The 57,905-nt window shown below is 40.8% G+C and overlaps 4 protein-coding genes and 1 long non-coding RNA gene across 7 annotated transcripts in view; 1 reads left to right on the forward strand and 4 right to left on the reverse strand.

Annotated features, from left to right (window-relative positions):
- Positions 1 to 6,536, reverse strand: part of teni.1 (thiaminase I, tandem duplicate 1) — a 14,743-nt gene extending 8,207 nt beyond the window's left edge. Inside the window, 1 exon segment of the mRNA XM_085439025.1 lies at positions 6,459 to 6,536. Within this exon segment, the coding sequence (XP_085295151.1) occupies positions 6,459 to 6,536 (78 nt within the window).
- A 4,165-nt stretch (positions 6,537 to 10,701) lies between these two features.
- reeld1 (reeler domain containing 1) lies at positions 10,702 to 14,691 on the forward strand. The gene is made up of 4 exons (XM_085439036.1): positions 10,702 to 10,960; positions 11,130 to 11,445; positions 11,535 to 11,695; positions 11,816 to 14,691. The coding sequence occupies exons 1-4, from the start codon at positions 10,753 to 10,755 to the stop codon at positions 14,269 to 14,271; spliced, it is 3,141 nt and encodes a 1,046-aa protein (XP_085295162.1). The 5' UTR covers positions 10,702 to 10,752; the 3' UTR covers positions 14,272 to 14,691.
- A 1,338-nt stretch (positions 14,692 to 16,029) lies between these two features.
- Positions 16,030 to 28,876, reverse strand: slc10a7 (solute carrier family 10 member 7). 2 transcript variants are annotated; one of them, XM_085450222.1, is made up of 13 exons: positions 28,574 to 28,876; positions 26,709 to 26,791; positions 26,478 to 26,614; positions 25,797 to 25,872; positions 25,677 to 25,715; positions 25,514 to 25,549; positions 24,776 to 24,859; positions 24,532 to 24,697; positions 22,013 to 22,064; positions 21,458 to 21,531; positions 20,954 to 21,099; positions 20,784 to 20,835; positions 16,030 to 18,915 (listed from the first exon to the last, which is right to left on the reverse strand). In XM_085450222.1, exons 1-12 carry the CDS (start codon positions 28,671 to 28,673, stop codon positions 20,815 to 20,817), a joined length of 1,014 nt encoding a protein of 337 aa, XP_085306348.1. In that variant the 5' UTR covers positions 28,674 to 28,876; the 3' UTR covers positions 16,030 to 18,915; positions 20,784 to 20,814. The 2 variants fall into 2 exon arrangements, with proteins under 2 accessions (XP_085306348.1, XP_085306340.1); XM_085450214.1 differs by lacking the exon at positions 20,784 to 20,835.
- A 1,349-nt stretch (positions 28,877 to 30,225) lies between these two features.
- Positions 30,226 to 52,051, reverse strand: ttc29 (tetratricopeptide repeat domain 29). Of its 2 annotated transcripts, none has more exons than XM_085450237.1 (12): positions 51,971 to 52,051; positions 51,434 to 51,525; positions 50,344 to 50,427; positions 49,711 to 49,770; positions 48,553 to 48,716; positions 48,198 to 48,374; positions 47,260 to 47,472; positions 46,075 to 46,160; positions 31,429 to 31,520; positions 31,020 to 31,143; positions 30,797 to 30,886; positions 30,226 to 30,491 (listed from the first exon to the last, which is right to left on the reverse strand). In XM_085450237.1, the coding sequence occupies exons 2-12, from the start codon at positions 51,505 to 51,507 to the stop codon at positions 30,324 to 30,326; spliced, it is 1,332 nt and encodes a 443-aa protein (XP_085306363.1). In that variant the 5' UTR covers positions 51,508 to 51,525; positions 51,971 to 52,051; the 3' UTR covers positions 30,226 to 30,323. The 2 variants fall into 2 exon arrangements, with proteins under 2 accessions (XP_085306363.1, XP_085306358.1); XM_085450232.1 differs by having other exon boundaries at positions 50,344 to 50,430.
- LOC146713771 (uncharacterized) lies at positions 32,029 to 34,771 on the reverse strand. The gene is made up of 2 exons (XR_014918535.1): positions 34,664 to 34,771; positions 32,029 to 34,541 (listed from the first exon to the last, which is right to left on the reverse strand). It is a non-coding gene; the product is annotated as an uncharacterized LOC146713771 (long non-coding RNA).
- Positions 52,052 to 57,905: the final 5,854 nt, after the last annotated feature.

Below are 57,905 nucleotides of genomic sequence, written 5' to 3' on the forward strand. Positions count from 1 at the left end.
TGCTGGAATATGCGGAAAATAGGTTTAAATATTAAACAAATTTCTTCCAGTCAGAGAATGTTGCATATAATTAAATTTTTGCTTGATGCATAAAGTTAAAAGATTAAAACTAATAAAACAAGTTTTAAAGAGTCTTTTCCATTTGATTACATTTTGTGTGATGGATTATGTAGAAAAAGTAGAATTGGGCTGAAAGATCTATCGCTTTATCACCTATTCAGGTTGTAAATCGTGTTTTTAAAAAGTAACTAAGTAATTAATTACTTTTGAAAATAAGTAATCAGTAAAGTAATGGGATTACTTTTTTGGGGAAGTAATCAGTAATTAGTTACTGATTACTTTTTTCAAGTAACTTGACCAACACTGGGGAGGAGCTCTGAGATGTGTTAGAAAAAGACTTTTAGACACAAGTAGACTTCTTCCAAAGTGTGGCTGGCTTCTCTCGTAGAGATAAAGCGAGGAGTTTAGCTGTTCAGCCATCTGGAAGGGGGCTCAGAGAAGAGCTTCTACTCCTCCACATAGAAAGGACCCAGTAAAAGTGGTTCAGGCATCTGGCAGGAATGCGTCGCTGGCACCTCCCGGGTGGGGTGTGAGGCCCTGGGGCAGACCAGGACATGCTGGCCAGATTAAGGCTATGCCCACGCTAGATTTGAAAACAGCATTTTGTGTCCACACCAGCGCTTTCAGTCGTTTTCACATAGTTGTGCGTCCACATTGAAATGGCCGAAAACACTTACATTCCAGCAGTGTTGGGAAGGTTACTTTTAAAATGTATTCCATTACAGAATACAGAATACATGCCCCAAAATGTATTCTGTAACGTATTCCGTTACGTTACTCAATGACAGTAACGTATTCTGAATACTTTGGATTACTTAATATATTATCATGCTTTTTACTACTATTGCTGTGTGATTTATTACTATTACTGAAGGCGACTCCGAACTGTAGTAAAGGGACCTCTGACTAATACGGCGGGGTCCCTGTAGGCTCGTAGCCGAAAAATAGCTTTACTTTGTTGTGTGGGTCAACTTTTCTTGCGAGAGACAGAGAGAGGTGTTGAAAGGCTGCTCCAACGGAACTTATTGTTTTCGGAGGAAAACACGAACACGGTGTACAGTCGAGTCTTAATAGCTTACAACTGGGCTCGTCAGGCTCTCTTCTTGGCTGCAGTGGTTATTATTATATTTACATGCTTCCAGCTCCCGTTTTTCCTCGATGACAACTCGTACCTTTCCACTCCCCTTTTTCTCCCTCCTCGCACTCACAGACCCATAACGTGTATGGCAGTCCATTCTCCCTGCAACACGGACTATACTGCCCATGATGCTACATTCTTTAGAGCTATGATTGTAGCGTTCTGCCTGTTAGCTTAGCACAACAACAACAACAACAACAACAACAACAACGAAAAGGCGCTCTCTCACCCAGGAAGCACACAGTCGCAGAGAGAGAGAGCGTCGCCCTGTAACCATGGCAACCGTAACGCTGCCGCCTGGAACAACAGAACGTAGCTGTCAAACAAAACCCAAACAGTCCTGACCCGCGACAATATGAAACAGGAAAGTACCGCAGTGTAATCCATTTATTTCAACAAAGTAACTGTATTCTGAATACCACCTTTTTAAACGGTAACTGTAACGGAATACAGTTACTCATATTTTGTATTTTAAATACGTAACGGCGGTACATGTATTCCGTTACTCCCTAACACTGCATTCCAGTCCTGCGCATGCATGAAACGCAAGACGATTCGACCTGCCTCATTGCTGTCTGCTGTTTATTTACTTTCCGGCTCTTTGAAACGTCGCGGCAAAATGTCGAGGAAAAGCACCGAGTTTTTTAAATGGACTAATAATGAGGTGGAGTTGTTGCTGCGAGTAACACGAAAGTAAAAAGTTGCAAAAGCGAGTGAGAGTGCTGTATAATGCCCTCTGCTATCTTAGTTTAATTGGTCACATGACTGCATCACATGACTAAAATGTGTCATAATTTTAGAAAGTCTCTGTTTCCGCTGTCCACACATCAAATGTATGCGTTTTCGAGAGTGTTTTGAAAATCCTGGGAAAACGCAGGATTTTCTGAAGGCTGATCTGAAGGCAGTTTGGACCACAGTCACTAACAACACCAGTGGTAACACACTACACTGTAATGTATTAAAACACTGCTGCTAAAGAAGGCACATGTTCAGGCCCGCCTCGAGTTTGTCAGCGAACGTCTAAATGATTCAGAGAAGGCGTGGGAGAAAGTGCCGAGGTCAGACCAAACTAAAATCAAGCTCTGTGGCTTCAACTCAACTCCCCATTTGTGATTATGATTCAAATAACAGCATCCTCACAGTAAAGCATGGAGGTGGAAACATGCTTGCATAAATCATCTAGTTGGCGTTTTTCAGTTTTTTATGCTTGAAAGATTCACAGAAAGTGTTGAGTGTCTTAACAAACAAATAAAACAAATGCTGTGAAAATGGTCCTTTAGATGGAAGGAAGCAGAGCTAAGCACAAAGCACACAATGGAGGGCAAGTGATAAGTGATAAACAGAGTGGAGGCAGACTTGACAGGATTGGGAACTAAATTGAGAAAGTAACTCAGACCTACAAACATAATGAGAAATAATAATAAACTGAACAATGTAGAACCAACCGAACCCACACTCCGTGACACATGATGAGTGTACCTAACCACACTTTTTAAGCAAGCCAGGAAAAATGGAACTCCCTGACAACATCTGTGCCGCCACCGAGAAGATGTAGATTCACAAAAGGGCTCTTGCCACATCTGAAGGGAATTACTAAACCACCATAAAGGTGAAAAAGAAAACAGTAAATTCTGAAGTACAATGTAATCACAAAAAGGTGTACAATTAAGTTTTAAATTCCAACACATGTTGTCCAATCAGTGTTGAGTTTCAGCTTCAGGTCACGGAAATAATGTTGTTTCAATTTTTAAAAAAAGACAACATTCATGTAATGAAATTAAAAACACGAGTTCAGCCACTACCATAGGTCACTTATCTAAAATAAGAAAGATTATATAAAGTATTTAAAACTATACATTTTCAGAAGTTCACTGAAGGAGTTCCAGCAGGAACGCATAAGATCAACTCGAGGTTCAGAATCTTCCCCAAGAATATTTTAGCATTCAGACTGGAGCAGCCAGGGATCGAGTGCTTGTCCTGCTACTGATTAACCACTGATTAAATGTAAAGTGATGTATAAACACATAGGCTATCTGACATGACCAGTTGGGGATGACTGGATTTTACATGAGGCATTCACTTATAAAATATATAAATGTGAAAGTGTGTAATTAACACACGTTAATAGAAGAGGTATTGCAGTTGTAGTCAGACATTTGCATACATTTGTCATGGAAATGAATGTCATGGTAATTTGGTGCTTTCTTTGAACTTTATTTTTCAGGGTCATATGCTTGTACAGCGTACATCTTTAATGACTTTTAAACCAAAAGAAATTCATTTTCAGAGTTCTCTTTCTGGTCCCTGATGAATGATAACCAACAATATCACCACATGTAAACATAGATGGGTTTTTGATGACCTGGACCAGTTTCTTTCTTTGTAACCTGAGAGCAAAACTCTTAAATCTCTCACCCACTCAGACTACATTGTCCCTCTGTTCAGCACTTTGGTTGACACTTGATATCTTTTAAACGTGCTGTACAAATAAAGCTGACTTGACTTGATTGTTGTGCCTTTGCTAATGTGGCCAGCATGTTTATCAGCAAATGACAAAAACCACAGACTCCAAACCTTTCTGTTCAGCAACTGTGAACAAGTTTAAACAAAGTATTTAAAACTATTTAAGCATTAAAAACTTAACCTTAAGAAGATCCAACAATAAAATACTTCAGTCTCAGAGGAGGACATATCTGAGCTGCATAACATAACTTTGCAGGGGTGTAAAGTGGGGTCCTGCTAACAGTGTGTTAAAATTTGACTTACATCCACCAAGGTCCTTAAGGCTAACTTAATACTTTATTGGCGAAAAGTTGACAAAAAGCCTTAGAATTTAGAAACTATGACTCTTCCAGGTGTGGTGTCTGAAGAGGTGCCAGACGTACAGACACTCTTCATTTAAGTATGAATGCAGATATTGTGTTTAAAAAAATAACCTAGTGAAGGCTGATGAATTGGAGCAACTTATTTACTTACAGACTGTGAAATCGAGTCAAAGTATGAAAGTGAAAAGTAGCTCAATGAAGGAAAATTCTACCATTGATTTTTATGTAAAGGTAACCAGGCCTTTTTATTAGGATTCATCTCTTTCACAAACAGGAAAATATTCTTCTTGGTTGATTTTAATAGGAGAAGTGCAATAGCTGCTGATGTATGGGTGAAATACATTTATATCTGTACATAAAGACCTCATTACTTACCTACCTTGGCTCAGATAGATTTTCCTATAGCAAACCTCACCCTCTCCTTTATGTACGACCTTACTGACAATGCCCTGAACCTTTTAAGCCCTGAAGCTTAAAAAATACAAAAAGCCAACATTTGAGTGACACTCAAGATACAGAATGTTGTAGCTGTTGAAATGTTCCTGTTGTTGGAATGTGGACCTGCTGCTGGAAGTTTTACCAGTGAGTAACTGGAGCTCTCTAAATGCATGGACTTTTCAGCGTCACTCTGAGACAGGATATTTCAAATTTTAGAGATTTTGCACAAATGGAAGAAAGCAGTCTTACACATTTGTTTAATATGTGCATTGAAGGACATGTCTTGGTCAAAAATGACTCCAAGGTTCCTCACAGTGTTACTGGAGGCCAAGGTAATGCCATCCAGGGTAAGAATCTGCTTAGATACCATATTTCTAAGCTTTTCAGGGCCGAGTACAATAACCTCAGTTTTATCTGAATTAAGAAGCTAAAGTTAGCGGCCATCCAGGTCTTTATGTCTTTAAGACATTCCTGCAGTTTAACTAATTGGTGTGTGTCATCTGTGACATGGGGTTAGATGAGTAATTTGTTTGATAATTTTATTAAATTCATGAAATTTTATTCAGTTAATTAATTTATAAAGCAGCAAACTATTTCTCCAGGCTAAATGATGACATACTAAATTTCTGATATGCCATGTCCTCTCCAGCTTATGAGTTATCTGCTGTAATGGAATTTTCTGTTCATAAAGTCTGCAGCACGGTGTGGTCAAGCTTTTTAATTACTGCAGGCAGAAATTGAAACAGACATCAAACGTCACAGTTATAAAGTGAGGAGAGCACTCCCCTTGGGATGTCTCAGCTCCTCTTTTATACCCTCAAGCACAACTCACTGTACCCTCTCAGTTACAATACGTGCTTTCCCAGCAACAGCCCGCGGCCTCCCTGGGAATTTTCATACAGTCAGCAGATAACATAGTTAAGCAGGCTACACCAGTTCATATTGACCCATACGTCCTTCACCTAAGAAATAAAAAGGCTATGTAAAATTCTAACCACCTAAATCTTATTGTGAAAAAAAACTAGAATTTTGCCATCACAATGCTTTAGGGTACGTGTTTGAAAATTATACCACGGAGTCAGGTACTTCTGATCTGAGACCTTAGTTTTCACAGGAGCTACAGTATCCAGAGTCGTACGTAGTGAGGAGGTGAAATTATTAACAAGATAATCGACCTCTGTTGGGGTAGCGTTCAGATAGCTGCTCTGCTCTGTGTTGGTACAGGGCATTGAAGATGATAACAGTGGGTGGATTATATTCTTAAACTTAGTTACAGCACTTTCAGAAAGACATCTACTTTGATAAAGTCTACTCTTCACCGCTGTGTAATCAATTATTGTAAATGTAAATGTTATCAGGAAATGATCAGACAGCAGAGGGTTTTCAGGAAACACTGTTAAATGTTCAGTTTCTATGCCATATGTTAAAACAAGATCTAGAGTGTGATTAAAGTGGTGATGTGGCTCGGCTGCAGGGGATGGGTAGAGCAGCGGGTTCAGGTTGTGGTGCCGGGGAAGGCTGGTTTTCATAGCATCATCTAATCATGCCTTCCCATTTCAGTATCAGCCAGGCTGGAGAGGAGAGAGAGAGCTGCTGGAGCAGAGAGCCATGTGCAGAGCGTGGACCATTGTGCTCTGCAAAGTGCTGAAGTGCAGAGTTAACCATGAAAAACAAAACAGAACACTGTGAATAAAACAAAAGGAAAACGCGAGAGTCGGAGATTCGTTGGGTCCTTTGGGTCTACAGGTGATTAGAAAGAAGAGGTAGAAAGTATGTTTTGTGACTATTTGACTGCAGGCCTCATTTGCAGACTCCACGAGACACGGAGGCGGGAAGAATCAGCCTCAGGTGAAACAAAACAAAATGTGCAATCACAATGTGAATCTTTGAAAAAGGCCCCCTTCAAAGTAAAATATGAAATTTTAAAAACCAAAATAACAGAGACCCAGTCAAGACAATGACACGTTTCAGAAGCATCCAGAAACTTTTCTCCTCACCATGGAGTTTTCAAAATAAAAGACTTCATGCAGGCTGAATGTGTCACGGCCCAGTGGATCAGCAGGGGCAGGACTCATTGCGGGTTCAAGCCCTCGGCCCACGCACCTGTGAAGAGTAAACACCTGAGCCTCATTTGCACTGTCAGCATTTAACCTGAGGGATGGCAGGTATTCATGCAGGATCATGGTGTGACTCGCGTCAGTGTAGCTTGGCTCTCAAAGTATATAGCACTTGTTCCTTCTGTGCCTTTGTTAGCGTGTACGTTCTGCATATAGATTCCCTGAACCCGTCCCTGTGTTCCCTGAGAGGATTCCTTGTTGTGAGTGATTGGAGAGTGGCTGGCAGCAAGCAGTGAGTGATTGAAGAAGAGCAAGTGTTTTCTCCTTGTCCTCCCCACCTTGGATCCACTGGAGCCCATATTCCTGTCACCATTGTATACAGCAGTGTTTCCTGCTATTAAATCCAGTTCTTTGTATTCTTCAGGGCAAAGAAAGACTCAAGGCTCAAAGTGGTCAAACTCAAAAAATGATCTTTAATTTTACATATTCCGGAATATGGAGGCTTAGCACACCCAGCAACGCCAGCTGAAGTCTGAAGCAAAAACAGCAAGCTTGGTCATTTATATTCCTCCTCTAGACGTCACACACACTTTAAGTTTTGATCAAACACTCTGCTTAGTCTCACTTTCTGGCTGCAGCTCCTATTTTCTCTGCAAAAGCATGCAGTTTCCTGTCAGTACTTTTTGGCACACACTGTGTTGGCCTCTCTTATACATAAAACAATATAATCAGCAAATAAGCACTAAGAATATATATTAAATACATGACAGTTCAGCCCCTTTTTGTCTTTTTTAAAAGACGACATAAACCCTGATTTATCCCATTAAGTTTTACTTTCATGTGGCAATAATAGCTAAAATATAACAAACATCAAGCTCTTAGACAGCACCTCACGTTTGCGCCGGGCTGTGAATTATTGCCCCCTTTTTAAGTAAAATCCCACTTCTAAACCCACTGTTATCATCACAAGCTCCAGAGTGCTGTGTGAGTCCTCAGCGAACCGTGACAGAATGCTTATGAAACACTCCCGGTGTGATCTGAAGCTGAAGAGATGGAAGGAAACAAATGTCAAAGACACACCTTTTTTTTTTTGCAAACTTACACTTAACTTAGAAGGCATTGGAATGAAAAATAAAACAACTAGAAAAAAGTAGAGACAATAATAGAGAAATATCAAGACAACATTTTACTCTGTCCGTGAAAATGAAAACTCAGTGAACTCCGGCATTGATGTCCAGTTTAGATATTTCTTCCCTTGCGCGTCCTGTTGAACCAACTTTACTTCTGTTTTAATGTTGACGTAAACGTTTTAACCTCTTTGTGAAGGTTTTTGGGTTGAATCGTCTTTTAGAAATAAATTTCTTCCTTCTTCTGATGTTAAATCTGACCTTAAAATTCTAATTTGAGTTTAATGACTCGTGAATTAATGCTGATGTTATTCTTATAATATATATGCTCTTGTGATAGTGGATAGTCACTACTGAATAATGTCTCAAAGTGAAGAGTAACATCACTGATGTTTAAGCAGAAGAAAGACAACAAAATAAGAACAATGAGAACAGAGGGACGAGGAGGAAGAGGTCAGTGGAGAAGTCTGCAAGATCCTGGAGGGAGGCGGCCACAGCTGGTGTACATCCTGGTAGTGTGTGGTTGGGGTGATGGGAGGTCTTAATCCCATAGAAAACCTGATACTAGAAGAGAAATCTTGAAACAGAGCAATAAGAGTAATAATGATCAAATTCTTTGACGTTAAAGTGCAGAGAGACTTTATTGTAAGTGTTCCCTTTTGATGTATCCATAAAAAGGGATCCACCATAAAGTTGTTGCCAAACATACGGCCCGGGGTCCAGAACTGTCTCATCAAAGGGTCCAATCCAGCCTGTGGGATGGCTGTGGAGTATTGCCGAGTGGGAGGGCTTAAATTCAGAATTTCTTTGGTTATATTTTGACCATAAGGATGGATCACATCAGGAGAGCCTGAACTGTTCATTTCTGTCTGAATTGCCGTCAGCCTTACAGCCTTCCTTCAACCAACAACATTCTCCCATGACCTTGAACTCTGCACCAAAGTAAGCACAACATAAATCATTAAGTCATTTTAAATTAGCTGATTATTCTTTTTTCAGAACGTGGAAAAACTGAGACATATTTTTCATAAAGTATTTCAGACTATTTGTTACTTTCATACATATCAACATTGTAATAATTGATGATACGGTGTAGTAGTAAAATAGTAGTAATAGTTGCGGTCTGGCATATGGGCTGAGTGGGAAATTATATATGCGGGCAGTTTGTATTCTTTCTGCACCATTTCATGGTGGATGGTGAAAATGAATTTAAATAAATGCTTTTTTAATGTTTTGAATAAATACAAATTAAAATGACGTGTTTTTGAGTATATAGTATATATATAGTGTTGTCATAAGTATTGTCACGTTAATACATTAATCCTTAAAACAGACGGTATTTGAACCTTTGCACATGGCACAGTGACATGAATCTGTTTAGATTTGTTGTTCACACAAAAGACAATCTTGTTTTCTTATTTATATCTAGAAGGTTTATACACAGCACGCTGTGCACCTGCAGGGTCCACCTAATGCAGATAAATCAGCTTTAAATCAACCACAGACCCCTCTGAGGTAATCATCTAAGATATATTTATTTTTGTGAGGAGTACTTTTGTGTTTAATATTTGTTTATTTTTGAAAGTTACTGTTGCTGTACACAGCGTCACATATGCACTGTTTTTCCATTTGAACGTCACAGATTGTTAATCCAGCAGCTCTACATGCTCTGGATCTACATCCCTCCCCCCTCTTACTCCACATCCTGGAGCCCCGGATCACTCTTTCATCCTCAGAGTTTCCAGGAGCACTTTATTCCCCCAGCTGTGGGCTGAAGTATTTTAAATGGTTTTCCCACAACAGCTGAACTGACAGGACAAGAAGATCTGTGCAAGCTGAAGAAGAAGCAGGAGCTCGCTGTTGTTTTAAAGGCATCCTGAAACTTAGTGCTCTGACAAGGTAAGGATAAAACTCACTACTGCTCCAGTCATCCATTCACATGTGAACTCCTTCCTAGGAGGATGTACAAACAGACAAGGCTGCTTAAAAATTGGAAAAAAATGTATCAAAGGAGAGAAAAAGAAAAAAAAGCAAGAAATAAACCTTATGTGCTTCTGTAAGGATTTATTGAGTTCTATTGGTTTAAATAAAAAGTATAACTGATGTAATTTTCTCATAGCCTGATATATTCAGACTCTACATTCATATTTTTCTTTGGGAATTTTGTCATCCATCCATCCATCCATCCTCTTCCACTTATCCTTTTCAGGATCGTGGGGCAGCTGCAGCCCAGCTGTTAGGGTGAGAGGCAGGGTGCACCCTGGACAGGTTGACAGTCTGTTGCAGGGCTACAGCTAAAATGATATATTAGCTATATTTATTCATATTCATTTTTTTTATGAATATTTTGATGAACAGCCTTTTAAGATTTTTGCGTCACTTGCTTTGGGACTTTTCCTCTCATGTTGGTGTGTTTCATGCTTTACATGTTTTTGCACATCATTATTGTTTTTTTTTTTTTTGCATTAATTTGAATAAGTTTGGGACTCTAAGTAGTCAGCACCTCTTTACAGTCACGTTTCGTTTCTTAACAGAGTGGTGTGTCTATTTTTGTTGACTTTGCATGTCTTTGTCCTCTTTTTTGCATCTTATTTGTGTCATTTCATGTTTACATTTGTGGTGGTTGGTTTGCTTCTGTTTGGCTGTTTTGTTTTTTAGGTTTTTGTTGTAGTTGTTTCGTGCCTCACCGTATTTTTTCTTCTGTGTTTTTCATGTGAAGTCATGTCATGTTGTGTGTTTCTGAAGTGTTTCAATACCTTTGATCTCTGCAGTTTTTTCTTTGTTTGCCTCTTTTGTGTCTAATTTGGTTTATATGCTTCTCTTTTGCCATGTTCAGTAATTTTATAGCTCATCATGCATGTTCATGTGTAATAATAGGTTGATTGGTTCATACGCATTATACTTGTCGTTTTACTTTATCTCTTTATTGTCTTTTGTGATATTTGCACTGCATTTGAGCTCTGCATGGTGGTTTTATGTTGCATTTTCCCAACTTTATTTTGCAGTATCCAGTCTCAGTTTCTGATAAGCAAAATCTTGTTTGCATCATCTCTCAGTCCATCAAGTGAATTGGTTGAGCTACATAAACTTTGTATTTACCTTTAGCGATGCTGTCCACCCTACACTGTTTGGGTGTGTGTGCGGTCTTATTCGTACTGGCCCCGCCCACCACATCGTTCTCCGGTGGTGCAAGCCACGCCTCTTGTCAGGAAATGATTCCCGGCCACATCCGTGCTCACTCTCAGGACTCGCAGCACAGACAGGTCACCATACGCACGTCTGCCTCTTCCTACCTCCCTGGACAGTTTATAACAGGTACTATCAGCGTAATGTGCGACGCTTAACAAACCAACTAAAAACCAACAAACCTGCTGTGATAGTTACTCAAATGTAGTTATTTTAATGTGGTATGTGAGCTGAATGACATTAAAACACCTTCATGATCTGTTTATGTTGGCTACCTTTTGTTTTTTTGACTGTTCAGTAATGGTGCGGAGCTCTCGGGACTTCATGGGTTTCCTGCTCCAGGCACGCCGTGCAGAGGGTACCTTCAGCAAATTTGGAGGAAGCTATGGGGTCACGCCATGGCCCAAAACCAGAGCTGGAAGTGGTGTCAGGAAGTCCAGGAGACAGGGCCCGTTGCTGGTGGGCGGCTCCTGGATCCTCACACCTCCTGGCACCCACACTCTGTGCTGCCTCTCGGAGGGTGACACTGTCACACACTCGGACAAACAGCTGAAGAGAAACCTCTCGTTTGTATGGAGGGCTCCTGATTCACCAGTGGGAGACATACGGTTCTAGTAAGCCTACAAATAATAACAGATTCGTTTTCACAGAATTTCAAGTTTTGTACAAGAAAACACAAACCTGAGTATCCTCTGTTTTCCAGCATCACGGTGGTACAGTCCTACTTTGTTTACTGGGCAGGTATTGAGTCTGGACTGGTGCGTGACGTGGGTCGTAGGCTTTGGAATGGGAGTAACACTACTGGAGTGAATGGAGTGAGTGCAATTTCCACACTACTGCAAGACAAAGTTACAGCCCTGCCAAGTAAGCTGATTTAGTTATTATGTGATGGTAAATTTGGGACAAAATGCAAGCTAGGTGCTTTGAAATAGAACAATTGTCGCCTCTCTATTCACTCTCTTCTCTCACCTTGTTGTCTTGCAGCTCTCAGAGCCTTTAAAGCATCAAAGAAAGAAACAAATGCGACAAATAGACCAGGTACTAGTCTACAACTTATTACAAGAGCAAGAAGTGGACCTTACAACTACAAATCTATGAAAACAACAACAGAAACAACTCATCCAGCCTTGGACAGGAGCAGGTCTGTGACTCTGGCATTGTTTGAAGTCAGTAAAAAGAAGAATATGACCTTAGAAAATCATCAAACTGGTTCTCAAACACCTTTAAGATCATATTCAGGTGTGACTGAAGAGGCACAAATTGACCCCGTTCCTCAACCAAAGGACCCCAAGAGCTCAAGTCCTTTGACAGCATCTTTCTTCTCTGCTGAGGCTACAGGGATGAAAACTACCACCATTTCTTCATTAAACAACACAGTGCAAGCCTCAAGTAGTCCTCTTCCCCTCCTTGTTCCTGTCATCCCGCTGAAGGAAGAGGAACTTCCAAAATTACATTTACCAGATCCAAAAGCACCTAACAAACCTGAAATAGAAGATGTCACCAGAAATCACTCAACTAATCACAGTTTTCATAAGATAAAGCTCCCAAAACCCACAACCCAGAATCCAAAAGCAGCAATCCAGGAAGAAGAAGGTTCAGCAAAGTTCAAGACCCAGAGTGGTTCAGTCCAGCCTCACAGGACTAGTGTAACTGAGTCCCAAACCAATGCAGTTAAATCAGAAATAGGTATCGGGTCTCAAAATCCTCACTCCCAAACTTCTTCACCCAAGCCTATTAGTCATTTCGAAACTTCCATACTTCCATCCATACTTCTTCTACGGTCCCAAACTGGTAGGAGTAATATTTATCCATTTCTCCCAGCATCTCCATCCAAATTCCTTTCTCGCTCTCAAACCTCCTCTCCACACTCCATTCCACCATCCAGATCTCCCATCATTAAGTCCTTTCTCACAATATTGTCCCTTACCCACTCTGAAAACAGCCCTTTAGAACCCAAAAGTAGCCCAAAGCAAACCAGTACACCTTTCTCTAAGCTTCAGACTACAGCTACTGTCCTGAGTAGCTCTCCTCACAGTGAGTATATCAGAACATTTCTCCAAGACATGCCAGAAACTACTACAACTAAAAGTCAGGGTAAAACTAGCATTCCTTGGACAGATTACTCCCAGTCTGAGATATCACCTGACGTCTCAAACAACTCTCCTCGACCACAGAAACAGAAACAAACTCCATCCTCAGAGTCTCTCTTTAACCCACTGCTCTTTACACTGAGGACTGACCAAACTCCCATACTGGAAAAGAGTCAAGTGGATCTTAGGTCTGACGCAAAGATCAGAACTACGCGCCCAGTCTTTGCTCTGCCCTCAGCCACTCCTTCCCTTTCCGCTTCATCTTTCTCCTTCTCCAATACTTTGCTCCCTACTGCAACAGTTAACGATAGGTCTACCAATTCTCCTCATTCTTCTGGAGGTTTACTCCTTGTAACTATGCGTGCATCCATTAGGTCTACATTTGTCATCCCTTCTTCCTTTACGAGAAACCAACCGACAACATCATCAGCTCGTTTTGCTCTCCCCTCCCCTTCTCCAATCTCCAACCCCCCTTATTTGTCATCTTCTCAACCTACCCCCACTTCCCCACAGCCATCCTCCTTTGCCTCGTCTACTATACCCTATTTATACACTTCTAACCATCCATCATCAGATCTCTTGTTTACTCCAGCTCCCTTGCCTACCTTTACCTCTTCCCAGTGCATCACAAATTCAACAAATTCTTCCATTTCTTTTGTTTCTTCTACCACTTCATCTAGCTCGACCTCAGCAACTTCTTCCTCCTATCAAGGTACATCTTTTTATATCCCATCTGTAACCTCCCCGCCTGCTGCCCAGGCTACCTCCCTTCACTCAGGACCCTCTCCAGCTCCCCGTCGCTCTCTGCACAACCTCTCCATGCCCTCACCTTCCCAGAAACATACTGAAGGTCACACTGCATCATCTGATCCTGATCCAAGTATACACCCACCAACACCAAGAACAGACATTCATCCAAACCCCAAACCCCACCCTAACATCAAGGAAAATCTTGGCCACGAGTTGAAACCAAAGCTTCCAAATAGTGATGCTAAACATCCCTCCAGTCCTCCTGCAACTCCAGACAAGGAAGGGAAATATCCAGACATACGCAGACACAGTGCCTGGGAGCTGGGCATGCTGCTGGGCAGCTCAGCTGGTTTGGGTATGGTACTGGTGGTTGGAATAAGGTACTTGTATCGCCAGGCTTGTGGAAAACGGACAGCGGTGACCCTGAACGATCGGGAGAGAGAGTATGGGAGAGGAGAGATAGGACTGATCCACGTCCAGGAGTGTGGAGATTTGGTTAGAGTCCGAAAAATCAGAGAGAACAGCTTAGTACTTCTGGCAGAGTATGATGTACTGTCACCACCTGGAGAGAGAAATGCCGGCTGCCAACAAAGATGCTAGATACCAAAACCTTTCAAGGACAAGAAAATAATCTTGATTAACTCCTCGAATGTTCGGATTGATTTTTTTCCCTACAACAAACATCACATTGGGGAGACAGATCAGGCTAGGTAGTAAAAGGAAAAACAGTGAAATGTGTAACACAAAAGGGTCATTAAGGAGAAAAAGAACACACAGATATCATCACACCATAACACAATAAAACACAGACAAGCAACAGGGGGACATATTCCAGCTGGATCTGGGACCGCTGCAATCTTCGATCGTGCCTCCAGCTGATCCCTGTCCACATCGGATGCGAGCCAGTCCGTTCTGAAATTTTCTTCCTCCTTCCAGATTTTCAGTAACTATTGTTTGAAATTCATTAGCTCAAAAACCAGCAGAACTTTCACTTGTGACAGCACAGCAATGCAGATGAATGCAAACACTGTCGTCTACTGCAGTGCAGGCTCCACAGGGGTGACTACGAAAGGATAAAACTGTGGTCAGTCAGACGGGACAGACATGAGTGAGGGATAGGAAAGGGAGAAAGAAAGAGGAAGGAAAAGAAAAACAGAAGGGGAGAGGGACAGTGAGAAAGGGGGGGAGAAAAAGAAATCTCCTGGATCACCTGTTGAGAGAGAAAGAATAGAAAACAAGCAAAAAAAAAAAAACCAAAGCAACATACTAAACACAACACCATCGCATTAATCTAGCTAAGTGTAAACAGCAGTAAATACTAAATATTCAATGTTGTTGTGCAGCACGCAGGACAGACAGCGCACAATGTGCTTTGAAGTAGCAGCCAAGAAAGGTGTAATTTAAGTCTACAAACACCTTCATTATTTTTAAACAAGCAGCGTCTCCAGAGGACCTTTCAGGTCCCGTTGAGCCGCGGTCCCTGACAAAATGGGGCTTGGCAGGCTGTCACGAAATTCACTGTAAATGTTCACAATCATCCACAGATTATTTAAGCCAGCAGAGCACATTAATAGACTCCATAGACAAAAGCACACACTGGTGCACTTTCTAAGAAGAATCAGCAAGAGCAGAAGAAAATATTCCTGGCTAAATCTTTCTGTCTCCAACATAAGTAGAAGAATAAAGCTACAATCTGAGTACGTTAACAGAGAAGAATAGGTATGTTTTCTGCATGCATGTCTAAATATACCACAGTGTATAGACAATGACAGGAGGGCTGTAAGTCCAGCTCTGATTAGGTTTTATAGGCTGATTTTAACAAGCAGAGGTTTTTGCATCTGTGGAGAAAGAGACTACACTGCTGATCACTAACATCCATATTAAATTGTTAAGTCATGTGATTGCACTCAAAAATAAAAAGTATATTTTCAGTATCATACACTTTTCATTTCTTTATTCAGCTCCTGGAGTTTGAGGCAAAATGCTGGTTTTTAAATTAGGTTTGATTGAAGGTTAAAAACAGCACAAAGCGACTGCGGTCTGCTGGCAGTGCTTTTATTGGTTTATTTTACGACTGCTCCTTCCAAATGATGTGACAGAAGAGCCATCTGTCCAGAAAAAGATGGGTCAGTGAAATTAATGAGCTGCCAATACAGCTCATTAATTCTAGAGTTCTAGAGTATTTGGTCAGAGAACAAATACAAGGATTTATTCTAAAGTGCTTCTGGCCTCAGAGGACGAAGCACTCATTAGGGCTGTTAAGACTTTGTTAAAGAAGTAAGAGAAACACATTCCAGGTACTTCTAACAGCTAGTAGGGTGTGTAGAAAATAGTCTCTGCTCAAAATGTGGTACTGTGTTACAAAGAGAAAGCCTTTTTGTGTTTAATTCCCAAAACTTCTTTAATAAAACAAACAAAAATCAGACACATACATATCCCACTCATTGTTTCTCCCCACAATAAATTACAATGACAAAACAACCACACTGCAAATAGACTGAACAGAGACTAACTGTAAGCTGGACGACATAAGAAATGACATTTGTGCTGTAAAGGCTTCAGAATTGAAGTGAATGTGGTGACATTCTCCGTCAGAGACGCCAAAATGTTCATACAGTATTTTCAACACTATGTTAACATCTTTTTGAAAGGGCAACAATCATGTGAAAGGAGACTGGAGGCTTTACAGTCTTAGGTGGATACAAAAGCTAATTTCTGCTACTGGAAAAAGAAAAAAAAAGCCATCCACAGTTCAAAGTTTTGACTTTCTAACTTCAACTTTCAAACATCTGAGCTAATACTTTGAAATGTCAACTTTGCAAGCTGTTTTTTTTTTTTTTTTATTTGTGTAATTAAGGTTTCATAGGTGGAGAAGACCAAAGCAAGAGATAAAAGAACTTGGCGTCACATGGCGGACATGAGCTCCACTCCAACTGAATATTGGTGTCTGCTGTTAAATCAAGCAACACTTTGCTTAGAAATTTTAATGACACTGACTTGGATTGTGTCACTTTTGTGAAAACAACTTTACAAGTTGCTTGTACTGTTCTCAAGTGGTTTAAAAATAGGTATTGCAGGTTTTTGGTCCATCACTTCAATTCACTTTAATAATATAAGACAGAAACACCATGCTGTAATTCATTGTAGGATATGTCCCATTAATGTTGTTATTGCGACTGCACAGGCGATGTTTGCATCCTTGGTGATAATGTGAGCCAGAAGTAACAGGAGTCTCCTGGATATAGAAATAAGTTCAAAGGATGGACAATGTGTGGTTTCTTCTTTTTCCAGTGTAAGGTTAGGTACACATGACGACTACAGACTAAAAAAAATACTGTAATGTGGGACTGAAGCTGAATACAATCTGCTCACTTCTGGATTTGACTGGTTGAGCAGCATGGTGGTGAAAACCAACGGGCATCTGTAGTGACGTACCAACAAAGCAGAGTAAACCTCATGATGCTGCTATCTGTAATTCAGTGTTAGAAAGGATAGTGACGGTAATTTTAACATGCTAGCACTACTTTAAGCTACAACAGATACAGAGTTAGCTGAGCACAGAGCTACTGTAAGGCCCTCCAGTGTGTCCTCTGAGGCTTGATGGAGTTGTGCTATTACGTAGCATGAAAGCCCTTAAAGAAAAATGGAAGTCAGAGTTGTCATAATTTACCAGAAGGATGTAAGGCTAAGTCGTTAGAGCAAAGAACAAAATAGAAAAATACTACCAAAGTTCCCCTGAGCAAATTCCCACCCTTTCTCCTCACTGGTGTGCATTTCGGTTTGGTCCACAGAACGAGATGGACTAGAACAACGTTTTAGTGAATATCATGTGCTGCTGTTCTAATGAGATAACTCATTCGCTGTCATACCTCTGAATAAGGTGAAGCAGCTCCAGACCTCATGTCACAAAATTTTGTTATGCAAATCTAGATTCTAGAGGTCTGAAATCTATTATTGTATTTTAAAGTTGCAGCTCTGGAGCCCAGCAGCCTAGAGTGTGGAGGGACTCTAGACCTGGACTCTAAGACTCTAGAGTTCTAGATTTTTCCTCCCAAAAAACATTTACGTGTTTACTGTAGACTTTGGTTGGTGTGATATACAGACATAATCAGCTATATTATTTCCTTAGATAATACCATATTCTACAGCTATGTTCAGAGGTTTATTTAGATCTTTATTCTAGAGCTTGAGTGATGCAGGATTTCTGATTCTGATATTTGGTGGTTTAAAACTGATATTCTGCTTTCACTTTCTTTAACATTTCTTATATCTGGTGATTTATTTACTTGTTCACGTCCTGCCTGCTCCGATTGTTTGTGGAGCGCGTGTCAACAGGAACGTTGCAGAGTGCCCCCCAGGAAAAAATCTGCAATGTCAAGACATTGTAAGAAAATTGTCCCCCCATCTCTTTACTTTTTTAATTTTGCAATATTAAATGCCAATAACAACAGACTGGCAGGTATCTCATACCAAACAATAATATCAGCTTTACCCATTCCTGCTTTTTTTGTGCTTTGTTACTATTTAACAGGATCCTTACTGAGAGCCCAAAGCTCTCCTTATTGGTCCGAGACATAAATGCCCTTATGGGTGACAGATTTGGTTAGAATCTGAGGGAAGCAGGCCAGGAATTAAACCGAGACAGCCATATAGAAACAAGTGAACCAAGTCATTAACAAAAAAAATTTGACCTGTAAACTTGGACTCACTACTCCAGTATTAATGTACCAACATCCTCCACTCAACTAAACGCCACCAAAAAAACTACTTGTAAGACAGACGGCATTTTAGAAAGTGTCAAAAATCCAATTGGCTGTTACAATACAGTATATTAAGTATCAGATAATCCAGATCGTCCATGTAACAAACACTGACGCAGGCAGCGACCGCTAGTGGGAAGGTAGAAAAATGTTGAAAACGGCAGAAAAGAGAAAAGACTGGTCCAAATAACTTCATCCTTCTGGCTCCAAAATCCATATAAAAATAGAACTCGCACTTAGTTTAATATAAAACAATATATGTGCTGGAAAGAGGAGTCCTTCCTCATCATAGAAAGAAAAGAACTGAGGCACGCGGTTCCTCTCGTTCTTTCCGCTAGGCTGAGGTCTTCGTTGATTGGTAGCAATAAGGCACGTGTGACCACTGCAATCCTCCACCATAGTTCCCTTTTGTATGAGACACCAGTAACTTCACAAAAGCCAACATTTCATGTCAGATGGGCTGCAGCGCTGACAGCTTCACCGCCTGAACAGAGACAAGAGCCATGAGAAAGAAAAGATTGAGAAGAAAAACATTAGACAAAAGACGAGTCATTTAACAGGACAAAGAAAACTCTGGAATTATGTAATGACCGACAACATGAAGCCAATTACTCATTTTCCCCACCCTAGCAGCACACTTATAAACAGGCAGCTGAAGCTTGTACAAACACAACGTTGAACCGTGCGTCATTAACTTTGAGAGAAACCCAGCTTCATAAACATTGTGAAGTGAAGCAAAAAGGTCCATGTCCCACCAACAACACAACATCCGTTTGACACCAGAGGGCGCTGTTGCACCCAGAGCGCAGAATTAAAGAGAATGTGCAAAAGAATTATTCATCTGATAGTGGCACACCAAAGTGTTCAATATTAAATAACTAAATATGTGGATAAAACAGACAACATAACATGGGATAATGTGAATATAATGGCGTTTAATAGAGCTCATTGTTATGGAAGTAGCATGATGACAAACAAAATGCAAGCTATGCATATAAAATTTTGTAAAAACTAAAAAACCCAAACATTTAATTATTAAATAAATTAAATGAATAGAATTCAAAACTGTAAAAACAATGAAAACAATAACTAAAAATAAACAAAAAAAGCCCACATTTTTTTGATCTAATGACACTTTGATGATTTATTTTCTTTTTGTTTCTAATGAATTGAATAAAACATGTTTAAAAACCGGGTCGGGGATGAGTTCCTGCCCCAAGTGGAGGAGTTCAAGTATCTCGGGGTCTTGTTCGCGAGTGATGGGAGAAGGGAGCCGGAGATCGACAGACGGATTGGGGCTGCAGCTGCAGTGATGCGGACGCTGCACCGGTCCGTCGTGGTGAAGAGGGAGCTGAGTGTAAAAGCGAAGCTCTCGATTTACCGGTCGATCTACGTCCCTACCCTCACCTATGGCCACGAGCTGTGAGTAGTGACTGAAAGAACGAGATCGCGGATACAAGCGGCAGAAATGAGCTTCCTCCGAAGGGTGGCTGGCCTCTCCCTTAGAGATAGGGTGAGAAGTTCGGCCATCCGGGAGGGGCTCAGAGTAGAGCCGCTGCTGCTCCACATCGAAAGGAGCCAACTGAGGTGGTTCGGGCATCTGACAAGGATGCCCCCTGGGCGCCTCCTGGGTGAGGTGTTCCAGGCATGTCCCACCGGGAGGAGGCCCCGGGGCAGACCCAGGACACGCTGGAGAGATTATATCTCTCGGCTGGCCTGGGAACGCCTTGGTATTCCCCCGGATAAGCTGGAGGAGGTGGCTGGGGAGAGGGAGGTCTGGGCCTCTTTGCTTAGGCTGCTGCCCCCGCGACCCGGCCCCGGATAAAGCGGATGAAGATGGATGGATGTTTAAAAACATAATTTGTATTTGAATTTGATTTTTAATGACACAGATCGTGATCTTTTTTTTCCTCTTGTTTGTTCTGTAGTGACTCATATTCAACAGAGACTACATAATTATTTAGATGCAGTATATTGTTAACTTTAATGGGACTTACACAGCTGACTTTTTTTAAATGCCCAAACGAACAATAAACAAAGTAAAAAGACAAAATTTCAAGCTGAAAAAGTTAAAATTGTACAAAATGTATGAAAGGAAAATTGTTTGTCAGTGTGTCAGTAAAGGGCTTTCATAAATCAGAGTATTACTAAGAAAACAACATACCACATTCATGGTTCAGTCACACTTGAATATTATTATTATAATTCATTTTTCTTTCATGTATTCAATATTGAACACTTTGGGCTTCCATAGTGTAAATAAAAAGAAAACCCAGGGAAGCCACAGTAGAGATTTTTTTGAAATTATATACAAAAATAACTGAATTTGCTCTTCCGTCCGTTCTTACTCACTCGGGTCAGACAGAAGTGTTGGCATGCAGCCTTATCGCAACAACAGACTAGACTGTAGGGGGACAAGGTGTAGAGGTTAGTGTTGGCATGGAGCCGCCACGCCGAGGAGCAGGAGAGTTTGATTTAACATCGTCCTCAAAGTGCACGTGTGTGTGTGTGTGTGTGTGTACCTTCTGCCGGCTGGTCATCCAGCTGCGGATGGTCGGCACGAGGACGGAGCCGAGCAGGATCTGAGCCGGATGGTAGATCAGGAGAGGGACTGAGATCAGAGACAGGTGCTCATAGCCCTCAAACACGATCTTCAACATGGGGATACCTGTGATTAAATAAATAAGGAAGACCTCATGGACTTAAAGCTAACCCAGCATTTAAAATTAGACTTCAGAATGAGATGCAGCGTAGACGAGATGACTTTGTTCACTTCATGCCAGCTCCGACCTGCAGCAGAGCTCACGACCGAGCTCAGAGCTTCACAGGCCTCAGAAGCTCTTTCTAACTCCTCCAGATTTCTCCTCTCTTTACTTTCTAACTTAAAACTCCACAGAGCTCTCAGGAGACACCCGACACTTTATACAAGTTTTTGCGCGCATGCAGGAGCTCTCTTCAAACACAACTTTGATGTGAAGTTTCTCTCTAACACAAAATCTGAGCGTCTAATCTGGATGTGCACCCACCCAGGGTTAGAGACTTGTGTGTGGAGCAGAACATGATGGCGACGGTGTCCGCGGGGCTGAACCTGGAGCCTGGCCTGCAGAGACAAACAGGAAGTTAAAACGTGTCATCTGTCACCCTCCAGACGGTTTGCAGGTGGTGACCTTTACACCCAGAGCAAAATGTTGGAGCAGTTCTTATTGTTTTAGGGAGCCAATACATGGAATGATAAGAATATGATGAATAAATGAAATGTATAAAAATAAAATGTGTGAATACCAAACTGTGAAAAAAAAGAAATGAAATCTTAAAATTTAAGATTTGATCAAAGTTGTCGTTTTTCTGTTTTTAATTTTCACATTAAGGGTTTAATACTGATTCTTCTGCAAGTAACTTGATGACAAAAACTACAAGAAATAAATGCTGAAAGCCACTTAATGCTACTAAAAAATGTAATTAAAAAAATATATATTTAGAAAAACATTTCATCACATTTCTGGGCAGAGCTATGTAAAAATAATCAATATAATGAATATTAAAAGAAAAGAAAAGGACAGGTTGAGAAGGAGGAAGCTTACCTGGTGGAAAAGGCAAATGTGAGCAGCATGAAGCTGATCTGGATGGAGAAAACTGCAGAGCAAGAAAAAAAAAGAGGCAAATTTAACTTCTCATTTCATATTAAGCTAAAATCAACATTTAGATGGACTTTTAGCAGTTTTTCTTTTTAAAATATTGTTTTAGATCTTATAATAATAAGAACAATAAAAAACAGTCCATTCATTACTAACAGTCTGTGGAGTGACCTCTGTGGTGGAAATCTTCAGTAACTCCTTCAGTAACGGTTGATTTGATTAGTTTAGTATTGAGTTCTTCGATTAGCCTTTTTTTGGATTGATTCACCAGTATCTGTTCTTCTACACTGCAGCTGCTTTGCAGCGGTTGTAGTTTGTACTAAGCATCTGTAAAAGACGTTGTGTGAGTTTGTTCATTTATGATTTATCATGGATTTTTATTCTAAATTAATAAAAATGTATGGATACTGAGATGTATTAGTTCTACACATTGTCTCTGAAAGTTTTCATTTTTAGACCAGCTAGCCTGAGGGGTAAAATAAAACACCACACTGTTTGTGAGGGAATAGTTGTACACGTTAATAGTCTATATATACTGTTTCTATGCTATGTTTCTATGTGTTCAGTCAAAACACTGTTTATTTTATCTCAATGTATTGTGTTCCTATATTCAGCGATTACTGTTTTCTTTCCTTTTAAGTTAGCTTGGCTAGTTACCAAGGTAAACTTTAGGATTAAATCCAGTTAATGCTGATTTGGACGAGAGCTGTAGAGATTTTATGGTCATTTGGCGCCCTCTAGTGGCTGATACAAACTAGAGCAGTCAACTGGGAAACATTGACTACTGTTCTGTTTATTCTTTTCTGATATTTTTATTTGTAGATCACACTTAGTCGGATTGTAAATAAAGGGAATCTCAAGGCTTTTTTAAATCCTTTACCAGATGCTTGCAGTGGCTGTAATTACTTAAACATTCAAAGAAATCAGGTTCTGATGATTATACTCAGTCCTGGCCCCGGGGTCGAGCAACATGAGCTAACATCATTTTAGAAACTGAGCCTGCTTATCGCTAACCTCAATAAACAACACAGAGATAAAACCACTGGACGTGCCTTCCAGGTCTGGAAGGTGGGCTTCCTGAAATCTGCATTATTTTTACTGACTAGTAGAAGGAAACACTGGCAAACCTGGCAAACTGCTAAATTAACCAACACAATCATTAGGAGTTTTTTGTTTTCTTTTTTGCCACTGATTTTACTGAGAGCCAGAAACTTCAAGAAACCAATTACAACCAATCAGGAAGTGCACGTTTCCCTAGCAACCAGAGGTTAAATCATGTCCAACATGGCAAACAACTCTTGAACAATCTCTTGAGATCAGTTGGGTCAGCTTAACCTATGTTTATGGGAAAACGGTCTTAGCAGACAGTTTCCTTTATGGGAAACATAAAAGAACAACTTTACGGCCTCATGGCTGCGGGCCATAAAGAAAAGGAAGATTAGTCAGGACTTCAGTCATAAGTCCTGTGGTCAGCTGTTTAAGGATCTGATCAGGATCTCTTCTGGATGCCTCACTTCAGAAAGTGGACGTCAGGGTACACACCCAGAACTCTCTGTAGGGGTTATACATCTCATGTGGCTTAATTACACCATGGGATGCCTAATGGCTAATGGAAGTGAAGGATTTAATTGGGTGGTGGCCGGTATGCTGGAGCATTTGAAAAAATGTCATCTGAACAGATAGAGGTAGTTTTTGGGTGTGAAAAGTGAAGCCAGTGTAGAAGTGTCTTCAACCTGCATTATTTTTAATGACCAGCAGGGGAAGATCGCTGATTCAGCAAAAACTGGCAAACTGCTAGCTTAACCAACACAATCTTTGTTTTTTTTGGTGCAGCACATGCTCTGCCACTGATTTTAACGAGAGCCAGAAACGTTCAGAAACCAGTGCCAACCAATCAGGAAGTGTACGCTTCCCTAGCAACCAGAGGTTAAATCGTGTTCAACATAGCAAACAACTCTTGAACAATCTATTGAGATCAGCTGGGTCAAAACAGCCCTTATCTGCCTTGATCTATGTGCTTAGCAGTTTCCTTGACAACTTTATGAGCTCATGGCTACGGGCCCTAAAGAAAAGGAAGATTCAGGACTTCAGTCATAAATTCGGTAGTCGGCAGTTTAAGGACAGGACGATACTGTGGTTGCAAACAGGCTTCCAGTGTTATAGAAGTCTGTGGGATAACAGCTCTGACCTCGGTAACACTTTCCAGATGAGCTCATATTCTCAGCCACTGGTTTCAGTTTACAGTGAATATAACATGAAGTCCACTTGAACTTTTGGTAGTTCTCAGAGTAACCGAGGAGAAATGTATTCAGGGATGCTTAAAAAGTTCAGCGTTTTTAAGCATGCTAGCGTTTCAGCGCTAGCACCATTATTTTAACACTTCCTCTGATAGTTTAGTTCAAATTTACAATTTACATTTGATTTCCATTAATCTGCCATTGATGACACGCAGAAGGTGTACTGACTGATAAGGCCGACCAGCAGCAGGCTGGTGGGGTCCAGCTCGATGCTGGGGTTACTGAAGGTTTCGCAGAAGGTGGTGTAGATGATCATGAGGAGGACGGCGCTGCTGATGGCGCCGAACGGGGGCTTTTGCCTTTCCAGAAACTCCCTGAGGAAACCGCGACACACCTGCGCACAACCGAGCAAAACAGCCGATTTAGAGTTCAGACTTTAGACCAAGACTTCAGGACGTGCGCAGCTTCATACCTGACCCAGGATCAGAGGCACCACCACCGTCATGAAGAGCTGAGAGAAGATTGAGGAGAAGGGAACGGAGGACGAGGAGCCGAGCTGGAGGAGGAAGAGGAAAAAATAAATAAATACAAATATTATCACAAGAAATGCACAAAATATTGATCATAAAAAAAAAAAAAAAAAATTGTGCTTAATTTTAGTTATTTTATGACTACTTTTCATTTTTATGACCCTTGGTTGCGTCGTGTCTTTTTTTCTTTTAAAAGTAAGGTAAATAAAAACTTATTTAATTATTCGTACGTTCGTAATTATTAAGCTCTTCTGGTTCTAATTTTATTCTGATTTTCATTTTTATTGTTTTGTGACTGTTCAGTTGTGTTTAATGTCCTCACGGTCATTTCAAATCTCTTTATGGTTGCTTTGTGTGATTATTTTAGCTCATTTGTGGTTTTTCGAGCTCTTTTTGTGTTTAGAGATATTTACTTTGCATGCATACTTATTTATGTTCTTATCTGGACATCAAACAAATCGAAAACAAAGTTTAAATTTATCCATTTTTCACTTTCTTCATATTTGGAGCAGGACTGGCTTGTAGCGTGTCTGTAATTTAAAAGTGATCATTTTGCTTGTTTTATGTCTCGGTTTGGTTGCCATGGATCTGTTTATGATTGTTTTATGTTCATAACCCGACCAGGACGTCCTTACAAACGTCTAAGCCTCATAAGGCGTCATGTGGCAGGCGGGACTTACAAAGAGCAGCAGCAGCAGAGGAGTGACGACGATTCCCTGCAGGGAGAAAAAAGGAAAAGAGAAATCAGGATTACAGCTTTGACTCTTCGTTCATTACTGCAGGATCGCTTCATTACAGTCACAATCCTCCAAGGAACGTGAAACAGAAAAAAAACTGTCTTACCAAGAAGCTTCCAAAAGCAGAGTTGAAGATGGCGGCGGCCTGCACAAACACGCACTCAGTTTATCACTTTGGTGACACTGCAGGTTTAATCTGACCTGCTAATCTTTGTGTTTGTGTTACCTCGTTGCCTCCGACAGCCTTGGTGAGAATAACGGCGGAAGAGACCGGAGGGGGCATGCAGCTCACCGTCTGTAACCTAGGCAACCACAACAACCACAGGGTGAAGAAGAAAGAGGAGGATGAGGATGAAACAGATCTGAGTCACTGCCTGCCTCCTCAGAGGAAATTGTGAGGATGGAGGAATGTTTTTCACAAATGAGAAAAACAAAACAAAACAATGCAATACGATGTCACGCAAACAGGTCTGCAGGTGGGAGGGGCTTGTGTGAGACTGAGATGACCATATTAGGAATATGTCCCCTCTGTGATGTCATAAAGATCAGAAAAAAACTGCCTGAAATAAAGAGTTTAGAGCCATCTGAAGTCTAGAATTGCTTCCACATAGAAAAAATGTTTACAGATCTTATAAATCTATATTTTATTTACAACTGATGATACAATTTTATTTATTTTAATCTGATGACTTCACTTGGACGGACCTCAAAACAAAACTGTGAAAAAAAAAAAAAATCCTGTTCCTGGTGTTTCTCTGGGAAGAGGGAAGTCTCACATTATACACAAACACATGGAGCCGGGTCTGTAGTAATCTGTGAATGTGTGTCTTTATGCCAGCCCTCCAGGTACTGTGAGAATAAAGAACAACATTCTCACACACACACAGACAGACACACAGAGTCCTACCCTCTGAGCAGCCATTGGTCGATGGCGGTCAGTGAGAGCACCTTGAGCAGCAGCCAAACGGCGAGTGGAAAGAAGATGAGGGTGAAGGACTGAACAAAGAGGTGGAGCCGCACGTGAAGCAGCGCACTGGTCAGCTCCTGCACACAGAGACGGAGACTTTTCCAAACTGCACCTGAATGCAACACTGCATGTTCCATAACTGAGGACAGAAGCAGGATGGGAGCAGCTCACCTCCGTTTTTAGCGACAGGCCGCTGTTGAAGAAGATGAGCGAGACGGCGATGTACGCTACGGTGACCTCCGGTTTTAAAGGACCTGACAGACAGAAACAGATCAAATTTTCAAATGTGACATAGTCTGTGTAATACAGCAGGGAGAGGAAGCAGCCATCTGCTCTCTGTAGCTCTGCGTGGAGACCTGTTTTTACTGCAGTATGGATTAAAAGGGTTTTCACATCCGGTGCAGTTTCACCTCAGTGCTGCCTTTGTGACGTTGACATAATAGTTTCCTTAATAGGATTTAGCTTTCGGTTGGTGTCTTTGGTTCAGCTCTTGACTTGTTTTCCTCTTATTTATCTGTAAGGACCTTCTCTGTTAGGGTGTGCAGATTTTCCTCTTACGTTGCTTGTATGACCTGTGAGGTTCCACAAGGTTCACTCCCGGGTTCATTGTTATTTTCTTTTTACCAGCTTCTTTTAGCTAGAATCAATCTTTTTATGGCATTTCATATCATTTCTGGATAACCAGCTGGAGGCTAGTTAACTGATCATCCCAGATTACGCACTGACTCTTCAATAACTACCTTGTTTTAAACTTCATATATAACTGAACAAAGACTGATCGCACCACAACTTCTGCCTCCAAGTCAGCTGTGTCATCCATGCTCGCAGTTTACAAAAGATGAGAGCTGCATGTCTTTTAGCTGAAACAAGACTAAGGTGCAACTGTTTTCAACACAACAGCAGCAAATAAAACAAACAATCAAAGAAACAAAAACACACCACACCTGTGCTGATGTCATACTTCCAAAGCATCAACATTCCATGTTGGGATGCCCAACATGCAAACTGGCTGAAAAAACACTGTAGTAATCTGTGAATGTGTTATGAAGTTGAGACTTCAAAATGCGTGACGTCACAATGGATTTGACCATCTTTTATATACAGTCAATGGTAACACGTTAAAATAAGAGTCCAGCAAATACGAGCAAGAAAACCCACTGATATTTGAAGCCGGCGTTTACGAGCAGCGCCTAAAGGCACCACACCGATAGTGGCGTTTTATCTAATCTACAGGGAAAATGAGCGGAGGGGTTATCAGCTCCGGTGGCGGCTGATTTGTAGTTATCAATGCTTATGCTTTCTCCTCACTTAGTTTAGTGGGAGTAATTAAAGATGCCGATAACGTGCTCGTGGACGCGCACACATGAGCGCGGAGCGGAGCACGGAGTTGGGTTGACGTGTTGACATTACCTACTGAATGCAACGTGTCACTACAGTGGCACGTCAGGTACGGAGGGAGACACACACAAACACACACAAACACAAACACAAGGAACCACTGTGACGTAGAGCCTGCTGCCCCGGGGCCAGCATGCAGGGGAACATTCCACTGAAAGAAAATCCTGAAATGTACACTTTGTTAAAGTCTGACAAAACCTCCATTCATTACATCACTACGTTATAAATAAAACCAACAGTATTTGCACCTTGTTTCGGCTCAGGTCATATTCACAGAAACATGCAATGTTAAGTTGATAGTCCACACTTTTCTTCAAATTTCGGGGAAACAGCGCTAAATAAAGTCTAGAAATTGTTAATTTATGAAAGATCAAATGTTTCCAGGTAAATCAGCCTGTGGCGATTTATTTTGTGACTCCTAACGATTGATTTAAGGTGTTAAGTCTTTACCTGAAAGAACACCTTTGGCCCTGAGAGAGAAGTAAAAGGATGGCAAACTCTTTCACAGCCTGGCAGTAAAATGCCCCAAACTGACCACTTAATAAACGGAATATTTGTTCATTTAGAGTCATTCAAAGAGTGAACACATTTTAAAGCAACACCATTGAACTTCAGTGATGAACTTCCGACCCTCTCACCTCCTTTCACTCCGATGCTGGGCTGCAGCTTGGCCGATAAGATGACCAGCACGATCCCGACAATGAACCACTCCTTTCGTATCCTCGCCACGAGGCCCATGTTTCAGCTCGCCGGTGGTCCACCGGCTCTCCTTGCCTGCCCCCCACGGTCACAGCAGCCGGGACAGAAGTTCCCACAACTCCGGCGCTTCTTCTACGAAGCTTTTATCATCACAAAACACAGGCAGAGGAAGCCGAGGCTGCTTCCGGACACATGGGCCCAAACTAGCCGTAAAGACCAGATTACAGACGCACCGACTCACTCATTACCGTAACACTACTAAAAGCAGCACAACATGCGTGTAACGATCAGAATCTGAAAAAATGTCAATAAAAGATTACATGTTAGGATACAGTTTCATTATTTATAGGTTAAAAAACACAATACAAGTAAAAGTATGAATAATACTGTTATAAATAAGAAACAGGTAAAGAAACAATGGATGTAAGGGTCAGTATAACATTAACACATTTTAGTAGATATTTAAAAAGTTATTTATTAAAAATATGTGCCATTTATTTAACTATAAACAAATAATCATAGCAAACATTTTAAAAAATGTAAAAAAAATATATATTTAGAAAATTGTGATAATGAGGTATTGTTTTAGGTGAACAAGTCATAAAAATATTTTAAAAAATTTAAGTTTGTACAAAAAAAATAGACAAATTTTAATTGACTTGGAGAACAACAGTATATAACATGTAAATAAGGCTGAAATCCCAAACCTCATGCTTTGATGTCCATTTCTCTTCTTACCAGTTTTGTATTCAGTATTTAACGTCTTTTAAAACAGTCAAGGTCACTTTTAATAGAAGACTTATGAACAATAACCAATGACAAACAAACTATATATCAAGTCAATAAAAGTAAATTTTAACACTGAGTATTTAAACTGACATTAAAACATTACAAGTGCTTGAGTACAGATGAACTGTGTGGTTGTAGTACATTGTTAACTATGCAGAAAAGGGATCTCGTGACGTGCTGTGATTAGACCCGTGTGATAAGGAGCGTCCTTGTAATGACATTATTATGACTGTTGTACATTTCTTTGTGGATGATGGCCTTCAGCTGATGCAATTGAAAAGTAAACCACGGTGCAGTGCGAGAGAAGGAAAGGTTTCTAAAGGAGCCATCTTTAGTTTAGCGTTTATCCTTTTCACTCTTATTTTTAATTGATACTATACAGAGGTGAGATTTGGGTAAACGACCGTAGATGTTCTAGGCTATCCCAGCTATCATATAGCATCCTATAGTCTTTGGTAGCATGCTTCATTACTGTGATCTGTGTTTCCTTCCTTTCAAATGTTTGAATGACAGTAAAAACGAGTCTTAGGCGAGATGCGGGACACGTTGCTAAACTGTTGCAGGGCTAACACAGAAAACCATTCATACCTATAGCAAGTTTACAGGCTCAGCCCTGTAAATACTGACTCTTTGTATAAATTTGATTTGTTTATGAATAAAAGTCTTTGCATGTTATGAAATGCTCATGATTGTTCTTCACTCCATCACATCTGTATGATATCTCGATGCCACATGAAAAAAAAAAACATCTGAAGAAAGATTTAAACAGTAACTTTGTGCTGCTGCCAAAACGTTTGACCTCGACAAAGCACACAGCAGATGTTTCAGGGTTTCATCTTTATTCACGGTAACAAGTAACTCTTCTCCTTTCTCTCCCTCATATTGTCAAACGACGGCCCGTTAAAACCAGGCAGGAGAGTAGTAGTCCTCGGAATCCACACTGAGGTCCTCGCGTCCTCGTTTCACCTTCCAGGCGAGCAGCGCCTGCAGAGCGGCGGGCGAGGTTGAGGTAAGTTTGGCGCTGTATTTTCCATTCGTGGCGTGGGCGTGAGCGGAGGCCACCAACACCTGATGGAGGAAAAGCAGCAGGGTCACGGCCTTACAGTCGACATCTGGATCCACATAAACTGTCCTCAGACTCTTCAGTCAATTTAACTTCATGACTACTTCCTGAGTCACAGGTCTCAAAGTTCACAGGCTGAAGGACTCTAATGAAGGATGCACAAGTGTATCTTTTACTCTATTTTTATCTGTGTATAAAAGAGGTAACATGTCATCCTTGTTCCCGAGGTATTGCATTCACAAACTGTGTGACACGGATACCTCATCAGGCTTTTACGGCTGACTGCTAAAGACGTAAAGAAAAGACCGACCTGCGCTCTCTGCAGCCGAGCCACATCTTCTGTGGTGCAGGCCACCTTGTAGCCCTGCAGGTAGTACTCAGCAGCTTTCACATACTGACTCTACAGAGACACACAGAGATGGGGAAGCAAGCCCTAGGTGTTTACGAGGCAAAGCTAACATTTTTCAGCTGCTATAAATCAGTGTGATTGGTTATTGATTCCTGCACTGAATACTGTGGGGTGTGATTGGTACCCTGCTGAAGTAGATGTTTCCCAGACACAGATGAACGTCGATCAGTCTGTGATGCAGTCCGCTGCTACGAGACATGGCGACTAACTTCTCCAGACACGCGACCGCCTCCTCGAAGTATCCCTCGCTGTGCCACACACACACACACACACACACACACACACACACACACACACACACACACACACACACACACACACACACACACACGAACACACACACACACAAAGATGGAAAATGAACACTTGACTACAAGAAGGTTACTTGACTCACATTTGCACAGAGACCTCCAGACAATGTGCTGATAAACTTAACTTAAACTGTAGAAATTTCCTTTGTGGTTTTTTATTTTTATTTAATTCAGTTTTAGTCACCATAATACACTTTTGTGTGTGTGTGTGTGTCTGTGTACCTCTTTAGAGACTTTGCCAAAGCTATGCAGGCCTTCACCGCTCTGTCTGTGCCGTCTAGGCTGTGAAAAATCTCCATGCTGGTGTTAAAGAACTGGACACACACACACACACACACACACACACACACATTCCTGTCTTGCATAACGACTGAGGACCGGGTAAGTGTACTATCAAAGTGAGGACCACCATTTCTGCTACACTTGCAGACAAACCTTTGCCATTTTTGAACACTGGGTGGCTCTCTAACACCAAAAATCACCTCAAAATCTTAAAACACTCAAGTAAAAAAAAAATCTCATTCTACTATCAGAATGAGGACCTTGTCATTGAGTGCTATTCAGGTGATTTTCCACCAGGGGGTGCTTTTGTGTTCGTTTCTGTCTATATGTTTTTTTCTGTTTGCATTTACTCCTTGACATTTTCTATTTTAGTGCAACCAAATAATGTTAAAGTTAAACAGTCTCAACTTTATACATAAATAGAATAACTAAAAAGTTCTGATAATCTATCAAGACAACCCTACATAACAAAAGGTAGTATTACATTTCAAATACCGCTGTAGATTTTATTAATAATTACCAAGGAAATTCCCACAATGCTGCAACAAGAGCAAATTCAGTTTATTTCACAATGTAACATCCTTCCAGAGGAATAATAATTGCTATTATAACAATGAAGACAACTATTAAGTCTAATGACTTACAACTAAAATAGTGATCAATAACTTTGATCAGTTTGTTTTGACTTCTGCCAAAAAGAAAAATCAGTAAAGCTTAGGATGGCTACAACTGTACCAGTATGACCTTCCTGCTTCCTACATAATTCCCAGCCGTCTTTGCACTGCCGTCTTCTCTGCTTCACTCCATGGCCTCTTGACCTTCGCACGGGGGATCTCTACAAATAACACAAAAGACAACATGGACTGTTAACTTTACAACATGTATGTAACCGTAGTTTTTTTGTTTTTGTTTTGATTTTGAAATGGGGTTCTGCTTGTGTATATTTACAGAAAATGCCAAACCAAACTGTAGGTTCAACAATTTACTCAACATTTTGTACCCAAGATATGTAGTAAGCACTTTTAAATTAAGTATTTTGAGTTCACAGAAACATGAGATCAGTTATTGAGTAATATACCTACGGAGTGAAACAGCAGCCAATTTACTTTTATACATTTTGTTTTCAAAGGTACATGTTGCATCTAGCCTTTTAAAATAAGATGCTAACTAGTTATTAGTCCTGTTAAAATCATTCATCATAACAATATTCTTGTAAAAAAACAAAAAAACTGTCAGACTTTAATAATTTGCTATTGTTTTAAATAAGGCAAATATTTCTGATGTACTAGTAATAAAAAAAACCTGTGCTGTTGGTAGTAGTTCTAATCTAGTTAACTGACATCACATATTTTAAGTCAATTTTTTTTTTTATTATGAAATACAATTGCTAATATCCTTGACAATGTAACAAATTACCTAGATCATGATTCAGAACCAAACATAACTGATTGACATGATCTTTTCATTTTATCTGAATTTATGCGTTTTATTTGACAAACTGTCACAGTTTTGCGACTGGCGCACAGATACAATACCAAAGAGCAGAATTAAGTTTTGTCTATCATTAGTCATAAGGCCTGTACTACAAAGCACATTCAACACATCAAGGCTATCTTTCCATAATCTGGATTCACTTAACCTGAAAGTGGCGATCTGGATAAGTGGTCACAAAAAGCTTAACCTGCATGGTCGCATGAAAGGGGTGGCATTGTGAGCATCTGTTCACTAATGATTATTGAAAAGCGTACTGGAAACAGAAGCTGATTTTTCAAAAGATAAAAGTATAGTATTAGGCAAATATGAAGATATTAAAACAGACTGCAGCATAACTAAGGGAGGATTCAGGGTCACCTGGTCCAGCCTGAAATATATGCTTTAGCAAAAAGGAAAGTTTGAAGCCTAATGTAGTCTACTCGATGAGCTTTGTTGCTTGTACTTGCCGTTTCTTGCTGTCTTTTCACAAACCTCTCACTGAAAATGATGGTCCATACTGTCAATCTAGTTCACTTTACAAATTTTGATTTTAAAACACAACATCTGTGTGTGTAATTGGTGGAAACTAAAATACGCATTGTAAAAAAAAATAACATTGAGATAAAGTAGTTGTCTTTAATTGGTAAATCATAGGACCTTAAACAGGTATTTTCTATGATAATATAACAAGACATTTTCAGCCTGCATTTTTTTTTTAATTCCAGACTTGTGAAATGACCTGCAGAACCCTGCCATGTGTTTTGTAGTGCTGTTCTTGCAAAGTGTGAACTCACGCAACACAGCAGGTTAAACTAGTCACTCACCAGAATAGGTAGCCTAACAAATCATAAATGTAACAATAAAAGTGAAGCAATCATTCTTTCAGCTGAACTCTTTAGGGGTCATCACAGCGGATCATCTCCTCAACCTCCTCCTATACCAGCATCCTCCTCTGTCACACCAACCTTCTGCCTGTCCTCCTTCACATCCATGAACCTCCTCTGAGGTCTTCCTCTTCTCGTCCTGCCTGGCAGCTCCATCATCAACATCCCTTGGCAGCCTCCTCTGCACATGTCCAAACCATCTCAGCCTTGTCTCTCTTTGTCTCCAAACCTCTGACCTGAGCTGTCCCTATGATGTAGTCATTTCTAATCCTGTCCATCCTGGTCATTCCCAATGAAAATCGTCATAGCTTTCCTCACTACCATTTTGTAAACCTTTCTTTTCCCTCTTGCTGCTTTCCTTCTATAACACATCACCCCTGACACCCATCTCCACCCCCTCTGAATTCTCCTCTTCAACTTACTGTAAAGCAATACTTAAACATTTTCAATAATTTTTCTAATTACCAACAAAATAATTCTGGATCAATATTATCAAGAATTTTGTGTTTGTGTAGGCATATATTCTGCCACAGAGGACAAAACTATAAGGAAATAAAGTCATGTCTACAACCTGATTCATATACTGCAAACAGAAAATTTTAAATACATTTAAAGCTTAAAACATCTCACCCTTTGCTTTGGCCACTTTGGTTTTTCCCCTTTTCCTCAAAGCCAGTCTTGCTTCCTTGCTCTCTTCTAAAACAGAAACACACAAACAATGGTAGCTGTTATTGTACAAAGCAGATTGTACTGGAATAGAATTTGAGTAGAATACATACAACAGTGTCACTACATTTCCGACAAAAGCTTAAACTCACCATCTACATCTGAACTCTCTTCACTGGTGGGCTCCGGTCTCTTTTGAGAGGAGAAATGCTCAGAACTTCCACCTGAAAAACAGAAACATTCATGTGCCACATCTTCCTAATTCACTGTGTTAAGATAATTAAAACAATGCAGCACAACCATTCAAAGGTGCCATTTGTGTAAACATGCACTGGACAAATGTAACAGTTTTTAATTTAGAATCTGGGTCGTGGTGATAAAACCACAAATCTCTGAGATGTCCTTTTTTCATGTGTTGTGAGTCTAGTTCTTGCTGTAATAAAAGAGCTCACTATAGAGTGAGTGTACATGATCAAGTGTTATCTGTTGTATAGACTACTGAGCACTGAACTAGGCCAACAGTGTGTTTCTTTGGCTGTAACATGCCACCCAGTTCATTTTACCATTAGGAACCCAAGCTAACAGGTTAACGTCACACTCTCTCAAAGAATTATCTGAATTTTTTTTACTTCTCTTGTTTCTGAGAGGAGTGAGATCCACATACGAGGGCATTTGTTTTAAATTTCGATAGAACAGTGGCAGTATAATGTCCTTGTAGAGCAAAATTTAGTATTTTGGTCGAGACAACCCAAAATGTGATGTCCACATATGTGGACACCAGGTCCAAGGAGGTTAAAGTACACAACACTAACAATGCACCATAAAACAACAAGCAGGAGATCATGAATAGAAGACTAATCTTATTTTAAAACCAGTGCCCATTTAAATTTAAGATTATGCCAGTCAGGATTCAGTTTGAGGTCCTCTAGCAAGGAATTCTACATGTTCTCTCCTGAACAGGAAAAGCTGTTTCTCCAAACAGGGATTTAAGTGACATCAGCTTCCAGCTGGAAGCTAACAAAGCCAAAAACTAAATACGACCATAAGATCACTGAGCATGTGGGAAACCTGGTTAATAAGCATTTTTTTTAATTTGTTTCAGAAAAATACATTTATTAAAATCATCAACCAAAAATTTCTTTAAAACATACCACTGCTGTGATGCTGACTTTGTCCTATTGCTTGATTATATACCATGAGACGGTGTTTGTAAACACGTTATACATGAAATTAAATGTAAAATAAATTCTCAGTGGATCAAACTATCTGTTGCATAAATAAATTGAATATATCCAAATAAATTTGTCATTTGAAAATCTGCTCATCATTTCAACCTGCTTAATAACAAAAATTTTCACATGTGAAAAGATATGTTTTTAAAGTTATAAGACTTCACTGAGCTCGTGTATTCCTGGCTGTAAGTAAAATAAGATGTTGTGGTATGACCGTGGTATCAGACTGCAGAGGACTGCACAGGTCTGCAATGAGGACACAGGCTGCAAACAAAAGTTACGTTCAACAACTTTTTGTCTTTGTCTCCTGTTTCTGTTGTCTGTTTGGGACTGTTTCTCATATCTGGCTTACATCATTTATATTATAAAATGCTGAGTTTCAACCATGTGTTGTCCTTGTGCCATTTTCAGGTAAAGAGGCTTCAAATGATTTTCTGATCAATGCCTATTTTATTTACATTTTATGCAGAACGTGGGGCCGATGTGATGCACATGAGTATTGTTCTAGCAGCAGTTGTTCATATTATAAGCAACAAAGAATCACATTTAGAAAACAATCACGTCTGATCTAAGAATCACCTATTCCCACCTTAACTGATAATGATTCTTAATGCATATTATAGTTTGTAGTATCTGTTGTTTGGTCTGTTGTTTGACACTCCTACGTACGATTCAGTAACGATTAAAGACTACATGTTCAAATATTCGATAAGAAGGCACATACCTGTATTTGGCTTGCTGCCGTGGCTTCCTTCACCTAATACCAAAGACAAAAGTCAAAGTTACTTCTCAGTTACAGTTAAATAATCCAGTTACAGTCAATAATGACTTGGAGGTGATACAGTAAAAGTGCACCAACAGTTTTGATGCAGCCCATTACCCATTCATTTACAGTAGCTCACCTCAATAAATATACAGGTGTCTTAGCAGTGAGCGCTCATGCAGGTGAACCTGCTGTAAAAATTGTGACCTACAACTCTATCAAATTTAAAGTAAAACAAAAAAAAAAAACATGGAGCATCACAACGTTTCACCCGTTTTAGATATAGTAGTATTAGGCATTTAAAAAACAGAGTGTCATATAGGAAAGCTTATATGCCTTCTGATGGCTACACTGTTAGAGTGACATCATTTCCTTTTTTAACATACTTTTATTAATTACTCTCTGTACATAAAACAATATTAGGACAGCATGTTATTGTTTCCTCCAAGGTGAGTCTTATTATAACACTAAAACATAGCAGCCAAAGAGACAACACATAAACACACTTTCAATTGTTGGAAGGCACAATTATAACACACTATACAAAAGGCTTATATTTTGTATAAGCATGTACATTATTTGCTTTGAATAGCCAAATTAATACTACATGACAGCCTTGATGTTCCACAGAAAAACACTATCTGAAGCCCACTTCAGCAACAGAACACCAGGCCTTCTGTCCAGTTATGTTTGACGGTGAAAAACAAATGAGAGGAATAAGACAAACGAGGCTAAACGGAGCACGCTGCTCAGCTGGGTCATGCTGATGTGCGGCTACGTCAGTAAATATACTGGACGGACAGACGCTGCTCAGTCACTGAAACATCGACACCAACATAAAACTCCATGTTGGCGTAAACACGTGGGAACGTTTATATTTGATGGATAAAGGAGGACAATGATTTCAAGCATTTTGGATTGTAAACACTTTAAGACAACAAAAGTTAAAGCATTGCTACGCGCATGCGTCACACTTCAGTCGTTTCCTTTACATATTTTGAAATGCTAACTTGATAGATGTTATAGCTGGGCAACTGAGGTTGGGTTTTAACAAAAGATTAAAGCGCTCGGAATAAAAGTGCCTTTCGACTAAATCTAGGCTAAAATTGTGACTTAAAAAGAAGGGGACAAAACCCAGTCAAGCTATAAAATGCCTTAAAGAGATACCCTAAATAAAACGGTACAAACCACAGTTTGGCCGCTTGTTATCTTTAATAAAGTTTGTGAAGAATTAAAAAGCATTCCACTAAGCTGTGTTGTGGCGAATCCACTTAGCCAAAAAAATGGATCGGACATCAATTGGAGAAACGATAGTCTTTATATAAGGCTTCAAAAGGGGGAATGTACAACAAATAAACTGCTCGACATCAGAGCAACATATAATGGCTTCCCAAAACTTTCTTTGCTAGCTAAAAACCCAGAGTAACTTTTGTCTACCACAAAGGATTCTGGGAAACGCAGTTTTCTAATGAAAATACCTGTTAAATAAATTAAATCTATAATTAACAGCTCTCACTAAACATGTGACTAACACTTAAATCACTTACAAAATAATCCAAATGCTGTCATCAAACAAACTGCACTAAAGTTACAACAAGCTGTCTTGATAAAAGGCTGGAACTCACACAGGTCTGCAACCAAAACACTGCATAGGATTTTTCATTTTAGACTTTTACTCACTGAAACCGTGAAAAATCTCTAACTTCATGTTTTCTTGCAAAAATCATGTTTTTACTGTAATTAAGCGTACATTTTTCCCCTTTAAACTGAAAACCAGATCCGATAATTATTTCTTACGTTAATTTTATATTTCTAAGAGCGAGACTGAAGAGAAATACAGATAGAAATTGCCAGAAATTGAGGGGGAGGGGACGGTAGGTTTGGCATAAAATTTAGTGTTAAATATATCACGAAGGAATCGGTTTTTGTTCCTATGTTCAATTATAAGAAAAATTATGCATAGTTAATTGTAATAAAATATAGATTGAGACGAACTTTATGCATTGTTCAATTAAAAAAAAGTATATGTACTGCCGTGTCATTAAGTTAAAAAAAAATTAAACTTAATGTAAGATACCTTTTTCTTTCGTTTCTTAGAAAGACAACATTTGCACAGTTTTCATATAGCAAAAATGTGAAATCTTACCTGCAGAAAGCGTGCTTTGCAGTCTTCAGAGCTCCACTTAAACGGCTACTCCGACTGTGGACTGAATGACGTCACATGCCCTGCAAAAGTTTGAGAGCTGCAGTGCAGGTGCGCGGGGGGAGGGTCACTGATGGAGGAGCAGAGAGAGCCAAAGTTTTCTCCTCAGCTCTGACTCTCAAACCTGATTTACAGGCTACAATATGTGAAATAAAGGAATCCTGACATTTATTTTAACTACAGTTTAGTACACATTATGAAATCACAAAATAAAATTTATCTAAAGTAAGATTTAGTTTTACAGTCTAATTAAACTTTATATATATCAGTAGTGGAAAGAGCCATTACCATATTATTTATTTATTTTACACACACACTAAACAGCTATATTAGGTACACTTTCCTAGTCCTGGTTTGGACTCTCTTTTGCCTTCAGACCTACCAAAGTGCTGGAAACATTTACCTGCCCCTCCCCCACTGCAGCAGCTATGGGGGAGGTGCAGGGCATCAGTTAAGTTGGGAGCAGAGTGAGCTACAATTCTCTGCTCAGCTCTCACTCAGGCTCAGGCTTAGTGTACTGGCCAGAACACATGAAACAAAGGAACCCTGACATGTTTTACTACAATTTAGTACACATTATAAAAGCACATACCAAGATTTATCTAAAGTAAGATTTAACTTTACAGCCTAATTTTACTTTATATACATCAGTAGTGGAAAAGTACTTAGTATTTATCTAAAAGTATTATTACCATAGGGAAAAGAAATACATATATATACACACAGTGGACTCATTGCGAGCCCTTCAGGAGGCGAAATGATGCAATTTAATGCAAAATACGTATTTCATCTGCTATGATGGGAAAGCCAGATATTTCATAGATGAAACTTTGAAATATCTGGCTTTTGATGATGATCAAACATTATTTTTTCTGCATATAGGGGAGAAGCATGTTAGGAGTCGAAGAGAAGGACAGGCAGGAGCGTGGAGGTACTATGACTGGCAAAGGGAGAGAGCTGGCTGATATGACTGGAGAGAAGGAAGGTAGATTTACTGTGTGTGCAGGAGACCAGGTTGAAGGTTGGATGTCAGTTAGAAGAGAAAGAGGAATTCTGCAGTTAGTTTGATAAAGTGGTAGAGAGTGTTGATTGGAGCAGACTTCAGTAGCCATGTAGGTGAAGGAAAGAGAGATAATGAGGTGTTAGATAGGTATAGTGTTAAGCAGAGAAATGCACAAGGTCAAAATTAGGAAGATGGAAATGGCTGGGGTGAACTCATACTTCAAGAAGAAGGAGGAACAGAAGGTGACGTAGAAGAGTGGAAGAAAGTGTACACAGGTGGCTTACATCCTAAACAGAAGGGTCAGTCTGAAAGAGATAGGAGACTGCAAGGTGGTGTCAGGAGAGAATGTAGCCATGCAGCATTGGACACTAGTCTATAGGATGACTTTGGACGTCAAGAAGAGGAAGAGAATGAAGGCAGAGACAAGAACTAAATGGTGGAAGCTGAAGAAGGAAGAATGTTGTGCAGTTGTTAGTTCAGGGAGGAGTAGACATTCTCTGGGTGGAAGGGAAGTGTTACCAGATGACTGGAAAAATACAACTGAAATGGTGAGAGAAAGGCAAAGAAGGTGTTTGGTGTATCTTTTGGAGAGAGAAAAGAGGACAAGGAGACTTGGTGGTGGATTGGACACTTTCCTGTAGTTCCTCAAAGGAATAGCTAAGAGAAAGTGCGATAGTCAGGGGAGATGGATAAAAGTAGACAGGAATACTGGGAGGCCAGGCCAACTGCAAAGATAGAGGTGGCAAAGGAAAAAGCTTATACTGAGTTGTACGTGAGGCTGGGTACTAAGGAAGGAGAACAGTACTTGCATGAATTAGCTATACAGAGATTGAGCTGAAAAGGATGTGCAGCAGGTTAGAGTGATTAAGGATAAAGATGGTGAAGAGAGTGTGTTGAGAAGATGGAAGATAGAAGTATTCTCTCACTGTCTTCATTAATGAAGACATTAATAAAGACAGAAACTGAGGACAGATGGAGGAAAGTTAGTGAATCAGGAAGCGCAGGGGATAAGTAAGGAGGAAGTGAAGGCAGCTATGAAGAGAGGAAAGGCAGTTGGTCCACATGACATATCTGTGGTGGTATAGAGATGTTGAGGAGAGAGGACTTTTTTTTTTTTTTTTTGCCTGTCCCGTTTGGCTCTTTTGCCATCAGAATTATTGTCTAAAGGCAAAGAAAGATGCCCAATGGATTTACTTTACCAAATTGACCATCCCAGCCTTGCCGTAATGGTCCATTTGATTCACCTTTTATTGTTTATTTTATTTTCACTTGTTGAATACGGGACAGACTTGACTGGGGGAAAGAAGGGGAGAAAGAAAGAGAAAGAGCTGAGAAGAGGGATAGGGGAGAAGGGCAAAAAAACAAAAACCAACAGAATGGGCAGAAAAAGAAAAAAAATGCATCTATCGATCACCTGGATCACCTGTTGAGAAAGAAAAAAGAAAACAAGCAGAAGAGAACAAGAGTAATAGAATAAACAACATCACAATGATATATGGGAATATGACAGTAAATACGAAATATTAAACATTATTGTGCAGCACATAAGATCAACAGAACACAGTGTGCTTTGAGGTAGGAGCCAAAAAGGGTGTAGTTTGTGGGTGTGATCACCCGTGTGTACACCTGTGAGCATGGACGCGCTTCCATCCATCCATCTTCATCCGCTTTATCCGGAGCCAGGTCGCGGGGGCAGCAGCCTAAGCAAAGAGGCCCAGACCTCCCTCTCCCCAGCCACCTCCTCCAGCTTATCCGGGGGAACACCAAGGCGTTCCCAGGCCAGCCGAGAGATATTATCGCTCCAGCGTGTCCTGGGTCTGCCCTGGGGCCTCCTCCCGGTGGGACATGCCTGGAACACCTCACCCAGGAGGCGCCCAGGGGGCATCCTTGTCAGATGCCCGAACCACCTCAGCTGGCTCCTTTCGATGTGGAGCAGCAGCTGCTCTACTCTGAGCCCCTCCCGGATGGCCGAACTTCTCACCCTATCTCTAAGGGAGAGGCCAGCCACCCTTCGGAGGAAGCTCATTTCTGCCGCTTGTATCCGCGATCTCGTTCTTTCGGTCACTACCCACAGCTCGTGGCCATAGGTGAGGGTAGGGACGTAGATCGACCGGTAAATGGACGCGCTTGTTTTTTTAAAAGGTTCCTTCATGTAATGATCTGCTAGAGGGTGTGGGGGGGCCACAGCCCCGTCCTCCAGGGCATGAAGCAGGTATGGAGGAGATCAAAACTCCAGACATCCAGAGGCCCCCAGAACACAAGAGACCAAGGAAGACCAACAGAGGGGCAGCCGCGCCACTGTCCCAGTAAGAGCTGAGGAGAGTCCCAGATGAGGGCTCACTCAGCAGCCGCGGAGCAGAAGCCAGGGGGAGTTGCAGTGACGTGCCCGTGAGCTCCGCCGGCAGCCAGCTGTGCCTGAGTGACCGAGCCCCAGGCTGAGAGGCCGGGGGCACCCCACCTCCGAAGTGGCCCGAGCGAGCCCCAGGATCCAGGCCCCGATAAGCGGCCGCCAAGGAGTGAGCCGGTGTGTACCTGGACGCCCATCCCCTCATCCTCTCATATGCACTTCACACTCAACCAACGTGGAGACAGACATAAAGAGACGCTGTACACACGATCACACTCCCCAAGCGTACTCAACGAACCGGGTCTAGGTACCCTTGCCCCTGGAGGGGGGAACTGCACCCAGACCCAGGTGGTGTTACCCTTTTCCCTGCGGTGGGGAGAGGCAGACCGCCCCGACTCCGCAGCAGCAGGGAGGCCCCACACTCCAGATGGCCAACTCCTCCTCCTAGCCCCCCCGCTCCAGCAGGCCGCAGATAACGGGGGTGAGAGAAGACTCCAAACCTCCTTCCACCCGCTTATTGTAGTGTTGATGCATGTGTGTTCTAAGGTGCATTTAAAACCCAGGAGGGCATGGAGCTACCTGCCAGAGAGCAGCAGGTAAGCGCATAGTCCCTCCTGCTAGCCCTCAATGTCTACATGTATTTAAAATTGAGAGGTGGGCAACCACGCGAGGGGTGAGGTGTACACCCTGATGGTAATTTGGATTCCGTGTATCGTGCCCACTCCCAGAGAGGACTTTTTAACCAGATTGTTTAACACAAGTTTGGAGAGTGAGGAATGAATAAGTGTACTGATACCAGTTTTCAAGACACAGGGTGATATGCAGAGCTGTAGTAACTACAGAGCGATAAAGCTGAGACACACCAAGAAAGAGTTGTTGAAGCTAGGTTAAGAAGAGAGGTGATGATCCATGAGCAGCAGCATGGCTTCTCACTGAAAAAGAGCAGTGCAGATGTGATGTTTGCTTTGAGTGTGTTGATGCAGAAGTATAGTGAAGGTCAGAAAGAGTTGCACTGTGTCTTTGTGGATCTGGCAAAAGAATATGATGGGATGCTAAGAGAGGAACTGTGGTACTGCATGAGGTAAGTCTGGATGTGAGGGTGGTGCAGGATGTGTTCAAGGTGAGGGTGGGATTACATCAGGGATCTGGAGTCAGGAGGAGGGACAGGAAACAGAAATGAGTATACAAGAAGGACAGCTCATGCTGAATGGTATGGAGAGAAAGTTAGAGACAAGGCTGAGATGATTCAGACATATGCAGAAGAGGGATAGAGGAAATACTGGACAAAGGAGGGAGAAAACAGCATGACCTCAGAGATGACCTCAGAGGTCAACACCAGAGCCTCTGGTGTTGTGACCCCTAAAGAGAGCATTTCTCTCTCATATATATATATATATATATATATATATATATATATATATATATATATATGTGTGTGTGTGTGTGTGTAAATGAATGATGGATCAGGTGATCACATAACATGTAATGTGATCACCTGATCCACCATAGAGATCATAGAGGTCCTCTTTTGGATTGAGATCTGGTGACTGTAGAGGCCATTTGAGTACAGTGAACTGAACTGTTATGTTTAAGAGTGCAATTTGACATCATTTGAGCTTCTTGACACTGGTTATTATCCTCCTGGAAGCAGCCATAATGAGATGGGCACTTCTGATGGATGGGACATATTTAATTTTTATAAAGTATTACAGAACACATGAGTCAATATTATATTGCATTACAGATTATATATTAATGGTAGATTTTCACTAATAGAAGCTTACAGTAGAGGAACCAGGTTTTAATATAAAAGGGAACACAGCAATATATGTATCCTTTGTACGGAAGCCCATGCTTTAATATAATCTATCAAAATTCACCAGTATGATTTATAATAGTTTGAAAAATACTTGAAACAAAACTACAGTTTCTTGCACATTGTCTATATTTATGTTATGTAGACACAATTTGTAGCTCACTACTAAAGCAGGGTCAAGGTGGTTTTTCAGATTCAGTCTCCTATTTGTGGAGATATTTTGGTAAAATATGCTGGTAACACTAAATCGAAAGCAGCCCCTCAAGACGTTAAATGATTTTTTTTTTTAACTGAATGGTCTAAAAAAGTTACTTATATGCCATTTCTATAGCAGAGATAAAAGTATGGTTTAAAAAGAGACGCCTAAAATGAGAACCAGAAGGCAGAAATGATGAGCTGCATTAATAATTTCTAAACCTGTCTCACATTAACTGATCAAACCCATGTTAACTAGCACACTGTTTAGTTTAAATTGAAAATCCAGTATTAATTTTTCAGGAACTGAAGCACTGTCTCATAGCCCAGTTTAGGCCAGTCCATATTCAATATTTCTATTTCAGCATTTAATTTCAAAAACTGTATTGGTGTGCTTTCCAATTTGGGTAGACCAAGACCAGATATTAAAAGTAAGACATAATAATATGTTTAACTTACCTTGTAGGGTCTTTACCCTAAAGTATAAAGTGCCCTCAGGTGACCTTTGTTGTGCTTTGGTGCTATATAAATAAAATTGAATTGAACTTCAAGGCGATAGAGCACTATTTATTTCTCCTTCATTAGATAAACTGTCATTATCTTCATTTGTAGTGAATGGGCAAAGACAGTAGTTGGCAGTAGAGTGCAAAAAAGTTCTTGGGTGCAGTGACTGTCCAAAAGCAGTAGGGGCAGTAGAGAGCAAAAAGTACTTGGGTGCAGTGACTATCCACAACCATAAGGGGCAGAAGGGCAGTAGAGAGCAAAAAGGCTCAGGAGCAGTGATTTTTCATAACCACTAGTAGCCAGTAGAGAGCAAAAGTGTGTGTATGAAAAGAATAGCAGTGTGTATAGAAGTGTGTATTTTTTCTCGTATTTCTATCTTTCTGAGGACCTCGCTCAAACTTTGAGAGAAGCATAAAAATGGCCTCTAGAAGCCATTACAGTGAAAAACAAGTGAGGACCATATTAAATGTCCTCACTTTCCCAAAAGGTCCTCACTCGTAAGGTCTAAAACCCGCGATGGTCCTCGCAAGTATAGCAGAACAAGCACACACACACACACACACACACACACGGGGCTCCACTGAAATCTGTTAAAAACACAGTAAGTGGCTCTTTTGTGTGACTTGTTGCCTACACCACACACATGTGGATTCATCCGCAGCCTAAAATAGTCCCACCTAAACTGCCTTTTCCCTCGGGTTCTGTGTTTTTGAGTTTGATTTTCTGTTCTTGGGTTTTACTATTAACACCTCTTAATCTGTCTCCCTGGTTTCAGTCTTATTCCATTTACTTCAAAGCCGCGTGTGAGACGTCAGGAGTAACATCCCTCCTGAGTTATTGTATTCCAGCAGGAAAGCTGGAAAAGCGTGAAAAACTGGATTTGCTTTTCTAGTTAGTAAACACAGCCACTCATGCATCATTAGTAATGCAGCATAATATTTGTGTTTTTGCAGTTAAAAAACGCAGCTGCAGCTTGTTCATGGATGGAGAATGCTCGGTGTCTGCCTATGAAAATTCTGACTGGGAACTTAGAAGTTCCGACTTCCTGGAAACCACCCTTAATCTCATTAACCTCCTGTGTTCCCTTTTTTCTCTGTTACTGTTTAGTCCCTCTTCTTCTCTGTTTAATGTTTGCATTTGCTTTCTTCCTATTTTACTTTGAAAGTCCATTTTCTTCACTGTCCTTTGTGAGTTTTACTTCCTGTCTTGCTGATTCCCAGCTTGTTTGTTCTGCTCTCTCCTTTTCCTCATCAGGGTATAAATCATCCTGTCCTCCTTTTTATCGAGTCGTGTCTTCCCCTCTCTCCCCGAGCCCTCGATTTTCTTTACCTTTTGCTCCAACATTTATGACACTTTGTTCACGTCTTTGAGTAACAGCTGTTAAAACTTTACAGACCAGCTGTTCAAAGAGTAATATCTTCAGCAGAGTGGTCTGAACACAGAAGTGATGAAGTTTAGGTTTCTTTGTGGCGTTCAGAAGTCAAACACAATCTTTGGTACCTTTTTGGCTGTGCTATGGTCTCCTGCTCTCTGATAGGCCAGGCCTACTTGGAAAGCCGCCTCCCCCTTCATGTGTTTGTCTTCAGCTGAAACAGACGTAAAAATAAAAACCACGTTATAAACACTAATCACTAAACACTAAGAGTCGATCTGATGTCTGTTTAGCAGGCCTGACTTCTATTGAGGAATTTATCCATATATAGGTTTTAGTTTTCGAATTCAAAAATCTTCCTGTGATTTTCAAAGTAATATCATCAGGATTTTTGTAAAAAGATACTTTAAAAATAATAATAATAGATGTTTGTTTATCAAATGCCCAGCAATAACCCTCAACCTTGTAGTAGGTACACCCATGGTATCAACTGAAAATACTTGTCTCGCATTCACAAGATTTTCAGATCTTTCTGACCTTTGACCTTTAGGTCACTGAGTGTGGTGTTATTAACGTTTATATCGAACCACAAAGTTTTCAACATAAATTATATATTTGTTAATTTCTTTGGTGTAGCACGAATGGGAGACATCAATATCAATAAATAATCAATTATCAATAAATAAACAATAAACATAAAGCTGTAAAACTTATGAAAATGCAGTTAAAAATCCAAACTTCAAGCCTTCCTTTGTGTTTTCTAAAACTGTCCAGTGGGGCCAAAGTGGAGTCTTTTGTGGGCCAGTTTTGGCCCCCGGGCCTTATGTTTGCACCCCTGATTTAGATGGATAACAGCACTACAGGCTGGTTTAGAGGCGAATAACAAACTGGACTAAATGAACGTAACGTAAATATACTATAAAGAGTGTCTCGGCTCGATTCTTCTGATGTATCACAAATTAAATTCTTTTTGGCGACTGAGTTGAGGCTTTCGCTTGGATTATGGTTAAAAAAACCCTGTAATTTATTTTAATAAACAGAATAAATAAACAGACAAATCTCCTCCTTCTTCAGAAGAATAAACATTTCAAACTCTGTAGCTGTCAGGACCAGTTCTTAACCCCCTCTGAAAACGTGGTACTCGTTGTTTTGCTGAATATTTCTCTGCTTCTGCCTTCACTGTGATCCTCTCAGCACAAACACCTCCTCCTCGGTCTATTTTTAATCTAAATGTTACACATGTGTGTGTTTCCGTGCACAGATTACTCTGATGCGCTGCCTCTCACTGTGTTTTTAGCCCTGGTTCCACCTACACTCCGCGGCCCTGCCGTTGCCTTCGTGAAGCAGCGTCAGGGCCTTCTTGTGGTCCTCGGCGGCCAGCGGCGCCTCCGCGAGCTCTCTGTAGATCTTCCACAGATCCCGGCAGGCCCGGAGCTTCAGGGGCCGACCGTCTGAGTCCAGCCAGCCGCCGTCCTCTGCCTGTTTGCGGCATAGCTCTCCCTGCTGCCTCGCCTCCTCCAGCTCACCTGAGAGAGGTGGCATTTTTATAAGAGTGGGTGGAACATGAGTTCAACCGTCACAGGAAAATAAAGAGAAAAAACAGCAACAAAACAACTAAATCAAATAAAAATACCAAACATCTAGCTGGTTTTGAGGGAATAAGCTTGAGTTTTAGATCATCTGAGTGAAGAAATGTTTCATTTTTTGAGTGCTGATTTAGCTCACAGGGTCAATCAGGTGACCTATACGCCATAAGACTAACACAGAGGGCTGCATTCAGGTCGGTCTTCCATCTTTCTTGTCTTCTCTGCACCGCCCTGTCACAATAAATTATTAATTTGAGTTAGAGTTATTTTTAATCTCAGGCTTTATTCCACAGTGTGTTTTTTGTCTTGTCTTCTTCTCGTCGCCCCCAACCAGGAGATGGCTGAAGCTTCCTCTGCCGGAGGTTTTTTCATGTTAAAAGGGAGTTTTTTCTTCCCACTGTCTCCAAATGCTTGCTCATAGAGGGATGTCCGACAGTTGGGGTGTTGTATGTTGTAATTTATCACGAGGACCAATAACAGCACAAGCAAGCAGGCTAAGAGCAGACAGTCAGAGAGTTTCATTATTCACTGTCATCGTTAGTAATTCAGATTAGTCAGTTACTGTTTCTACTGTCTTGGAGCAACTGTGACCACACGCTTTCCTCAGGGATTAATAAAGTGCTGTGATTCTGATCATTCACTGTCACTATACTCGGTGTGTGCACCTCGATCCAGGTAGAGCTCAGTCAGGCAGGCCCGGGCCTCGGTGGCTGCTCTGGAGAACCTCCCTTTCTCTCTGTCAGTACAGCTGTGGTAGAAGTAGAAGCGGAGCCAGAGGTCCTCGGGGTCTGAGAAGAACCGACCCAAAAGGAGACGCTCCTCGCAGACGGTGGACCAGATACCTGCAACAGAAGTCACCTGGTCCTGAACCATGGACGCAGTCTTGTTCTGTGTTCTACCAACAATAACCTTACACTCATTATGTCACTGACACACAAACACACTGATCTAATCACTAAATGAAGCCTCACTGGAATCAGAAGGATTGAATCGAGGCTCTGTGTGCGTGTGTGTGTGTACCGGTCCTTTCAGCCTCCTCAGCCAAGCTCAGGTGCTGGCTAATGGTCTCCATTTTGTGTCTTTGTTCCACCAGAGGAGGAGCACGAAGCCTGAGTGATCCCGGTTCAGCCGTCGCCCTCCAGTCCTGATCAGAGCGCAGCAGAGAGACGAGCTCAGAGAACGACCTGAATGACAGAAAGACATTTTTGGGGGATCTTTTTAACTTTGTGTAAACTGGAATGACCACCTGGGAAAAGCACGTCAGAGCACCAGTCCACTGTTTGTTAGAAATGTGCTGCACTGAAGCTAAACATCAACTGTGGAAGCCTCCATCTTCCATGAATTCTTTTTTATTTATAATGTTTGTTGTACAGTCTATTTCTCATGATCCTGTCAAAGGGAAACTGGAGTTTGCTGCAGCCAGTAATTACTCCAAGTCAGATTGTCTTTGATAGCAATAACTTCAAATGCTCACCGTGCCTGCATCAGCCACAAACCGTCAAACAGAGATTCAATATAACACAGGAGGAATCACAGCAGTGAGATGAGTCTGGTATCAACATGTGGGGGAGAAACAAAACATAAAATGCATTTTGAAGGTTTCTCCAGAGTACCGGCTCTTTCCCCCTGTGTCATAGACATTAAATGAATGCACTGTTGCTGTTGAAACTGAGACGTACACCATGAGAAGGTTTTATCTTTGGTTGCAGATTTTAACAAAGCCTGAAAATCTCACACACCTGTCTCCAGCACTAACAAACTTAAGAGAGCTCAGAGCTGCTGTCAAAATAAGATGACTTAAAAAGTGCCACTCTGTGCAGTTTGGGGGTCTCTAACCCAGAAAGTGTTGATGGCATGAAGGAAAAGCTCAGCTAGATATTTAACATCACTGTACAGTGGAAAACAGCAGGCTCTGAGGCGTTTGGGTGCTGTAGGAAAATAGGAAACAAGCAGTGTTGGTTGGGTCCTGTGTGAAATAACGAAATGTGTTGCATGTCTGATGGACAATCAGTTCTTCATTATAAAAAACATGTATTTCATGTCTGTGAGTGTTTGATCACACTGACGGTAATTTTGTTTTTGTACATCAGCAAAACTGCAACGATCAGCCTGCGACTGCAGAATCTTGTTTTTGAGTCAGACATTAAACATTTATCTTGCTGACGGAGAAACAGATACCTGTGGAAGCCTTCCTGCAGCAGCCGCACACAGATGCTCTGCTTCGGACTGCTTCTGAACCTGATGTGAGAGACGGAGGAGTAAAGATTACAGATGTGAGAGAGGAGGAAGACCATGTTAGGCAGCTCAGTGTGGGCGTGTCACAGGAGAAAAATCAGTCGGCAGCCCTTCTCTTTGCAGCAGGGGGCGCTCACACCACTCAGATTTCACGGTCACGATTGCTGAGCAGTACATCTCTAACTCCTTAAACTAACTGCTGACTGGCACCTGTACACCTGAGAGCTGTGCTATGGTTTTCTTTGTGTTAGCTGTATTATTGTAGGGTCTTTACCTTACAATAAGCGCCTTGAGGCAACTGTTGTTGTGATGTGGCGTTATATAGATAAAAGTGATTTGGACTTACTCCACAAAATATCAAACCACAGTCAGAGATCACAGGGACGACGATGGTGGTTATAAACTTTCACTACTAAGCTGGGCTCTCAGCTGCAGGCTCTGAGCACGCTCGCATAAAATGATCCCTATGAGTGCCCACTACTGCAACCAGAGACATTATCAAATATGATAAAAATGGTGATTAAAGTGGTGGTGCCTGTGTTAAAATCCACCCAGTGACACTGAGGATGAACTCACAGAGCGATTTCTTTCCTGGTCAGACTCTCTGCTGGTCGAGCCGGGCCCAGTCTGGCTCTGAGGGACTCCTTCGTCTGCTTCATCCTGCTAAAACACACACACACACACACACACACACACACACACACACACACACACACACACACACACACACACACACACACACACACGGGAAGTTGAGTTCCCATCATTACTTCAGAGACTGATACCCTGCTCCTATGTCACTGCGCTCTCCAGCACATTGAGTGCTGCTCTAAACAAAGAAGCCTTAAGTGGAAATTACTTCCAAAGACCTGCAGTTAGCACCAGTGCTGCTTTCTAAGCACACTCTGTAGGTGGAGCGCTTTGGTTATGCTGAGGAAACACTGTTTGAATACTTCAGTCATCACTGAAGAAAATCAAATATTCTTTAATAGTGCCACAGTTCATCTGTTAATAGTAAGGGGAAATGAATGACACTGAAACACAATAGATGCACATGGAGTAAGTGATGACTGTAATACATCTGATAGCGGGGTAAATCGCCACATATTCTGATTACAACTTCCTGTTTCTGTCCGTAAAAAGGCAAGGGCGTATTTATGTTCCACCCTGTCTTTAAGAGAGCCACCAGCAGCTGTAAGAGCTGCACCGAACACTGAAAGTGAGGTTAAAGTTTACTCTGAGGGTTACTTCTGTCCTCACGCTAATGCCATGCTGTCAAAGCTGTAAAGCATATCAGCAGGTTATGGCATGACACAGAAAACACATCAGTAATACAACAACCTGTCAGTTATGTGGTGCTTGTTTTCATTACCTGAGCACTATGAAATATCTTTGATAAAGAAAGCAGTGAATACTTTGCCCTAGTATTTAGCGAATACACAGATAAGCACAAGTGATGTTTGCTTTGATTTTGATGAAGAAGTAAAGACAAGGTCACGAGAAGGTCTGTGTGGGTGTTCCAGGAAAGAAAAAGGAGGAAAAGAGGAAGATTTGTGGATGTAATAACAGAGGACATGCAGAGAGATGATGTGACAGGAGGTGATAGGGATAGGGTGAGATATCCTCCTTGCTCTCTGCCCTTTCCTGCCCTGCAGGCGGTCCTTACCTGTAGTAAGTGCTGCTCCTCTGTTTGCTTTTGTTGGCATTAATTTCAGGGAGAAACCCAACAGCTGTGTTCATCTTCACCTGCAGGTCAACCTGGTGGAGAGAGAGAGGACCCCACCCCACAGAAAACTTTATGCATGAACTGCAATCAGTTTAACACTGATGCCTCTTCTAAAATCACAGGGTTTTTATCTTGATTTGAACACTTTTGCTGCATCTAACAGGGTCACCAAAGAGCGCAGGTCGTTTAAATACAATTACAATAATTTAAGTGAGAATAAGTTAGGCAGACTATTCTGGAGTTTAATTGTGATATTTACAGCTGCACTTTTTAGAAACACACGCAGAGCTCCTGAATTACCGAAAGAAAGACACAACCAGCTGCGGGTGAGGTGCACCCGAAAAGCTCCGGAATGAAGCTAGAACGTGAAGCTAATGTCATTAAACCGGAATAACAAAAACAAAATAAAATAACAGTAACCCTGCTAAGATTTTAAATGTAACACACGGAGAAAGAAGCGCAGAAACACGAACTCACCGCCAGTTTTATTAGAGAAAAACTTTCCACGCTGCCAGCACACTCAACTTCGTCACTATGACAACACCGAACCAAGTCGACCAGAGCAACGAGCTGAACTGCTTCCGGTCAGGTGCTCCCATTAAAAACAATCATTTTTTGTGTGTATATTAATTTTATTTATTCCATGGGTTTGTTATTATTGTCTTCGTGGTGACTTCATGTGTATCTTGTATAAACTGTTTAACAAAAACTTCATAAAGTCCTGTTTTTTTCTTTTCTTTCTCTTCTAACAGGTAAGTTTCTTTTCTTCTTTTGCATTAATCCCAGAATGAAGAGGAATAAAGTCTGACAGTATTTTCCCTGTAAATTTACAGCTTTATCTCAGAGAGTGCTTAATTTTTAAGAAGCTTCACTGACTTTAAAAAACAATTCTGATCAAAATCTTTCCAAATATTTAATATATTATAATAAGCCAATTTTATTTATAAAGCACTTTTAAAAAACGATAGCGGCTCCGGCAGATCCCAGGAACGACATTCAAGATCTCTGTCCAGAGCGCAGTCCTAGGAACAACTAACAACAACTTTTTAAAAAAAATATTAGTTATATATCAGTTATTAGCAGTTTTATCAGTAATTTGTAAGACCTGCATATGACAGAGGTTCATGAAGAGCTTGTAAATAGTAACATTACACACCAGAGGATGCTGCAGAGAGGGGTTCATTCATTTCATTAAATTTATTTTTCATTAATTTGTTCTTCAAAAATCAGTTTAGTTATTGCACGTGAGCACAAATGGTTGCAGAAATCTTGCAGACAGAGTTTTAAACCACAGCCAGTCACAAAAATGTCCGGATAAAACAACAAAAGCCAAGAATGATTTTGACTGTGGGGGCTGACAGAGCAAAAAGACGCAGTAAAACTGCAGCAGTGGAGTCAGCGGGGGTTGAGTAAAGCTTTTAAAGGAGCCTTTTCAAAAAGATACACAAATTTTTCTTATTAACACTGCATTAAATCCTCTCCTCCTCACGATTCATCTGCTTCTTTCCCTGTTTGCACTCTGCACACATCAGATGTTCGGGTTCCCGCAGTGAGACTTTTCCATTCAGCCTCACCACAGCTGGATGGAAATAGTGTGCCACTGCGGGTTCTTTGCGGTTCTTCAGAGCTTTATAATAAAGTTTCACGAAATCATCAGCAGCTGAGGGGACGTAGAGGCTGTTTCCTGTCTGTCTCAGTGGGCTTGATTCGCTTGTTTAAATGAACTTGTTTGTTCTCGTCGCTCTAATTAGCTGCGAGTGTAATTTATCTTTTTATCAGCGGCACTTCAAGACGAAAGTGAGAACGAAACCTGCGCTCACTGAAGATAAAGTGCAGCACTCGGTCCTGGTGGTCCTGTACATGCTTCTGCTTCAAAGGAAAAGCATTTGTTGTTCACAGACACAGCACATCTTTTTCATCTCTGCAGTTAAGCCGCGCCATAAAACTGATTACATTTATAAAATTAGTCTTGGCATGTGGCCTGTCAAGCTCCTTGCTCCTCATGGGTGCAGTTTACTGTGATAAGAGCAGCACATTACCTCGCAGGTTATCTCCGACAGAGGGGTCACTGATTTCACACAGTGATGCACAAATCCACGCTACTCATTGCTGCCTGACTATGCTGGCTTTTTGAGTACTTCTTCTAAAAGGGCACGCTCGTAAAAAACAACAGTATAAAAATATTAAAAGTACACAATCTGGGGACAGGGGCACCTCCAGACTTTTTTCAAAGGGTTGCTCTAAAAATATTGGAGTGGCACACCAAAAACAGCATTTGCCCTTTTATTATGTTGTTGTTAAATATAGGTTACTTGAAGAATATAGCAAGAAAGAGAGAACGAACATGCCTTAGTAATTTCCTGCTATTAAAGTTGATATGAAAATATGGACCCATGAAAACCACATACGATTTCGTGATCAATATTAATCTGATTCATTAGATGAAGTTATAGATTGATTGAACATCCCAGCCATTAGTTTAATTGGTAAAATTATTACCAACATAGGACAGGTTTGCTTTGTGGGGTTTCCCCTACCCGACACGCGCGCGCACACACACACACACACACACACACACACACACACACACACACACACACACACACACACACACACACACACACACACACACACACACACAGTACAGTGGAAATTGTTTTAGCGACTCTCAGGATTTATTTGAAGAGCATAAACAGAGCTGAGTGAGAGTGGATACTGGAGTTGGATGAGTCAAGTTGGCCAAAAGTCAAAAGATAAACTCTAATGTTGTTCAAAGGGCTGCAACTGCTTACACCTCAAAATCCAGTCTTTACAGTTTTTTCTGATTGCTTAAGCACATTTTTTGTAACTATTGGCTAATTTTGCAAAACTCTTCACACAAATAAGAAAACCTGTCACCCAATAATCAAAACATTGTAGTTCTCTTGCAAAAGCAAACACAGCTAGATTAACTCTTCACACCTTCGTAAAAATGGTGTTTCCGTATCAAACAGTACACACAAGCCATCATCTACTAAGCACACAATGCGCCAACTGCACACTGATGGTATGAATACAAAACACATCTGGCTTTTGCTTTCTCTGTGCACAAGGTAGGCTATGTCAGTTTGAGCTCATACTTCTGTCATAGATCCATAAGCATAGAGGGATTGTGCTACAGGAATCACAGTTAGGGTTTAAGCATTCAGAAAAAACTGTAATGTGGACAGGGGTAAGAAAGGCAGGGAAAGACCCACACATGAGAAACTCCAACACTGACCAAGAACATCAGGGAAGAAAGAGCAGTAAAAAAAAAAAAAAAAAAGTAATGTCTGAGATATGAACAGCTGTAGATACTGAAGAGGCTAACTGAACACAGGTGTTGAAACAGAACAAAGGAGGCAAAGAAAGTACCAAAGCCAAATATCAATACTATTGATACCAAAGTTGGTATTGATAGTATTGGATCAATTTTATAATTTACAGTTTTTTCTGATTGCTTAAGCACATTTTTTGTAACTATTGGCTAATTTTGCAAAACTCTTCACACAAATAAGAAAACCTGTCACCCAATAATCAAAACATTGTAGTTCTCTTGCAAAAGCAAACACAGCTAGATTAACTCTTCACACCTTCGTAAAAATGGTGTTTCCGTATCAAACAGTACACACAAGCCATCATCTACTAAGCACACAATGCGCCAACTGCACACCGATGGTATGAATACAAAACACATCTGGCTTTTGCTTTCTCTGTGCACAAGGTAGGCTATGTCAGTTTGAGCTCATACTTCTGTCATAGATCCATAAGCATAGAGGGATCCAAACTTCAAGTACTGGTGTTTATTCAAACACATCAAAACAAACACAAGTGTTTATTTCCAAGTATAGGATTATTTGCAATCGCCATAATGACTATATGGGTTACTTGGTCTGCAGTGAACATGCTTCCTCTGCCCCAGCATCTGGTCATCTAGCAATTCTGTAAAGTAACAATTTCAGTATTTTTACATCAATGGTATTGGTGTGTTTCTCATTGGCATATGGCAGTGCTACAAATCTTTGTGCGAAGTGACTGTACTAACCGATTCTCATTTCAAGATGTCCTTATGGTACTTGCTACAGTGTAGCGGCTCGAGTTAGGCTGGACCCGTTGGCCAGCTTCCCTCAGGGTCATTCCACGGTTGATGACATGGTCCACTATTGTAGCTCTGATGTCATCAGCAATTCTATTTCTTACTCTTCCTACCCTTCCTCTCCCCCCTCCTCATCTTCCTCTTGCTCCTCCTTGTCCTTGTCGTCCTCTTCATCCTACTTCTTCACCTCCACGTCCTCTTCCTCGGCCTCCTCTACTTCTCACTCTTTCTGCTCCCTCCATTGTACTCCGCACACACAGCTTACCTGTATTATAGTGCTTAGGCTGATTGCAAAGTGAACTAATTATCTAAGAAAGTTTTGACATGTGAAAGTGTGCCAGACAGTTGGCAAATTAGTGTTAATGATAGCCATACATGTGTATACTTTTGCTAGGAGTGTGTTGGAAATTTGGTAATTGAGTGTTGTGCAGTGAATTGTGCCTACAGTTCTGCAAAGTGTGTGTTACAAAATTGCAAACTGAGTGCAAAGCAGTTTTTGTGCTTTTAGTTTTGCAAACTCAGTGAGTGGTTTTGCTATAAGTCTGAATAGTTTTAGAGATTGTGCTACAGGAATCACAGTTAGGGTTTAAGCATTCAGAAAAAACTGTAAAAGTAATCATACGTAAAAAGGTATTTTCTGAGTTTTAATTCAAGCACCACATGGAGCCTCTGTTTGTGTTAGCTTGTCATACGTGTTCAATTCAATTCGAATTTAAAAAGGATATTTTAGTGAAAATTAATCAACAGTTTTTAAAAAACATTTGTATTTTTGCAAAATTGGCACTGCTTTTCCTTTACAATGGGTTTTAATTCCCATTTTGATTATAAGAATGAGCAGTGAAATTTTTAGGTTTTTAGCTTTAAAATTTTTTAAAATAATTTTTCAGATATTTTCCTGCAAATGCTGTCTCAGAATGTAAAGTACAAATACCTGAATGTGGGTCAACAGACAATTAAAATAAATATATATTGTGGTGAAGGTGTGGTCCCTGGCTCAGCTGTGCAGTGCTCAAGGGGCAGTGCCAGTCAGGTTCATGGTACAGGTATGTGGTGTTTTATTAATGAGCTCTCTCTCTTCCCTGTTGATTTAGTGAAGCCACAGCAGAGTGTGTAGGAGTGCAGCGGAGAAGCTGCACGCGTGGGTGCAAAACCGAAAGCCCAAAGAACTGTCATATATATATATATATATTTTTTTTTGTGGACACAAACATGTCCTTCTGTGCTGCATGCAGAGAATAAGGGAGAGGGCCATCCTCTGATGTAGGTCACAGGTCTACCAGCTCCTTCCCTGGGCTTTGAGCCAGGCAGTAATATGTGTGTATTTGTGCCAGAGAAAAAGAGTTATTATCCGGCTGCATGCTTCGAGTCACGTAGAGCTTTGATGTGTTTATCTCTGAGTTTACTGTCACAAATAAACAAAACACACGCACACACACTGGGCTGCATATCTCCACCGACTCGCTGGGACTCAGATAACATGGACTTCTCGTAAAGGCACACTTAGCCCCGACATCAACTTTCTGAGGTCAAAGGTCATGCTGAGCGGAGCCAAATCAAACTCATACAGAGACAAAAAAAGACAGACAGATAACTGGAAGACTGACACACATGTGTCACAGATGTTTAACCATGCATGCTCCCACAAACATGTTTCAGTCAGGAATAACACGGGCTGTGTGCTTCTGCCAGATGTTTAAACGTTTCCATGGTCACAGGAGATCCAGAGCTTTTTCTCATTTCCTGTTATTGCTGAACATAATGACGGTATAACGGTAAACAGCGAGAAACGTGTTTTTAAGCCAGGTATTATCACTTTTCTCTAGGCACTCCAAAAACTGTAAACAACAACAAATGATACACTGCCTTGAAAAGACATTACTTGTTGCTTTTAGTGCGATGAGATCTCAAAAGCCTTTATGTAGTTTAAAAAGTACTTTTTTATTGGAAGCTGGGGAACACATTATTGACTCAAAGAGGTAGACTAAAACTCTCATGTGCACACCCTGTGTCAGTGTTAGATTTCAAACAGGTGGATGATCAAGAATGGGCAAGATTCATACTGGATTGATCCGGGCCCAGTCTCTGATCCTGCTGGCCAACAGGGTATCAGTGGAATCTGTGCTGCTGTTGGGCGAAGGACAAAGGAAAAGACTATGTTTGCATATAACACTCTAATCTGTAGTGAAAGTTGGGAGGAGGTGCAAAAAGAGCCTGCAGCAGTGGAGGTGTTCTGCCTTTCATTCTTCTTTCTAGTGCACAAAGAAGATTGAAAGGCAGTGGAAGAAAAACAGAATACAT

Source organism: Copadichromis virginalis, linkage group LG3, assembly GCF_057382275.1.
Source record: "Copadichromis virginalis isolate Kocher_CV1m ecotype Utaka linkage group LG3, C_Virginalis_male_GT1.1, whole genome shotgun sequence".
NCBI lineage: Eukaryota > Metazoa > Chordata > Actinopteri > Cichliformes > Cichlidae > Copadichromis > Copadichromis virginalis.

What these genes read in the sequence shown, in the direction of transcription:
- ttc29 (XM_085450232.1), bottom strand. Translation starts at nt 51,507, where the DNA reads ATGAACACAGCTGTTGGGTTTCTCCCTGAAATTAATGCCAACAAAAGC. An exon ending in CAACGGCAGGGCCGCGGAGT is followed by an intron (nt 46,161 to 47,259) that starts GTAGGTGGAACC and finishes CGTCTGTTTCAG; the next exon opens with CTGAAGACAAACACATGAAG. An exon ending in CTCGGCTGCAGAGAGCGCAG is followed by an intron (nt 30,492 to 30,796) that starts GTCGGTCTTTTC and finishes TTCCTCCATCAG; the next exon opens with GTGTTGGTGGCCTCCGCTCA.
- reeld1 (XM_085439036.1), top strand. Translation starts at nt 10,753, where the DNA reads ATGCTGTCCACCCTACACTGTTTGGGTGTGTGTGCGGTCTTATTCGTA. An exon ending in CCCTGGACAGTTTATAACAG is followed by an intron (nt 10,961 to 11,129) that starts GTACTATCAGCG and finishes TTGACTGTTCAG; the next exon opens with TAATGGTGCGGAGCTCTCGG. An exon ending in CAAAGTTACAGCCCTGCCAA is followed by an intron (nt 11,696 to 11,815) that starts GTAAGCTGATTT and finishes GTTGTCTTGCAG; the next exon opens with CTCTCAGAGCCTTTAAAGCA.
- slc10a7 (XM_085450214.1), bottom strand. Translation starts at nt 28,673, where the DNA reads ATGGGCCTCGTGGCGAGGATACGAAAGGAGTGGTTCATTGTCGGGATC. An exon ending in AGGCTGTCGGAGGCAACGAG is followed by an intron (nt 25,716 to 25,796) that starts GTAACACAAACA and finishes GTGTTTGTGCAG; the next exon opens with GCCGCCGCCATCTTCAACTC. An exon ending in CTGCTTTTGGAAGCTTCTTG is followed by an intron (nt 25,550 to 25,676) that starts GTAAGACAGTTT and finishes TTCTCCCTGCAG; the next exon opens with GGAATCGTCGTCACTCCTCT.